This window comes from Nerophis ophidion, linkage group LG10 (genome assembly GCF_033978795.1).
Source record: "Nerophis ophidion isolate RoL-2023_Sa linkage group LG10, RoL_Noph_v1.0, whole genome shotgun sequence".
NCBI lineage: Eukaryota > Metazoa > Chordata > Actinopteri > Syngnathiformes > Syngnathidae > Nerophis > Nerophis ophidion.
Genome location: NC_084620.1, coordinates 53,914,737 through 53,986,825, shown reverse-complemented (window position 1 = coordinate 53,986,825; position 72,089 = coordinate 53,914,737). Strand labels below are relative to the sequence as shown.

The window sequence follows — 72,089 nt, the reverse complement described above, 5'->3', positions numbered from 1 at the left end:
AAAATACAATAAACTCTCTAGTCCCTTCACTCGGTACCAGTAGATTTTCCTGATATTTCACCCTTCCAGTTGAGTACATTACTTTTTTTTTCTCACTCCCTTCTGAGTGCTCTTTTTGTTGTTATTCTCATTTCTGTTTCTGCCGATGGTGACACAACACAACATAGAAATAGTAACCTATTTTTTGCTCCAAAACATTGACTAATCCTGCAGGTGCACTGGTGACGCTAGCCGAAATGTCCTCTTAAATTGCCCGCCCTTTAGGAAATAAGAACGCTAAAATTACACGTGTCACCATCCGAGGCTATTAGTCGAGTGTTAAGTATGGGGTTTTTTTTGTTTTTTTTTTCGGTCCCGCATGATAAAAGGAAGTGCTCATCGCCAGGGAAACCGCCCTTTTGTCCACTTCTCCTGTTGTCACTGTTGTGGATCAAAAGAAATTGCAGCCCGAGATCAACATGTTATTTTGTGTTCGCCTTTCAGACGGATGCTTTTTCCGTTTTTTATTTAATGTCTTAAAAGCTTTTCTTTTTTTTTTTCTGATGGAAAGCATTCGAGAAAAACCAGGGCAATATAGTCGTTTGCATGAGACATCACTATAAAAGAAAATACTAACGTAAATGTATTTTATTGCAAAAAAAACATTGAAAAAAGTGGCAATGTTGACACAAAGCTGCCATGCAGGCAGTTTTTTTTGTTCCTTTTGTCTTAATTTTCTTTTTTTTTACCCCCATTGCTCAAAAAAAGGACAAAAAAATCTATGTTATAATGCATTATTACTTAAAAAATATCACTTTAAAATGTTTTACGTGGTAAAAGTATTGCATATGTTGTGTGGTTGCCATATAAAAACATCAAAGTTTTGACAAAAGAGCATAAAACAAACAAAATAATAGTTCAAACTTAAAATCGACAGATGTACCGGAAGTTGATCTTGAAATTTAAGTGTTAAAAGTAAAAAAAAACAAAAAACTAATAAAAAATGTATCACTTTATGAGTGGGGAACCTTTCGGATCTCAAATATATTTAGTAGGATTTTATTTAACTTTTCACTGAGTACTCAAAAATATTGAATAATTAAAATTAATGGTGTTCTGCATTATTGATCTTTGAGGGCTTTAATTGCTAAATAAAGAAACTCTCCTGAAGGAATCAATAAAGTACTATCTATCTATCTAAATACTGCATATTTCAGTTTTACTATAAAAAACAAAGTTGTTTTTGACAGAAAAGGCATAAAACCTTTTTTTTTTTTACTTTATATCAACATCAAGTTGATATAGAGATTTATTGTACGCATTGAATAAAAATAATAATAATAATTTGTGTCATGATCCGCCGCCCGGATCATATATGGTTCAGGTTTTGAGTCCTTTTGTTATTATGTTCTGCCTTAAGTTCCTGGTTGCACTTCCTTGTTTGTTTTTGTCACCATGGTAACTTGATTTTTTTCACCTGCCTCGTTCGCACACCTGCTTTTGATCAGAGACTCTATGCGTCCCAGCTACAACGGGGTTCTATTAACACTGACACGATTGTATATACGGCGGATACTGCCCTCCAAAATAGTTTCTCTCGTTTTGAGGAAATAACATTAGAGGAATTGTTACAACGTGTAAATGGAATAAAACAGACAACATGTTTACTTGACCCTCTTCCTGGGAAACTGATCAAGGAGCTTTTTGTATTATTAGGTCCATCAGTGCTAAATATTATAAACTTATCACTCTCCTCGGGCACTGTTCCCCTAGCATTCAAAAAAGCGGTTATTCATCCTCTTCTTAAAAGACCTAACCTCGATCCTGACCTCATGGTAAATTACCGACCGGTGTCTCACCTTCCCTTTATTTCAAAAATCCTTGAAAAAATTGTTGCGGAGCAGTTAAATGAACACTTAGCGTCTAACAATCTATGTGAAACCTTTCAATCTGGTTTCAGGGCAAATCACTCCACGGAGACAGCCCTCGCAAAAATGACTAATGATCTATTGCTAACGATGGATTCTGATGCGTCATCTATGTTGCTGCTCCTCGATCTTAGCGCTGCTTTCGATACCGTCGATCATAATATTTTATTAGAACGTATCAAAACACGAATTGGTATGTCAGACTTAGCCCTGTCTTGGTTTAACTCTTATCTTACTGATAGGATGCAGTGTGTCTCCCATAACAATGTGACCTCGGACTACGTTAAGGTAACGTGTGGAGTTCCCCAGGGTTCGGTCCTTGGCCCTGCACTCTTCAGCATCTACATGCTGCCGCTAGGTGACATCATACGCAAATACGGTATTAGCTTTCACTGTTATGCTGATGACACCCAACTCTACATGCCCCTAAAGCTGACCAACACGGATTGTAGTCAGCTGGAGGCGTGTCTTAATGAAATTAAACAATGGATGTCCGCTAACTTTTTGCAACTCAACGCCAAAAAAACGGAAATGCTGATTATCGGTCCTGCTAGACACCGAACTCTATTTAATAATACAACTCTAACATTTGACAACCAAACAATTAAACAAGGCGACACGGTAAAGAATCTGGGTATTATCTTCGACCCAACTCTCTCCTTTGAGGCACACATTAAAAGCGTCACTAAAACGGCCTTCTTTCATCTCCGTAACATCGCTAAAATTCGCTCCATTCTGTCCACTAAAGACGCTGAGATCATTATCCATGCGTTTGTTACGTCTCGCCTCGACTACTGTAACGTATTATTTTCGGGTCTCCCCATGTCTAGCATTAAAAGATTACAGTTGGTACAAAATGCGGCTGCTAGACTTTTGACAAGAACAAGAAAGTTTGATCACATTACGCCTGTACTGGCTCACCTGCACTGGCTTCCTGTGCACTTAAGATGTGACTTTAAGGTTTTACTACTTACGTATAAAATACTACACGGTCTAGCTCCATCTTATCTTGCCGATTGTATTGTACCATATGTCCCGGCAAGAAATCTGCGTTCAAAGGACTCCGGCTTATTAGTGATTCCCAAAGCCCAAAAAAAGTCTGCGGGCTATAGAGCATTTTCCGTTCGGGCTCCAGTACTCTGGAATGCCCTCCCGGTAACAGTTCGCGATGCCACCTCAGTAGAAGCATTTAAGTCTCACCTTAAAACTCATTTGTATACTCTAGCCTTTAAATAGACTCCCTTTTTAGACCAGTTGATCTGCCGTTTCTTTTCTTTTTCTTCTATGTCCCTCTGTGTATCGGCTGGGGACATCTCTGCGCTGCTGGTCCGCTACCCTTGGGATGGTTTCCTGCTGGCTCCGCTGTGAACGGGACTCTCGCTGCTGTGTCTTGGATCCTCTTTGGACTGGACTCTCGCGACTGTGTTGTATCCATTGTGGATTGAACTTTCACAGTATCATGTTAGACCTGCTCGACATCCATTGCTTTCCTCCTCTCTAAGGTTCTCATAGTCATCATTGTCACCGACGTCCCACTGGGTCATTATTGTCACCAATGTCCCACTGGGTGTGAGTTTTCCTTGCCCTTATGTGGGCCTACCGAGGATGTCGTGGTGGTTTGTGCAGCCCTTTGAGACACTAGTGATTTAGGGCTATATAAGTAAACATTGATTGATTGATTGATTGATATTTAGCCTGCCTTTTTCGTTCACTCGGACTCGCCTTGTAAACTTATGTTTTGCTACATGCAATCTATGACTTCGTGGACTCCCTTCTCTGGTAAATATACCGTTTTTGGACTTGCTAGTTTTTCTCTTGTTATTTCTCTAGCTCACATGTTAGTAGTTTTGTTTTCCCTTTTGTGCCTCGTGCAAGTGTTTCTGTTTGTTTCCCTAGCTCTCATGCTAGAGCTTTTGGTTTGTCTTTTCCAATGTTTCTGTTCCTAGCCTGTTTTTAGTTTGAAATAAACCATTATTTCTTACCTGTACGCCGATCTGCATATTGGAAGAGCACCACCCATCACGATGCCACGAAGTCGTTACAAATTTGACTTATTTTTAACATTTTAGTGACTGAGACCACTTCCCAGGAGCCCTAAGGATTAAAAAAAAAATCCATATATTTTGTTGTGGTTTCAAAATGAAAAATATCAAAATGGCCGACGCATGCTTAAATTTTTCCGTGTACGGCCCTCTGTGGAAAAAGTTTACCCACCCCTGTTCTACGATTATGCTTTTACAGCAGAGGTCACCAACCTTTTTGAAACCAAGAGCTACTTCTTGGGTACTGATTAATGCAAAGGGCTACCAGTTTGATACACACTTAAATAAATTGCCAATTTGCTCAATTTACCTTTTAATAAATAAATATATATATATATAAAAAAATAGTTTTTTCTGTCTGTCAATCCGTCGTACATTTTTTTTCCTTTTACGGAAGGTTTAAATAATGAAAAAAACACTTAATTGAACACTTTAAAAGAGGAAAAAACATGAAAAAAATGAAGATTACATTTTGAAACATAGTTTATCTTTAATTTTGACTCTTTAAAATTCAAAATTGCACCGAAAAAAATGAAGAGAAAAACTAGCTAAGTCGAATATTTTTGAAAAAATTTAAAAAATAATTTATGGAACATTAGTCATTTTTCCTGTTTAAAATTAATTTTAGAATTTTGATGACATGTTTTAAATAGGTTAAAATCCAATCGGCACTTTGTTAGAATATATAAAAAATCGGACCAAGCTATATTTCTAACAAAGACAAATCATTATTTCTTCTAGATTTTCCAGAACAAAAATTTTCAAAGAAATTCAAAAGACTTTGAAATAAGATTTAAATTTGATTCTACAGATTTTTATTTTATTTTATTCATAAGCTTGAAGAAATATTTCACAAATGTCCTTCAGTGAAAAAACAGAAGCTAAAATTAAGAAATAAATTGAAATGTATTTATTATTCTTTACAATAAAAAAAAATACTTGAACATTGATTTAAATTGTCAGGAAAGAAGAGGAAGGAATTTAAAAGTTAAAAAGGTTTATGTGTTTAAAAATCCTAAAATCATTTTTAAGGTTGTATTTTTTCTCTAAAATAGTCTTTCTGAAAGTTATAAGAAGCAAAGTAAAAAAAAAAAAGACTTTATTTAAACAAGTGAAGACCTAGTCTTTAAACTTTTTTCTTGGATTTTCAAATACTATTTGAGTTTTGTCTCTCTTAGAATTAAAAATGCTGCTATTTGAGCTATTTTTAGAACAGGCCGGCGGGCGACTCATCTGGTCCTTTACGGGCGACCTGGTGCCCCCTGGTCTACACACTCTTTGAAGTCAGGGCCAGCCCTATGAGAAATAAAACCTCACATTGTCCTCACGCCGTGATGCAACCGGTGGTTTATTTTGGATAAAATACAAGAAATTATATTGCAAATGTTCACTCGGCGTCGTTACAAAAGGTATCACAAACTGTACACGCCATGACAGGAGTTATATAGGCAAACAATAAAGGATTCGAACCACCTTTCACAGAACGCGTGGAAACAATATTTGTTTGAGTAAACCACCAAACAATAGAAATACATTGTGATGAGTCTATTTGCATGAGGTACAACACTCTTACAAAATCTCTTTCCATGACATATACCGGAAGTATAAACATTTTTTTTTCGTCATGAGTTACATTTTCCTCAAATGAAAGGCATGCTAGAAAATAAAATATTTGTTTTGAACATGAAAGGCAGTGCAGGGGATAAAGCGATGTAAGTTGTGCTTGTGCCATAGAATAACAGTACCGCGCCTTTTGTTTTTGTTTTTTAATATTTAATATTTATTACTGACGTGACGTTAGTCGTGGATGCATTGAACACACATATGGCTTAGTGCAGGGGTGTCCAAAGTGCGGCCCCGGGGGCCATTTTTTAACGGCCCCACGACACATTTTAAAAATACTATGGAAAAAAAATTAAAAACATAAAAAGTGGGATAAAAGAGCAAACAGGTGAAATGTAACAGGAACATTTTGCAATGTTTACTCTAATAACACAAAGCTGCCATGCAGGCTATTTCTTTCTTAAAAAAAAAAAAAATGAATCAAAATAAATTAAGAATTATTGACCCAATCCAGGCTCCAATTACGTCACATTAAATATTCCACTTTGAGATATTTTTGGGGGGCAAATGTTGCATATTTTGTGTTTGCCATATAAAAAACTGAGCTATATTTTTTCAAAGACGGGCCTAAAACAAACAAAAAACATCAACTTCCAAAAAACTTATAATTGGCGAATAGATCTGAAGTTGATCTACAGACAATTGTGTTAAAAGTAAACAGTAAATTTATTTTTTTATTTTTTAACACTTTAATGAGTAGGATGCCCTGCGATGAGGTGGAGACTTGTCCAGGGTGTACCCCGCCTTCCGCCCGATTGTAGCTGAGATAGGCGCCAGCACCCCCCGCGACCCCAAAAGGGAATAAGCGGTAGAAAATGGATGGATGGATGGATGAGTAGGATCCCTTTGGATCAATGTGTTTTGTTTTTAAGTGTCATTGCACAAAAAATAATAGCAAATTAAAATCAATGGTGTCATGAGTTGTCGACCTTTTTACAGCTTCAATTATTTATAAACTCAAATATTCTACTTAAAAATCGTTTTGGGTGAAAATATGGCATATGTTGTGTTTTTTTCCATAAATAAACATGGTTTTCTTTGAGGAAAAAGGGCATACAACTTAAATATTTAAAAACCTCATATTGACATATAGACCTAATGTTGATTTATAGATTTAAAAATTGAATAATAATTTTTAAAAAAAACTGAATAATGACACATTTTTTACATTTTATTTTTACCAAAACCTCTTTTGGGTAAGAGGGATCAAGCCTGAGTGGAGGCCCAAATGTATATTTTTTATTCATATTTTAAATATGTCATAATATCCAGTAGGATATTATGACCATACCCATCCATTATTTGTTAAATCAAAACTTGTGAAATTTAAAGATATTGTTTATTATAAAATAATGTTCAAAGCAAAAATAAATACTCTTCCAGAAGGAATTCAAAAATACTTCTCTCTACAGACCAGCAAATACAATCTAAGAGATGAATCGAAGTTTATTTTACCAAAAGTTGTTAGTTGTTAAACGTAGATGTTTATCTGTTCTCGGTGTTAATTTGTGGAATTCAGTTGGTAAAGAAATAAAAAATGAGTGAGTCAGTATTTAATTTCAAAAAGAACATGTCACAATGTATTTTAAAAAGTTATGTGAACTAGAAATGTATGTTTGTTTGGTTAGAAGGTATGTATGTTTATCTATTTACAAAAAAATGCATGTGTGTAAGTACATATTTTTGTATTATTTGTTAAAGGGCAACTTAAATGTAAATGCTGAATGACTATATTTCTTTTTGTATTACAAAATTATTAGAAAAGGTAACTTAATTGAATGTAAAAAAAAATTATGTTGGGCATATAAGCGTTTTTGCTTCTGCCTGTTTCAGTCATGTTATTCATTTTTGAATCGTGATCCATGTTTGAATATGTTTTTGTTAGACTGAAACTGAACTGAACATTAAATATTCCACTTTGAGATATTTTTGGGGGGGCAAATGTTGCATATTTTGTGTTTGCCATATAAAAAACTGAGCCGTTTTTTTTCAAAGAAAGGCCTAAAACAAACAAAAAAACATAAACTACAAATAAACTTATAATTGGCGAATAGATCTGAAGTTGATCTACAGACAATTGTGTTAAAAGTAAACAGTAAAAATTGTTTTTTATTTTTTAACACTTTAATGAGTAAGACCCTTTTGGATCAGTGTGTTTTGTTTTTAAGTGTCATTGCACAAAAAATAATAGTAAATTAAAATCAATGGTGTCATGAGTTGTCGACCTTTTTACGGCTTCAATTATTTATAAACTCAAATATTCTACTTAAAAATCGTTTTGGGTGTAAATATTACATATGTTGTGTTTTTTTCCATGAATAAACATGGTTTTCTTTGAGAAAACTCATAATTGGCGAATAGATCTGAAGTTGATCTACAGACAATTGTGTTAAAAGTAAACAGTAAAACATTTTTTTTATTTTTTAACACTTTAATGAGTCCTTTTGGATCAGTGTGTTTTGTTTTTAACTGTCATTGCACAAAAAATAATAGTAAATTAAAATCAATGGTGTCATGAGTTGTCGACCTTTTTACGGCTTCAATTATTTATAAACTCAAATATTCTACTTAAAAATCGTTTTGGGTGTAAATATTGCATATGTTGTGTTTTTTTCCATAAATAAACATGGTTTTCTTTGAGAAAACTCATAATTGGCGAATAGATCTAAAGTTGATCTACAGACAATTGTGTTAAAAGTAAACAGTAAAAACATTTTTTTATTTTTTACCACTTTAATGAGTCCTTTTGGATCAGTGTGTTTTGTTTTTAAGTGTCATTGCACAAAAAGTCTGAAGTGAAGTGAATTATATTTATATAGCGCTTTTCTCTAGTGACTCAAAGCGCTTTACATAGTGAAACCCAATATCTATGTTACATTTAAACCAGTGTGGGAAGCACCGGGAGCAGGTGAGTAAAGTGTCTTGCTCAAGGACACAACGGCAGGGACTAGGATGGCAGCAGCGGGAATCGAACCTGCAACCCTCAAGTTGCTGACATGGCCACTCTACCAACCGAGCTATAAAATCAATGGTGTTATGAGTTGTTGACCTTTTTACGGCTCCAATTATTTATAATCTCAAATATTCTATTTAAAAATGTTATTGGGTGAAAATAATGCATATGTTTTTTTTTCCATAAATAAACATGGTTTTCTTTGAGAAAAAGAGCATACAACTTAAATCTTTAAAAACATCATATTGACAGATAGACCTAATGTTGATTTATAGATTTAAAAATTGAATAATAATAGAAATAATTACACTGGATAATGACAATTTTTTTTAAATGTTGTTTTCAACAAAACCCTTTGATCAAGCCTGAGTGGAGGTCCGAAATGTATATATTTTATTCATATTTCAAAATAAATGTCCCCCGCTTGCTTTGATTTTTCAGTGGAAAAAGTTTGGACACCCCTGGCTTAGTGGGAAAGTACACATCTGCAAACATTTTCTCTTTGCGTCTTTTAAGCGGCCTGCGTAAAAAAAAAAAAGTACATGGACTTGGCTGTCTGTGTGGTTCTGCACAATTTTGGAGATGACGGTTTTGCTCGTTGGAAACCAAAACCCGGTTAAGACTTTAAAAAAATGTGACCTCGGAGGAAGCTGTAACTGTGTCATCTACAGAACCCCAATAACTCAATGAAGTTGTCACCTTGTGTAAATGGTAAATAAAAACAGAATACAATGATTTGCAAATCCTTTTCAACTTATATTCAAATTGAATAGACTTCAAAGACAAGATACTTAAAGGCCTACGGAAACCCACTACTACCAACCACGCAGTCTGAGAGTTTATATATCAATGATGAAATATTAACATTATTATCCTGGACATCTGTGTTACTGAATCTTTTGCAATTCGTTCAATGAAAAATGGAGACATCAAAGAAGAAAGCCGTAGTTAGGAGGCGGTGTATTGCGGCCGCCTTTAGCAACACAATAACAGCCGGTGTTTCCTTGTTTACATTCCCGAAAGATGACGGTGAAGCTTTACTATGGAACGGAGCGGTCAAGCGAACACGGTTGGATTGGACCACACACACAAAGTACAGTGTATTATGAAAGCGATCATTTCGAAAGATCGTGTTTCGAAGAGGGTCCCTTGGGAAGGGCAGAGATGGGCATCGCCACCACCCGTCGACTGGTGCTGACGAAATGGGTAGGGCCGACCTTCAGGTTGTACAGGTACGACCATATAATCTCACTAAAACACTAGTAACAAAATAAGCAGATAGAGGATTTTCCAGAATTATCCTAGTAAATTTGTCTAATAACATCTGAATCACTCCCACTTTTTTTTTCTTTCTTCTAGTTCTTCACTCTCACTTTCCTCATCCACAAATCTTTCATCCTTGCTCCAATTAATGGGGAAATCGTCGCTTTCTCGGTCCGAATCGCTATCGCTGCTGGTGGCCATGATTGTAAACAATGTTCAGATGTGAGGAGCTCCACAACGCGTGACGTCACACGCACATCGTCTGCTACTTCCGGTACAGGCAAGGCTTTTTTATTAGCGACCAAAAGTTGCCAACTTTATCGTCGATGTTCTCTACTAAATCCTTTCAGCAAAAATATGGCAATATGGCGAAATGATCAAGTATGACACATAGAATGGACCTGCTATCCCCGTTTAAATAAGAAAATCTCATTTCAGTACGACTTTAATCGCATAATTACACAGTATTCTGTACATCTGTGTTGCTGAATCTTTTGCAATTCGTTCAATGAAAAATGGAGACGTCAAAGAAGAAAGCCGTAGTTAGGAGGCGGTGTATTGCGGCCGCCTTTAGCGACACAAACACAGCCGGTGTTTCCTTGTTTACATTCCCGAAAGATGACGGTAAAGCTTTACTATGGAACGGAGCGGTCAAGCGAACACGGTTGGATTGGACCACACACACAAAGTACAGTGTATTATGAAAGCGATCATTTCGAAAGATCGTGTTTCGAACAGGGTCCCTTGCGAAGGGCAGAGATAGGCATCGCCACCACCTGTCGACTGGTGCGGAAGAAAGGTGCGGGGCCGACCTTCAGGTTGTACACGTACGACTATATAATCTCACTAAAACACTAGTACCAGAATAAGTAGATAGAGGATTGTCCAGAATTAGCCTAGTAAATTTGTCTAATAACATCTGAATCACTCCCACCGTATAGTCTTTTTTTTTCCTTCTAGTTCTTCACTCTCATTTTCCTCATCCACAAATCTTTCATCCTTGCTCCAATTAATGGGGAAATCGTCGCTTTCTCGGTCCGAATCGCTCTCGCTGCTGGTGGCCATGATTATAAACAATGTTCAGATTTGAGGAGCTCCACAACCCGTGACGTCACGCGCACGTTGTCTGCTACTTCCGGTACAGGCAAGGCTTTTTTATTAGCGACCAAAAGTTGCGAACTTTATCGTCGATGTTCTCTACTAAATCCTTTCAGCAAAAATATGGCAATATCGCGAAATGATCAAGTATGACACATAGTTTAAATAAGAAAATCTCATTTCAGTAGGCCTTTAATGTTCACACTTTGCAAATATTAGCTCATTTGGAATTTCATGCCTGCAAGATGTTTCAAAGAAGCTGGCACAAGTGGCAAAAAGGACTGAGAAAGTTGAGGGATGCTCATCAAACACTTATTTGGAACATCCCACAGGTGAGCGGGCTAATTGGGAACAGGTGGGTGCCATGATTGGGTAGAAAAGCAGCTTCCATGAACTGATCAGTCATTCACAAACAAGTGCGGGGCGAGGGTCACCACTTTGTCAACAAATGCCTGAGCAAATTCTTCAACACTTATATTGTACAATAAGTTCGGGCAAGAAATCCGCGTTCAAGAAACCGCAAGGCCCCTCGCACGTTCCGTCACGTATTCCACGTGCTGAACCTGCTTTGCATAATATATGTGACCACTCCTTTTAGAGGCGGCCTCAGTGACGTTGACTGTGGAACTACTGAATAAATAGAGGGACATGGGAGCTGAACCTTAGAGGTGAGACTGGGACTAATTGTGCAGCTCCATGCGTTCTCCTCATGAGCTAAATTGAACTGTTTGTTGGTCCTTTGAGCTGGATAGAAAAATACCACTTCAGCACATTCATCCATTTTCTACCGCTGGTCCCGTTCGGGGTCGCTCGACCCTATATCAGCTGCATTCTGGCGGAAAGCGTGTACACCCTGGACAAGTTGCCACCTCATCGTTCCTTTAAGAGTCGGCCTCAGTGATGTTGACTGTGGAACTCCTGAATAAATAGAGGGACGCGGGAGATGACCCTTAGAGCGTAGGGTGAGACTGGGACTAAGTGTGCAGCTCCATGCGTTCTCCTCATGAGCTAAATTGAACTCTTTCTGCATGGTTCCTTGCTTCTTGTCTGTTTAGTGTTTGAACCGTGACATCTTCTTGGTCCTTTGAGCCGGATAGAAAAATACCACTTCAGCACATCCATCTTTTTACTACTGCTTGTCCCGTTCGGGGTCGCTCGAGCCTATCTCAGCTGCATTTGGGCAGAAGGCGGCGTACACCCTAGACAAGTCGCCACCTCATTGTTCCTTTTAAGAGGCGGCCTCAGTGATGTTCACTGTGGAACTCCTGAATAAATAGAGGGACGCGGGAGCTGAACCTTAGAGCGTAGGGCGAGACTGGGACTAAGTGTGCAGCTCCATGCGTTCTCCTCATGAGCTAAATTGAACTCTGTCTCTGCATGGTTCCTTGCTTCTTATCTGTTTAGTGTTTGAACCGTGACATCTTCTTGGTCCTCTGAGCTGGATAGAAAAATACTACTTCAGCACATTAATCCACTTTCTACCGCTGGTCCCGTTCGTGGTCGCTCGACCCTATATCAGGTGCATTCTGGCGGAAGGCGTGTACACCCTGGACAAGTCGCCACCTCATCGTTCCTTTAAGAGGCGGCCTCAGTGATGTTGACTGTGGAACTCCTGAATAAATAGAGGGACGCGGGAGATGACCCTTAGAACGTAGGGCGAGACAGGGACTAAGTGTGCAGCTCCATGCGTTCTCCTCATGAGCTAAATTGAACTCTGTCTCTGCATGGTTCCTTGCTTCTTGTCTGTTTAGTGTTTGAACCGTGACATCTTCTTGATCCTTCGAGCCGGATAGAAAAATACAACTTCGGCACATCCATACTTTTTCTACCGCTTGTCCCGTTCGGGGTCGCTCGAGCCTATTTCAGCTGCATCTGGGCGGAAGGCGGTGTACACCCTGGACAAGTCGCCACCTCATCGCAGGGCCAACACAGATAGAAAGACAACATTCACTCTCAGATTCACACACTAGGGACCATTTAGTGTTGCCAATCAACCTATCCCCAGATGCATGTCTTTGGAGGTGGGAGGAGCCTATCCCCAGGTGTATGTTTTTGGCGGTGGGAGGAAGCCGGAGTACCCAGAAGTAAACCCCCGCAGGCACGGCTTAGATGGCAGCATATGTTGTTCCAAAACCTGTATGTACCTTTCAGCATTAATGTTGCCTTCACAGATGTGTAAGTTACCCATGCCTTGGGCACTAATGCACCCCCATACCATCACACATGCTGGCTTTTGAACTTTGCGTCCATAAAAGTCTGGATGGTTCGCTTCCCCTTTGGTCCGGATGACACGATGTCGAATATTTCCAAAAACAATCTGAAATGTGGACTTGTGAGACCACAGAACACTTTTCCACTTTGAATTAGTCCATCTTAGATGATCTCGGGCCTAGAGAAGCCGGCGGCGTTTCTGGATGTTGTTGATAAATGGCTTTTGCTTTGCATAGTAGAGCTTTAACTTGCACTTACAGATGTAGCGACCAACTGTATTTAGTGACAGTGGTTTTCTGCAGTGTTCCTGAGTCCATGTGGTGATATCCTTTAGAGATTGATGTCGGTTTTTGATACAGTGCCGTCTGAGGGATCGAAGGTCATTCAATCAATCAATCAATCAATGTTTATTTATATAGCCCCAAATCACAAATGTCTCAAAGGACTGCACAAATCATTACGACTACAACATCCTCGGAAGATGTTGTAGTCTTCGTTTGTCATTCAATGTTGGTTTCCGGCCATGCCGCTTACGTGGAGTGATTTCTCCAGATTCTCTGAACCTTTTGATGATATCATGGACCGTAGATGTTGAAATCCCTAAATTTCTTGCAATTGCACTTTTGAGAAACGTCGTTCTTAAACTGTTTGACTATTTGCTCACGCAGTTGTGGACAAAGGGGTGTACCTCGCCCCATCCTTTCTTGTGAAAGACTGAGCATTTTTTGGGAAGCTGTTTTTATACCCAATCATGGCACCCACCTGTTCCCAATTAGCCTGCACACCTGTGGGACGTTCCAAATAAGTGTTTGATGAGTATTCCTCAACTTTATCAGTATTCATTGCCACCTTTCCCAACTTCTTTGTTACAGGTTGCTGGCATTAAATTCTAAAGTTAATGATTATTGGCACAAAATTTTTTTTTTATGAGTTTAAACATCAAATATGTTGTCTTTGTAGCATATTCAACTGAATATGGGTTGAAAATTTGATTTGTATTCTGTTTATATTTACATCGAACACAAATTTCCCAACTCATATGGAAACGGGGTTTGTAGTTTGTATCCGTAAAAGGAAACATTCGATTGGATATGCCGGGGTTAGCATAACACACATGATCAGGATAGTTTTTACATTTTTGTTTGTTTACCTTTCTGACTCACAGACACATTAATAAATCAGTCGATATGAACCGCTTCACCATTAAAATTTGTACAGAATAATGTTACATCAAACCACAAAAAGCATTACTTCACTTTGTTCGCTTCACCGCCATGGACGTTTGCAGACTAAACACCGTTTAATCGAGTAAGTAAAGTTAGTCATCCGCGAGCGTTTAGTGATTTCAACCAATTCCACTCAAATCCTCGTCCTGAAGAGACAGAAATACAGTGGGGCAAAAAAGTATTAAGTCGGCCACCGATTGTGCAAGTTCTCCCACTTAAAATGATGACAGGTCTGTCATTTTCATCATAGGTACACTTCAACTGTGAGAGACAGAATGTGGAAAAAAAAAATCCAGGAATTTTAAAGAATGTATTTGTAAATGATGGTGGAAAATAAGTATTTGGTCAACCATTCAAAGCTCTCACTGATGGAAGGAGGTTTTGGCTCCAAATCTCACGATACATGGCCCCATTCATTCTTTCCTTAACACGGATCAATCGTCCTGTCCCCTTAGCAGAAAAACAGCCCCACAGCATGATGTTTCCACCCCCATGCTTCGCAGTAGGTGTGGTGTTCTTGGGATGCAACTCAGTATTTTTCTTCCTCCAAACACGACGAGTTGAGTTCAAACCAAAAAGTTCTATTTTGGTTTCATCTGACCACATGACATTCTCCCAATCCTTTGCTGTATCATCCATGTATCCATTTTGGTATAAACTCAAGAAGAATACTGAGTTGCATCCCAAGAACACCATACCTACTGTGAAGCATGGGGGTGGAAACATTGCGCTTTGGGGCTGTTTTTCTGCTAAGGGGACAGGACGATTGATCCGTGTTAAGGAAAGAATGAACGGGGCCATGTATGGTGAGATTTGGAGCCAAAACCTCCTTCCATCAGTGAGAGTTTTGAAAATGAAACGTTGCTGGGTCTACCAGCATGAGGAGTGGCTCCGTCAGAAGCATTTGAAAGTCCTAGAGTGGCCTAGCCAGTCTCCAGACCTCAACCTTCTTAAATCTCGTTATATGCAAGTATAATGACAATAAAGTTCATTCTATTCTAACCCCGTAGAAAATCTGTGGAGGGAGTTGAAAGTCCGTGTTGCTCGGCGACAGCCCCAAAACATCACCGCTCTCGAGAAGATCCGCATGGAGGAATGGGCCAAAATACCAGCGACTCTGTGTGCAAACCTGGTAAAAACCCATAGTAATCGTTAGACCTCTGTTATTGCCAACAAAGGTTATATTACAAAGTATTGAGTTGAATTTTTGGTTATTTACAAATAAATTCTTTAAAATTCCTAACATTTGAATTCCTGGATTTTTTTTCCAGATTCTCTCACAGTCGAAGTGTACTTATGATGAAAATTACACACCTCTGTCATCATTTTAAGTGGGAGAACTTGCACAATCGCTGGCCGACTTAATACTTTTTTGCCCCACTGTATATATAAGACTGTTATCCGTACTTGCTACATGTCACTGCTACATTCTCCACATCTGATAGTCGGGTCTGATTCGGACTAATACGAGATCTGAGAGCTAAGAACCCAAGTTGACTGTGAGTGAGTTCTTTTGTTTTGAAGTCATAGAAACAAAAGTTGACAGAAAGTGTGTTGAGCGAGAATTCCAACATCCAGTTGTTATACCACCTGGGGGGCCGGGAGGCGAAGTAAGTCGGGGGGCGTCATCGCCACCCGTCGTGGTCACCGTCAGGGCGTCTGTGGGGGTTTGGGTGAGGAACACGAGCCTTGACTCTCGAAGCTTGCCCCCCGACCAGCCCACTGAAAGACACATAAACAACACAAAGACGAATTGACGATGTGACTTTGTCAGCTAAACGGGCTGCGGATGTATAAAGTAGGGCTGGGCCATGAATCACGTTTTAATCTCGATTTCGGTTTCTCACGATCATAAAAATGTTATCATAAATGAAATTTGAAAAAATAAGATTAAAGGCCTACTGAAACACACTACTACCGACGTCGCAGACATTTTTTTCCAGCCCCGATCCCAGCTATAAGTCGTCTGCTTTAATCGCACAATTCCACAGTATTCTGGACATCTGTGTTGCTGAATATTTTGCAATTTGTTCAATTAATAATGGAGACGTCAAAGAAGAACGATGTAGGTGGGAAGCGGTGTATTGCGGCTGCCTTTAGCAACACAAACACAGCCGGTGTTTCCTTGTTTACATTCCCGAAAGATGCCGGTGAAGCTTTACTATGGAACAGACAATCAAGCGGACATGGTTCCCTACCACATGTCAACTGGCAGGTTTCGGTGAGAAAATGGTGGTAATAAGTCGGCTATTACCGTAGACATGAGCGGAGCTTGCGTTGTTACTCGTGCACCTGTCAAAGAGGCAGCTGCGGAATCTCTTTCCTCCCTTGACCAGCCGCCCCCGAACGTGGGATGCTTACACCATGGAGGAATGAAAAAAAAATAATCCCAGCCCGGCCCCAACGGCTGCCTTAGCCTTGCCTCGTCGAGAAACGTGGCTTCCCTCGGAGACACTGGCAGTCACCACACCCGTGGCCTTACCCCTCCGACTTTCAGGTACGACCATATAATCTCACTAAAACACTAGTAACACAATAAGCAGATAAGGGATTTTCCAGAATTATTCTAGTAAATGTGTCTAATAACATCTGAATAGCTCCCACTTCAATCGCCTTTTTTTTTTCTAGTCCTTCACTCTAAATTTCCTCATCCACAAATCTTTCATCCTCGCTCAAATTAATGGGGAAATCGTCGCTTTCTCGGTCCGAATCGCTCTCGCTGCTGGTGGCCATGATTGTAAACAATGTTCAGATGTGAGGAGCTCCACAACCCGTGATGTCAAGTGCACATCGTCTGCTACTTCCGGTACAGGCAAGGCTTTTTTATTAGCGACCAAAAGTTGCCAACTTTATCGTCGATGTTCTCTACTAAATCCTTTCAGCAAAAATATGGCAATATCGCGAAATGATCAAGTATGACACATAGAATGGACCTGCTATCCCCGTTTAAATAGACACTTACATCATGTGTTGTCTTCATTATAACACTTATAAAAGACTTTTAAAGTCATTTGGATAGTAGGCTAATATAGCTAATATAGACACATCATGTGTTGTCTTCATTATAAGACTTATATAAGACTTTGAAAGTCATTTTGATAGTAGGCTAATATAGCTAATATAGACACTTACATCATGTGTTGTCTTCATTATAACACTTATATAAGACTTTTAAAGTCATTTTGATAGTAGGCTAATATAGACACTTACATCATGTGTTGTCCTCATAAGACTTATATAAGACTTTGAAAGTCATTTTGATAGTAGGCCAATATAGCTAATATAGACACTTACATCATGTGTTGTCTTCATTATAACACTTATATAAGACTTTTAAAGTCATTTTGATAGTAGGCTAATATAGACACTTACATGATGTGTTGTCCTCATTATAACACTTATATAAGACTTTGAAAGTCATTTTGATAGTAGGCTAATATAGCTAATATAGACACCTACATCATGTGTTGTCTTCATTTTAACACTTATATAAGACTTTTAAAGTAATTTTAATAGTAGGCTAATATAGACACTTACATCATGTGTTGTCCTCATTATAACACTTATAAAAGACTTTTAAAGTAATTTGGATAGTAGGCTAATATAGCTAATATAGACACTTACATCATGTGTCGTCTTCATTATAACACTTATATAAGACTTTTAAAGTCATTTTGATAGTAGGCTAATATAGACACATTATGTGTTGCCTTCATTATAACACTTCAATAAGACTTTTAAAGTCATTTTGATAGTCGGCTAATATAACTTCATTATAAGACTTATATAAGACTTTTAAAATCATTTTGATAGTAGGCTAATATAGCTTATTGTCATGTCTGTGTGTTCATGTTTTGTTTTTTGGACACTCACTTCCTGTTTTTGCACTTCCTGGTTAGTATTGTTACCATAGCAACCCATTAGTTTTCACCCTGCCCTCATGTCACGCACCTTTTCTGACGTTTTGCACTCGCACACCTGGTTTCACGGATCATGTCACTGCTAATTAAGCCGTTCTGTTTCTGTTCTTCGTCCGGGCAACATCACCTTCTACCACCGTCTATCACCCTCGATTCCTCGACTCACGTCATGCCATGTTTCACAGTTCCATGCCGAGTAAGTTTTTGTTTATAGTTCATAGTTTCTGCAAGTCTTTGGTTTCATTAGTCAAGTTTGTTCTCCGCCATTGCGCGCGCCTTTTGTTTGCCTTTTTTTTTTTGTGGTTATAGTGTCAAAATTAAAAATGTCTTTACCTTCACGCCGTTTCCACTCCATTCGCTTTGCACCTCGGGAAAACAATCCTCGCTCAAGTCCCAGTCTTGACACTTACATAGACACTTATATCATGCGTTGCCTCCATTGTAACACTTATATAAGACTTTTAAAGTCATTTTGATAGTAGGCTAATATAGACACTTACATCATGTGTTGCCTTCATTGTAACACTTATATAAGGTTTTTAAAGTCATTTTGATAGTAGGCTAATATAGACACTTACATCATGTGTTGCCTTCATTATGACACTTATATAAGACTTTTAAAGTCATTTGATAGTAGGCTAATATAGCTAATATAGACACTTACATCATGTGTTGTCCTCATTATAACACTTATATAAGACTTTTCAAGTCGTTTTGATAGTCGGCTAATACAGCTAATATAGGCAGTAACTTCATGTGTTTCCATTATAACACTTGTATAAGACTTTCAAAGTCATTTTGATAATAGGCTAATATAGCTAATATAGACATTTACATCATGTGTTGCCTTCATTACAACACTTATACAAGACTTTTGAAGTCATTTCGATTGTAGGCTAATATAGCTAATATAGACACTTACATCATGTGTTGTCTTCATTATAACACTTATATAAGACTTTTAAAGTCATTTTGATAGTAGGCTAATATAGACACTTACATGATGTGTTGCCCTCATTACAACACTTATATAAGACTTTTGAAGTCATCTTGATAGTAGGCTAATATAGACACTTACATCATGTGTTGTCCTCATTATAACACTTATATAAGACTTTTAAAGTCGTTTTGATAGTCGGCTAATAAAGCTAATATAGGCAGTAACTTCATGTGTTTTAATTGTAACACTTGTATAAGACTTTCAAAGTCATTTTGATAATAGGCTAATATAGCTAATATAGACACATCATGTGTTGCCTTCATTACAACACTTATATAAGACTTTTGAAGTCATTTTGATTGTAGGCTACTATGGACACTTACATCATGTGTTGCCTTCTTTACAACACTTATATAAGACTTTTAAAGTCATTTTGATAGTAGGCTAATATAGACACTTACATCATGTGTTGCCTTCATTAAAAAACTTAAATAAGACTTTTATAGTCATTTTGATAGTAGGCTAACATAGACACTTACATCATGTGTTGCCCTCATTACAACACTTATATAAGACTTTTGAAGTCATTTTGATAGTAGGCTAGTATAGCTAATATGGACACTTACATCATGTGTTGTCTTCATTAAAACACTTATATAAGACTTTTAAAGTCATTTTGATAGTAGGCTAATATAGACACTTACATAATGTGTTGTCTTCATTACAACACTTATAAGATTTTACATTTTTTGTGGCTTCAGACGGATTAGTACATTTTTGGTCCAATATGGCCCTTTCAACGTTTTGGGTTGCCGACCCCCTGGCCTAATCAATAATCACTAAACTCAAAAAAAAAAAGAAAAAGTAAGGCCATATGATTGATGATCAAAGAATATTCAGATAAAACAATATCCGGTGCAATATCACAAACATTGCCGTCAACGTGAGTGAAACGCCGTCACTGTGAGGAGAAAGAACACTCGTGATTTAGGCGTGTTTAAATAAACTTTGCTTGATTGATTGATTGACGGGTTGATTGTGGACGTGACATCGATGTGCAAACAGCAGCTTGGGAGGAACACTCTATATTTGTTTTGGTTTTGGAAAACATCCTCAAGTCATTTCCAAATTGTCAAGCTCAGAACAGCAGCCCACTTCCCTCCTGCGGTGACATCTGCTCCAACCTTTTTGAAGAAAATATCTTACACCAGTAAAATGTACCTAAAGGCCTACTGAAATGAGATTTTCTTATTTAAACTATGTGTCATACTTGATCATTTCGCCATATTGCCATATTTTTGCTGAAAGGATTTAGTAGAGAACATCCACGATAAAGTTTGCAACTTTTGGTCGCTAATAAAAAAGCCTTGCCTGTGCCGGAAGTAGCAGACGATGTGCGCGTGACGTCACGGGTTGTGGAGCTCCTCACATCTGAACATTGTTTACAATCATGGCCACCAGCAGCGAGAGCGATTCGGACCGAGAAAGCGACAATTTCCCCATTAATTTGAGCGAGGATGAAAGATTTGTGGATGAGGAAAGTTAGAGTGCAGGAATAGAAAAAAAAGAAGAAGAAAATAACTAGATGGCAGAGCGATTTAGATGTTATTAGACACATTTACTAGGATAATTCTGGAAAATCCCTTATCTGCTTATTGTGTTGATAGTGTTTTAGTGAGATTATATGGTCGTACCAGTACAACCTGAAAGTCGGCCCCGCACCTTTCTTAAGCACCAGTCGACGGGTGGTGGCGATGCCCATCGCTGCCCTTTGCAAGGGACCCTGTTCGAAACACTATCTTTCGAAATGATCGCTGCATAATACACTGTACTTTGTGTGAGTGGTCCAATCCAACCGTGTTCGCTTGACCACTCTGTTCCATAGTAAAGCTTCACCGTCATCTTTCGGGAATGTAAACAATGAAACACCGGCTGTGTTTGTGTTGCTAAAGGCGGCCGCAATACACCGCTTCCCACCTACAGCTTTCTTCTTTGACGTCTCCATTTTTCATTTAACAAATTGCAAAAGATTCAGCAACACGGGTGTGGTGACCGCCAGTGTCTCCGAGGGAAGCCATGTTTCTTGAGGAAGCGAAGGCGGCCAGTGAGGCCGAGCTGAGATTTTTCTTTTTTTCCCTCCTCCACAGTGGAAGCATCCAACGGTCGGGGGCGGCCGGTGGGAGGAGGCAAGAGAGTCCGCAGCTGCCTCTTTGACAGGCACAGGAGGAACGACGCGAGCTCTCCGCTCATGTCTACGGTAAGTGAAGTAAAGTGAATTATATTTATATAACGCTTTTCTCTAGTGACTCAAAGCGCTTTACATAGTGAAACCCAATATCTAAGTTAAATTTTAAACCAGAGTGGGTGGCACTGGGAGCACGTGGGTAAAGTGTCTTGCCCAAGGACACAACAGCAGTGACTAGGATGTCAGAAGCGGGAATCAAACCTGCAACCCTCAAGTTACTGGCACGGCCACTCTACCAACCGAGCTATGCCCCCCGTAAGACCCGACTTATTACCACAATTTTCTCACCGAAACATGCCGGTTGACATGTGGTAGGGAACCGTGTTCGCTTGACCGCTCTGTTCCATAGTAAAGCTTCACCGAAATCTTTCGGGAATGTAAACAATGAAACACCGGCTGTGTCTGTGTTGCTAAAGGCGGCCGCAATACACCGCTTCCCACCTACAGCTTTCTTCTTTGACGTCTCCATTATTGATTGAACAAATTGCAAAAGATTCAGCAACACAGATGTTATTTATGACAGTGGTCCCCAACCAGCGGGCCGCGGCTCGATTGGTACCGGGCCGCAGAAATATTTTGTATTAATTTTATTTTATTATTATTATTATTTTTATTTTTTATTTTATTTTTAATCAAATCAACATAAAAAACACAAGATACACTTACAATTAGTGCACCAACCCAAAAAACCTCCCTTTTTCATGACAAAAAAAAACAAAACAAAATTATCGGGACAAATTATCAAGCGTTGACCGGTCCGCAGCTACAAAAAGGTTGGGGACCACTGATTTATGACACAAAAACCACACACTCTGGGGTCCGTGTGCCTTCCCTTCATTCTATTTGCCATTCTGAAACGCAAATCAAAAAGCTAAATTAGGTGCCGTTTTTCCATTTTCGTGATATATGGCAGATTTGAAAACAAACCAAAAAGGGTTGATTTTCGTCAAAATGTCGCCCCAAAATTGTATTTTGTGTCAAGACTTGGACTATGACTTGGAGATAGTTTCTTTTCCAACGCAAAGGATAGTTGGCATGAGCGAGACGTTAAGGTGAGTACATTTTTATTTATTCTGACAAACTACAAACAAAGGAAGTGTCAGAGTTAGTTTGTGACGAACCCCAAGATGCAGGGATGGAGGCAGGCATGGAGTGGAAAAACATGAATTAATTAAAATACTAAGACAAAAACAAAGAGTTCAAACAAAAAGCGCGCACGTGGGCGGATAACAAACAAAAGGCCTGGCGGGGAAGCTAACAGGTATCTAGCAGGAAACAGAAGTCGTACTTGTAAAATGAAAGAACAAACTGGAAGCAGGGAACAAAAAAAAACAGTAAACTACAAACATCAAACAAATATAGCTTACCGCTACACTGCAAAGACACGACAGGGTACGACACGACAGGAGCGATAATACATGACCAGAGCGACAAGAAGTGACATCGACCAATCAATAATCCAGCACTGACTGGAAGACAAAGCAGGTACAAATAGGAGTGGGCTGATTGCCACCAGGTGTGGCCAGGTGCCAATCAGCCGCAGCTGAGGGGAAACAAAGCATTCAGGGAGACAAACAGGAAGCTGAACCAAAATAAGAGTGCTGACAGGAACTAAGGACAGGAAATACTAAACACACAGAGGAAAAACTAAAACACACACTAACTGTCAGTGGCAAGCCTGACACGGAGTAGTACACGGACGTAGGGAGAAGTACAGAGCAGTTGCGTCTCCCATTCATACTTGCCAACCCTCCCGATTTTCCTGGGAGACTCCCGAATTCCAGTGGCCCTCCCGAAAATCTCCCAGGGCAACCATTCTCCCGAATTTCTCCCGATTTCCACCCAGACAACAATAAGGCACTGCCTTTACATGCCGGCCCAATCACATAATATCTACAGCTTTTCACACACCCAAGTGAATGTAACGCATACTTGGTCAACAGCACACTGAGGGTGGTTGTATAAACAACTTTTAACACAGTCACAAATATGCACCACACTGTGAACCCACACCAAACAAGAATGACAGACACATTTCGGGAGAACATCCGCACCGTAACACAACGGGACAAATACCCAGAACCCCTTGTTGTCACATCAATGGGATCATGTTTGGTATTTGTCATGTTTGGTTTGGTTTTTTGGACAATCAGTTCCTGTTCCTGCACTTCCTTGTTTGTCTTATCACCATAGCAACTCATTAGTTTTCACCTTGTCCTCATGTCTCACACCTATTTGCACTTGTCATAGCTATTATTTAAGCCTGTAGTTGCCAGGTGGTCAGCCTGGCGACTTTACACATTCTTCCTTCATGCCGAACCCACACCAAACAAAAATGACAGACACATTTCGGGAGAACATCCGCACCGTAACACAACAGGACAAATACCCAGATCCCCTTGCTGTCACGTTTGGTTTTTGTCATGTTTGGTTTGGTTTTTTTGGACAATCAGTTCCTGTTCCTGCACTTCCTTGTTTGTCTTATCACCATAGCAACTCATTAGTTTTCACCTTGTCCTCATGTCTCACACCTGTTTGCACTTATCATAGCTATTATTTAAGCCTGTAGTTGCCAGGTGGTCAGCCTGGCGACTTTACACATACTTCCTTCATGCCATGCCATGCCGTTTAATCCCTCCTGCCCATGCCACGTCCGTTTTTGGTTTGTTCAGTTCTGCCTTTGTGCTTTGTTTGTTTTCATAGTCCGCCATTGTGCGCGCCTTTTTTTGCCTTTTTTTGTTTAGTGAATAAATAAATATGTACCTTCATTCACGCCTTGCTCGGGCCAACTTTCCTTTGCATCGGAATAACAAACTATCCCATAGTCCAAGTCCTGAAACTTGCAGCACTAACTCTTGTGTCACTACTCCGTGACCTAGTGGTTAGAGCAGGGGTGCCCACACTTTTTCCGCAGGCGAGCTACTTTTCAATTGACCAACTGGAGGGGATCTACCTCATTTATATATATCATTTATATTTATTTATTTATGAAAGAGACATTTTTGTAAACAAGTTAAATGTGTAGGCTTCACGGTGGCAGAGGGGTTAGTGCGTCTGCCTCACAATACGAAGTTCCTGCAGTCCTGGGTTCAAATCCAGGCTCGGGATCTTTCTGTGTGGAGTTTGCATGTTCTCCCCGTGAATGCGTGGGTTCCCTCCGGGTACTCCGGCTTCCTCCCACTTCCAAAGACATGCACCTGGGGATAGGTTGATTGGCAACACTAAATTGGCCCTAGTGTGTGAATGTGAGTGTGAATGTTGTCTGTCTATATGTGTTGGCCCTGCGATGAGGTGGCGACTTGTCCAGGGTGTACCCTGCCTTCCGCCCGATTGTAGCTGAGATAGGCGCCAGCGCCCCCCGCGACCCCGAAAGGGAATAAGCGGTAGAAAATGGATGGATGGATGGAAGTTAAATGTGTTTAATGATAATACAAGCATGTGTAACACATATAGATGTCTTTCTTTCACAAAGACAAGAATATAAGTTGGTGTATTACCTGATTCTGATGACTTGCATTGATTGGAATCAGACAGTAATGATGATAACGCCCACATTTTCAAATGGAGGAGAAAAAAAGTTGTCCTTTCTGTACAATACCACATGAAAGTGGTTGGTTTTTGGCATCTAATTCATCCAGCTTCCATACACTTTACAAGAAAAACATTGGCGGCAAATTCCGTAGCTTGCTTGATTGACATTCACGGCACCCGAGGGTCTTGTGATATGACGCTGGCTGCTGCCAGTTCATTATCATGAAAAAATGACAGAGAGGAAGGCGAGAAACACTTTTTATTTCAACAGACTTTCGCGCCGTCCCTTCTGTCAAAACTCTAAAGGCCGACTGCACATTTCCTATCTTCACAATAAAAGCCCTGCTTCATGCTGCCTGCGCTAACAAAATAAGAGTCTCGGAAAACTGGCGTGCACAAGTGATGTGCACGCCAGCTTTCTGAGGGATCGCTTGTGCACGCCAGTTTTCCGAGACTCTGTATTTAGTTAGCGCAGGCAGCATGAAGCAGGGCTTTTATTGTGAAGATAGGAAATGTGCAGTCGGCCTTTAGAGTTTTGACGGAAGGTACGGCGCGAGAGTCTGTTGAAATAAAAACTGTTTCTCGCCTTCCTCTCGGTCATTTTTAATAATAATGATCTTGCAGCAGCCAGCGTCATCTCACAAGACCCTCCGGTACCGTGAATGTCATTTAAGTGACGTCTTGGTGAAGATTGATGATCACTAATTTTTAGGTCTATTTTTTTTAAAAGCCTGGCTGGAGATCGACTGACACACACCCCGCGGTCGACTGGTAGCTCGCGATCGACGTAATGGGGACCCCTGGGTTAGGGTGTCCGCCCTGAGATCGGTAGGTTGTGAGTTCAAACCCCGGCCGAGTCATTCCAAAGACTATAAAAATGGGACCCATTACCTCCCTGCTCGGCACTCAGCATCAAGGGTCGGAATTGGGGGTTAAATCACCATAAATGATTCCCGGGCGCGGCACCGCTGCTGCTCACTGCTCCCCTCACTTCCTAGAAGATAGGGGATGGGTCAAATGCAGAGGGCAAACTTCACCACACCTAGTGTGTGTGTGACAATCATTGCTACTTTAACTAACTTTAACTTGAGTTGTTCCGCCCGATTGGAGCTGAGATAGGCGCCAGCGCCCCCCGCCACCCCAAAAAGGGAATAAGCGGTAGAAAATGGATGGATAACTGAGTTGATTTATTTTGGAAAACTTTGTTACATTGTTTAATGCATCCAGCAAGGCCATCCATCCATCCATTTTATACCGTTTATTCCCTTTTGGGGTGGCGGGGGACGCTGGTGCCTATCTCAGCTACAATCGGGCGGAAGGCGTTGTACACCCTGGACAAGTCGCCACCTCATCGCAGAGGTTTAATGCATCCAGCAAGGCATCAAAACAAAATTAGTGGGGCGGCATAGCTCGGTTGGTAGAGTGGCCGTGCCAGCAACTTGAGGGTTGCAGGTTCGATTCCCGCTTCCGCCATTCTAGTCACTGCCGTTGTGTCCTTGAGCAAGGCACTTTACCCACCTGCTCCCAGTGCCACCCACACTGGTTTAAATGTAATTTAGATATTGGGTTTCACTATGTAAAGCGCTTTGAGTCATTAGAGAAAAGCGCTATATAAATATAATTCACAATTAGGCATAATAATGTGTTAATTCCTTGACCGTATGTATCGGTATCGGTAATTAAGAGTTGGACAATATCGGATACCGGCAAAAAAGCCATTATCGGACATCTCTAACCGAAATGATTGTGACTATATTTTTTCCCTATAATGGTCCAGCCTAGGATAAAGTTAAACAGAAAGTAGACAGGAACTGTATAGTTTAAGAGCATAAACCTTGGAACATGTCCTGTAACAAGTAAGAGATCTGTTTTTCTTTTCCGTTCCGTAAAAGAGCTGTTTCTCGATTGTCTTTGCATGACTACGAACCTTGAATACAAAAGTTGTTCTCTATTTTACGAGGACAACGTTCTTTTGTTTAGTGAGTCTTGAGCTTTCGCTGGAAAAAAATGCATTGTTGTCACTTCATATCACGACTGGAAAGCTGAGTGTTACCTCTCCCAGGGTGTGCCAGTGGGTGATGGGCTTCCGCGGGTAAGCCAACATTTCGTTCCAGTGATCCCGTCCTAGACCTTCGGCGTCTGGCCCGGTACGACAAACGCCGATCACCTCGTTGTGTCCGACCCTGTTAGTACCATACATGAATCAGGAACCTCGAGGCGTGTAGGTTGAACATACCGTGGTTACCGTATTTCCTTGAATAAATTTGAGTCTGATGTAAGGATACCATCATGAAAAGCACATTCAATAAAAAAAAAACGTTATTCTGGTCTTACCTTTACTTATAAATGAAGTCCATGCTCCTTCTGATCAAAAGCATCGATAACTTGTTTATAGAAGTCTTCCTTATCTTTCTTCAGTTTTAAAAGTCTCTCTGTCTCGATGGAGATCTTCCTTTATTACCTCCTGCTTCCATTGAAAGTCCAGTTTAGAAATTTTTTATTTTAGATATGTAATCCTCCATGTTAAAAGTGCAAGCGAGAGGAAAAAATAAACGATTGCTGCTCGCTCTTGCTGCTTGCAGCCGAGTTGTCGCAAGAAGGATCACTACCGCCCTATACCACCAGGAGGCCACTCTCGCTACTGTGTTGGATCCACTTTGGACTGGACTCTCACGGTTGTGTTGGATCCACTATGGATTGAACTTTCACAGTATCATGTTAGACCCGCTCGACATCCATTGCTTTTGGTCCCCGGGGAGGGGGGGGGGGGGGTTTGCGGTCCTCTCCAAGGTTTCTCATAGTCATCATTGTCACTGTCACCGACGTCCCACAGGGGGGAGTTTTCCTTGCCCTTATGTGGGCTCTACCGAGGATGTCGTTGTGGTTTGTGCAGTCCTTTGAAACACTAGTGATTTAGGGCTATATAAATAAACATTGATTGATTGATATTTGACACACGCAGCTACGGTATGTTAATAAAACATAGCCGCTTACTGTTCTTTTTAGCATATTCAATAGCTTGGACCTTAAATCTTACTGAATAACTCTTAATCTTCTTCTCCTGATGCGATTTCAAATGATTGAATTCAGCCACTTCCATTTTAAAAATGATGACAGGTGAAGTGTCACTCGTGACGTGACGCGTTTGACCCGGTGGAAATTCTAGGCATATGCTAATTATTTGGCGAAACGAGTTTGACCCGGCGGAAATTCTAGACATGGGCTAATAAAAATAATGATTTGCGAAAAGAGTTTGACCCGGCGTTAATCCTGAGCCGGCGGCAATGCTAAGCATGCGCTAATTATTTTGCGAAACTAGTTTGACGGGTGCATACTATATACCCGGTGGCAATTCAAGGAAATACGGTATACAGCTAAACCAGAGTAGACGTATGCGCTCACCGATCGTAATCCATCACCGTGATGGACAGGCTGACTTGTTCCACGTTTTCTGGAGGGATGTCAAAGATGATGGCCTCGTTGTACACTGGATTGAGAGTGCTCTTCTTGGTTGTGGTTTTCCGCTTCTTCAGCCGGCGTCCATCGCAGATTAGGTGAACCTTGACATACGGGTCTGGAAGACAGAGAAAATACTTTAGGATCACTTTTTTTGAATGGTTTTCTGCTTCAGATTGGCTGAAAATGACCATTGACTTGGGGGTTAGAGACCCACACCAAAAACCCATTATCCATTCACACATTGGTGTGTATGCAACGTAGTGCATTGCAACTCTTGTATTCTAAAGCGTCTGGTCCATCCATCCCGTTCGTGTTCTGCTGCTTTCGGGCAGAAGGCGGGGTACGCCCTGGACAAGTCGCCACCTCATCACAGGACCAACACAGATAGACAGACAACATTCACACACTAGGGACCATTTAGTGTTGTCAATCAACCTATCCCCAGGTGCATGGGGATAGGTGGGAGGGAGCCGGAGTACCCAGAGGGAACCCACGCAGTCACGGGGAGAACATGCAAACTCCACACAGAAAGACCCCGAGCCCGGGATTGAACCCAGGACTTCTCAGGACCTTGGTATTGTGAGGCACTAACCCTAATACGTTAATTCCCCGGCTTCTCCCTGTGTCACGTCTCCCGTTCCCGAGTGTCCACCAGAGTCTGACTTGTTCATATTATTTTTTATGTGGTCTGTGCATTGTCCAGGTTCATTTTACCTGAAGATCCAGTGATGTCCATGGCTTTGAGGTTTCTGCATTTGATCACTGTCAGAGTCATCCTCCCTGCTGTGGGAAGATAGCACAAGGAGTACATGATCTCCCCCAGGTCAACGGTCTCCTGCGGATGAGCAGAAAGGGACACCAGAATGGTGATTTTGTGCAATCACAACCCAGTAAGATATGCTATCTCATCCGGAGTTTGGCTCTACGTACTCAAAAAGGTAAAGAACAAATGTATGTGTCCATAGAACTGTAGAAACCAAACTTCATTGACCTCCGCATTTACATGGTAGCCAGAAATTATTCGTAGTGAACCTTGCATAATCCATCCATCCATCCATTTTTCTACCACTGGAGCATACCCCAGCTGCATTTGGGCGGAAGGCTGGGTACGCCTCATGACATTCTCTTTCATTCTTAAAAACGCTAATACAGATTCATAGAACATTCCAAACTTTGGGTGAACTTGTACAGTACATCTGTCCCAGGCATTCTTTCCTAGACCTTCAGATGTATCTATTGTTTTTGCTGCACTGGAGCATCAATATTATATGTAAGTACCGTAGTACCGCCCGGAAAAGGGTGGTGTCCCATCTCCGGGTTGGGGAGGAGATCTTGCCCCAAGTGGAGGAGTTCAAGTACCTCTAAGTCTTGTTCACGGGTGAGGGAAGAGTGGATCGTGAGGTCGACAGACGGATCGGTGCGGCATCTTCAGTAATGCGGACACTGTATCGATCTGTTGTGGTAAAGAAGGAGCTGAGCCAGAAGGCAAAGCTCTCAATTTACCGGTCGATCTATTTTCCGATTCCTCACCTATGGTCATGAGCTTTGGGTTATGACTGAAAGGACAAGATCACGGGTACAAGCGAACATTCCAAACTTTGGGTGTACTTGTACAGTACGTCTGTCCCAGGTATTCTTTCCTAGACCTTCAGATGTATCTATCATTTTTGCTGCACTGGAGCATCAATATTATATGTAAGTACCGTAGTACCGCCCGGAAAAGGGTGGTGCGCCATCTCCGGGTTGGGGAGGAGATCTTGCCCCAAGTGGAGGAGTTCAAGTACCTCTGAGTCTTGTTCACGAGTGAGGGAAGAGTGGATCGTGAGGTCAACAAGCGGATCGGTGCGGCGTCTTCAGTAATGCGGACGCTGTATCGATCTGTTGTGGTAAAGAAGGAGCTGAGCCAGTAGGCAAAGCTCTCAATTTAACGGTCGATCTATTTTCCGATCCTCACTTATGGTCATGAGCTTTGGGTTATGACTGAAAGGACAAGATCACGCGTACAAGCGAACATTCCAAACTTTGGGTGAACTTGTACAGTATGTCTGTCCCAGGTATTCTTTCCTAAACCTTCAGATGTATCTATCGTTTTTGCTGCACTGGAGCATCAATATTATATGTAAGTACCGTAGTACCGCCCGGAGAAGGGTGGCGTCCCATCTTCGGGTTGGGGAGGAGATCTTGCCCCAAGTGGAGGAGTTCAAGTACCTCTGAGTCTTGTTCACGGGTGAGGGAAGAGTGGATCGTGAGATCGACAGGCGGATCGGTGCGGCGTCTTCAGTAATGCGGACGCTGTATCGATCTGTTGTGGTAAAGAAGGAGCTGATCCAGAAGGCAAAGCTTTCAATTTACCGGTCGATCTATTTTCTGATCCTCACCTATGGTCATGAGCTTTGGGTTATCACTGAAAGGACAAGATCACGGGTACAAGCGAACATTCCAAACTTTAGGTGAACTTGTACAGTACGTCCGTCCCAGGTATTCTTTCCTAGACCTTCAGATGTATCTATCGTTTTTGCTGCACTGGAGCATCAATATTATATGTAAGTACCGTAGTACCGCCCGGAAAAGGGTGGTGTCCCATCTCCGGGTTGGGGAGGAGATCTTGCCCCAAGTGGAGGAGTTCAAGTACCTCTAAGTCTTGTTCACGGGTGAGGGAAGAGTGGATCGTGAGATCGACAGGCGGATCGGTGCGGCGTCTTCAGTAATGCGGACGGTGTATCGATCTGTTGTGGTAAAGAAGGAGCTGATCCAGAAGGTAAAGCTTTCAATTTACCGGTCGATCTATTTTCCGATCCTCACCTATGGTCATGAGCTTTGGGTTATGACTGAAAGGACAAGATCACGGGTACAAGCGAACATTCCAAACTTTGGGTGAACTTGTACAGTACGTCTGTCCCAGGTATTCTTTCCTAGACCTTCAGATGTATCTATCATTTTTGCTGCACTGGAGCATCAATATTATATGTAAGTACCGTAGTACCGCCCGGAAAAGGGTGGTGCGCCATCTCCGGGTTGGGGAGGAGATCTTGCCCCAAGTGGAGGAGTTCAAGTACCTCTGAGTCTTGTTCACGAGTGAGGGAAGAGTGGATCGTGAGGTCAACAAGCGGATCGGTGCGGCGTCTTCAGTAATGCGGACGCTGTATCGATCTGTTGTGGTAAAGAAGGAGCTGAGCCAGTAGGCAAAGATCTCAATTTACCGGTCGATCTATTTTCCGATCCTCACTTATAGTCATGAGCTTTGGGTTATGACTGAAAGGACAAGATCACGGGTACAGGCGAACATTCCAAACTTTGGGTGAACTTGTACAGTATGTCTGTCCCAGGTATTCTTTCCTAAACCTTCAGATGTATCTATCGTTTTTGCTGCACTGGAGCATCAATATTATATGTAAGTACCGTAGTACCGCCCGGAGAAGGGTGGCGTCCCATCTTCGGGTTGGGGAGGAGATCTTGCCCCAAGTGGAGGAGTTCAAGTACCTCTGAGTCTTGTTCACGGGTGAGGGAAGAGTGGATCGTGAGATCGACAGGCGGATCGGTGCGGCGTCTTCAGTAATGCGGACGCTGTATCGATCTGTTGTGGTAAAGAAGGAGCTGATCCAGAAGGCAAAGCTTTCAATTTACCGGTCGATCTATTTTCTGATCCTCACCTATGGTCATGAGCTTTGGGTTATCACTGAAAGGACAAGATCACGGGTACAAGCGAACATTCCAAACTTTAGGTGAACTTGTACAGTACGTCCGTCCCAGGTATTCTTTCCTAGACCTTCAGATGTATCTATCGTTTTTGCTGCACTGGAGCATCAATATTATATGTAAGTACCGTAGTACCGCCCGGAAAAGGGTGGTGTCCCATCTCCGGGTTGGGGAGGAGATCTTGCCCCAAGTGGAGGAGTTCAAGTACCTCTAAGTCTTGTTCACGGGTGAGGGAAGAGTGGATCGTGAGGTCGACAGACGGATCGGTGCGGCATCTTCAGGAATGTGGACGCTGTATCGATCTGTTGTGGTAAAGAAGGAGCTGAGCCAGAAGGCAAAGCTCTCAATTTACCGGTCGATCTATTTTCCGATTCCTCACATATGGTCATGAGCTTTGGGTTATGACTGAAAGGACAAGATCACGGGTACAAGCGAACATTCCAAACTTTGGGTGAACTTGTACAGTACGTCTGTCCCAGGTATTCTTTCCTAGACCTTCAGATGTATCTATCATTTTTGCTGCACTGGAGCATCAATATTATATGTAAGTACCGTAGTACTGCCCGGAAAAGGGTGGTGCGCCATCTCCGGGTTGGGGAGGAGATCTTGCCCCAAGTGGAGGAGTTCAAGTACCTCTGAGTCTTGTTCACGAGTGAGGGAAGAGTGGATCGTGAGGTCAACAAGCGGATCGGTGCGGCGTCTTCAGTAATGCGGACGCTGTATCGATCTGTTGTGGTAAAGAAGGAGCTGAGCCAGTAGGCAAAGCTCTCAATTTACCGGTCGATCTATTTTCCGATCCTCACTTATGGTCATGAGCTTTGGGTTATGACTGAAAGGACAAGATCACGGGTACAAGCGAACATTCCAAACTTTGGGTGAACTTGTACAGAATGTCTGTCCCAGGTATTCTTTCCTAAACCTTCAGATGTATCTATCGTTTTTGCTGCACTGGAGCATCAATATTATATGTAAGTACCGTAGTACCGCCCGGAGAAGGGTGGCGTCCCATCTCCGGGTTGGGGAGGAGATCTTGCCCCAAGTGGAGGAGTTCAAGTACCTCTGAGTCTTGTTCACGGGTGAGGGAAGAGTGGATCGTGAGATCGACAGGCGGATCGGTGCGGCGTCTTCAGTAATGCGGACGGTGTATCTTATCTGTTGTGGTAAAAAAGGAGCTGATTCAGAAGGCAAAGCTTTCAATTTACCGGTTGATCTATTTTCCGATCCTCACCTATGGTCATGAGCTTTGGGTTATCACTGAAAGGACAAGATCACGGGTACAAGCGAACATTCCAAACTTTGGGTGAACTTGTACAGTACATCTGTCCCAGGTATTCTTTCCTAGACCTTCAGATGTATCTATCGTTTTTGCTGCACTGGAGCATCAATATTATATGTAAGTACCGTAGTACCGCCCGGAAAAGGGTGGTGTCCCATCTCCGGGTTGGGGAGGAGATCTTGCCCCAAGTGGAGGAGTTCAAGTACCTCTAAGTCTTGTTCACGGGTGAGGGAAGAGTGGATCGTGAGGTCGACAGGCGGATCGGTGCGGCGTCTTCAGTAATGCGGACACTGTATCGATCTGTTGTGGTAAAGAAGGAACTGAGCCAGAAGGCAAAGCTTTCAATTTACCGGTCGATCTATTTTCCGATTCCTCACCTATGGTCATGAGCTTTGGGTTATGACTGAAAGGACAAGATCACGGGTACAAGCGAACATTCCAAACTTTGGGTGAACTTGTACAGTACGTCTGTCCCAGGTATTCTTTCCTCGACCTTCAGATGTATCTATCATTTTTGCTGCATTGGAGCATCAATATTATATGTAAGTACCGTAGTACCGCCCGGAAAAGGGTGGTGTCCCATCTCCGGGTTGGGGAGGAGATCTTGCACCAAGTGGAGGAGTTCAAGTACCTCTGAGTCTTGTTCACGAGTGAGGGAAGAGTGGATCGTGAGATCGACAGGCGGATCGGTGCGGCGTCTTCAGTAATGCGGACGCTGTATCGATCTGTTGTGGTAAAGAAGGAGCTGATCCAGAAGGCAAAGCTTTCAATTTACCGGTCGATCTATTTTCTGATCCTCACCTATGGTCATGAGCTTTGGGTTATCACTGAAAGGACAAGATCACGGGTACAAGCGAACATTCCAAACTTTAGGTGAACTTGTACAGTACGTCCGTCCCAGGTATTCTTTCCTAGACCTTCAGATGTATCTATCGTTTTTGCTGCACTGGAGCATCAATATTATATGTAAGTACCGTAGTACCGCCCGGAAAAGGGTGGTGTCCCATCTCCGGGTTGGGGAGGAGATCTTGCCCCAAGTGGAGGAGTTCAAGTACCTCTAAGTCTTGTTCACGGGTGAGGGAAGAGTGGATCGTGAGGTCGACAGTAATGCGGACGCTGTATCGATCTGTTTTGGTAAAGAAGGAGCTGAGCCAGAAGGCAAAACTCTCAATTTACCGGTCAATCTATTTTCCGATCCTCACCTATGGTCATGAGCTTTGGGTTATGACTGAAAGGACAAGATCACGGGTACAAGCGGCCAAAATTAGCTTCCTACGCTGGGTTGTGGGGCTCTCCCTTAGAGATAGGGTGAGAAGTTCTGCCATCCGGGAGGAGCTCAAACCAAAGCCACTGCTCCTCCACATGGAGAGGAGCCAGATGAGATGGTTCGGGCATCTGGTCAGGATGCCACCCGGACGCCTCCCTAGGGAAGTGTTTCGGGCATGTCTGACTTGTAGGAGGCCGCGGGGAAGACCCAGGACTCAGAGGGAAGACTATGTCTCCCGGTTGGCTTGGGAACACCTCAGGATCCCCCGGGAAAAGCCGGTCGAAATGGCTGGGGAGAAGGAAGTCTGGGCTTTCCTGTTTAGGCTGCTGGACCCGAGACCCGACCTCGGATAATCGGAAAAAGATGGATGGATGGAGTACTGTAGTTTAGGTCATGTTCAGGACTTTGATCGTTGATGTAACGACATCTGAATATGCAGGAATTTGCGGGAATTTAACATGGGGTGCTTTGATTTCCACTTTGGGATGATGTCGGCCTCAGAACTAATTCAGTGGCCTTTGTTGAAAATGTAAAAGTTCCATTCACTCGCCAGATTCAGCCCCAACTCACCGTGGTTGCGGCATGGATGTCCTTCCAAACCACCGCCTCCCGGGAAAGGTCGGAGAGCTCGAAGAGGTTGTCTACCACCACCTCACCTATCATGTCGTGGCTGGTGAACCGGTCAAAGTCGTAGATACTCAAGTGCAGCTTGCGATTGCAGAGCTCATCGTACACAACAGGAAAGCAGAATGTCTCATCAAACGTGGGGTTGAGATTCTTGCGGTGAACTCGTGTCTGGAATTTCTTCTTCCTCTCGGGCAGCAGGTAGATCTTCACATATGGGTCGGAAGTCCCCGTGAAGTCTTTGGCCGGCAGATCCAAGGCCTTGAGGATCCTCACCACCAAAGCCTGTTCCTCGTAGTCGTAACGCAGAGAGAAGCTCAGTTTGCCACACGTCTCCACGGGTTCTTTAGGCTCGCCCTCCGAGTCCACAGACTTCTGCTTGTAGAGTTCCGGTTTGATTCTCCCGATGCTCACCGTGGAGGACTGTCGGAAAGGCACCGCATCCACGCTGAAGTCGAAACTGGTGACGTTCATCTGTCGAGGAAGGTGGCGCCGGAATGAATTGTGCCTGTTGAAAAAAAAGTGCATCTGGTCAGTTCATAGGCGGCGATCCCGTGGGTGCTTTGGGGCCCGAGCACCCATGTGGGATCGATGGCAACTTTCTATCTTTAAAGGCCTACTGAAATGAGATGTTCTTATTCAAACGAGGATAGCAGGTCCATTCTATGTGTCATACTTGATCATTTTGCAATATTGCCATATTTTTGCTGAAAGGATTTAGTAGAGAACATCCACGATAAAGTTCGCAACTTTTGGTCGATAATAAAAAAAGCCTTGCCTGTACCGGAAGTAGCAGACGATGTGCGCGTGACGTCACGGGTTGTGGAGCTCCTCACATCGGAACATTGTTTATAATCATAGCCAGCAGCAGCTAGAGCTATTCGGACCGAGAAAGCGACAATTTCCCCATTAATTTGAGCGAGGATGAAAGATTTATGGATGAGGAAATTTAGAGTGAAGGACTAGAAAAAAAAAAAAAAAGGCAATTGCAGTGGAAGTGATTCAGATGTTTTAGAAGCATTTACTAGGATAATTCTGGAAAATCCCTTATCTTCCTATTGTGTTGCTAGTGTTTTAGTGAGATTAAATAGTAGCTGAAAGTCGGAGGGGTGTAGCCACGGGTGTGTTGACGCCAGAGCCTCTGAGGGAAGTCACGGCAGCTGCAGCAGGACGGAAGTAAGCGGCGACTTATTACCACAATTTCCTTACCGAAACCTGCCGGTTGATATGTAGTCGGGATCCATGTTCGCTTAACCGCTCTGTTCCATAGTAAAGCTTCATCTTCTGGAATTTTAAAAAAGGAAACACCGGCTGTGTTTTTGTGGCTAAAGGCTAAAAGCTTCCCATTTCCATCTTTCTTCTTTGACGTCTCCATTATTAATTGAACAAATTGCAAAAGATTCAGCAACACAGATGTCCAGAATACTGTGGAATTATGCGATTAAAGCAGACGACTCATAGCTTGGATCGGGCTGGAAGAACATGTCCGCTACAACCAATGATGTCAAGCGCAAACGTCATCATACCGCGACGTTTTCAACAGGATACCTCGCGCGAAATTTAAAATTGCAATTTAGTCAACTAAAAAGGCCGTATTGGCATGTGTTGCAATGTTAATATTTCATCATTGATATATAAACTATCAGACTGCGTGGTGGGTAGTAGTGGCTTTCAGTAGGACTTTACAGTCATTTTTGAAACATCAGTATTGTTGTTGTTAATTTAATGGCGAGTTCTGTTTTATATAATAAAGAGTTCTTAAATCAGATAAAATATAATTAGCTAAGCCTAAACCAAGAGATCATTGAGCCCGTCAATTAACTAATTGACGGGAAAGTTAGAGTGAAGCACTAGAAAAAAAAGGTGAGGGCAGTGAGAGCGATTCAGATGATATTAGACACATTTACTAGGATAATTCTGGAAAATCCCTTATCTGGTTATTGTGTTACTAGTGTTTTAGTGAGATTATAAAGTCCTAACTGAAAGTCGGAGGGGTGTGGTGACCGCCAGTGTCTCTGATGGAAGCCAGGGAGGAGCCAAGAAAGCCTTTTTGACAGCTGCTGCAGGAGGATGCAAGCTCCGCTGATGTCTCCGGTAAGAGCCGACCTATTACCACAATTTTTTCACCGAAACCTGCCGGTTGACATGTGGTCAGGAAAATATGTTCGCTTGACCGCTTTGTTCCATATTAAAGCTTCACAACAAACAAAGAAACACCGGCTGTGTTTGTGTTGCTACAGGCAGCCGCAATACACCGCTTTTCAACAACAGCATTCTTCTTTGACGTCTCCATTATTAATTTAACAAATTGCAAAAGATTCAGCAACACAGATGTCCAGAATACTGTGGAATTATGCGATTAAAGCAGACGACTTGTAGCCGTGAGTGGTGCTGGGATAAAATGTCCGCTCCAACCAATAACGTGACAAGCACGCGTCAACATAAGCGTCATCATTCCGCGACTTCGTGGGAAATTTAAAATTGTAATTTAGTAACATGTGTTGCAAAGTTAATATTTCATCATTGATATATAAACTATCAGACTGCGTGGTCGGTAGTAGTGGCTTTCAGTAGGCCTTTAATACACGTACTCACGTAACCCGCTGCAGCCTATCGCGCTCTCTATAATCCAGCGTTCCAAGATGGCTGCCAGGTGCGGTGGCATACCGTAAAAACAACCATCCAACATTTTACAACTAATTGTAAACTTATAGGTGCCGACCATCAGGGCCGAGTTGCGACGAGAGAGTGTTGATGTTAAGATATTAAGCCGAGTTGGTAAGTGACTTTGTTTGCTAACAACAGCTACTAGCCGTACCCATGTATTTTCTATGAACAGTTAGCATCGGGTTTTAATCCTGTTTCCTCCAATTTTTCTGATCCGATTGAATTTATATTTATGTTGAGTCTTTATTTTGGGTACTTAAATATGGTGACGGAGTGTAGTGGCGTTTTAAGGCCATACCGTATTTCCTTGAATTGCCGCCGGGTATATAGTATGCGCCTGCCTCGTTTCGCAAAATAATTAGCGCGTGGTTAGCATTGCCGCCGGCTCAGGATTAACGCTGGGTCCAACTCGTTTCGCAAAACATTATTTTTATTAGCGCATGTCTAGAATTTCCGCAGGGTCAAACTCGTCACGTCACGAGTGACACTTCACCTGTCATCATTTTCAAAACGGAGGAGGCTGATTTCAATGATTTGAAATCGCATAAATGGAAGAAGATTAAGAGCTATTCAGTAGAATTTAAGGTCCAAGCTATTGAATATGCTAAAAATAACAGTAAGCAGCTATTTTTTATTAATATACCGTAGCTGCGTGTGTCAAATATGAGTCATTAAGTGACTCCCGCCTCCTGGTGGTAGAGGGCGCTAATGATCCTTCTTGCGACTACTCGGCTGCAGAACAAGTAACAACAAGCACAGTTGTTTATTTTTTCCTCTGGCTTGCACTTTTAACATGGAGGATTACATATCTAAAATAAAACCGTTTTCTAAACTGAACTTTCAATGGAAGCAGGAGGTAGTAAAGAAAGATCTCCATCGAGACAGAGAGACTTTTAAAACTGAAGAAAGATAAGGAAGACTTCTATAAACAAGTTATCGATGCTTTTAATCAGAAGGAGCTGCGCATGGACTTCATTTATAAGTAAAGGTAAGACCAGAATATTGTTTTTTTTATTGAATGTGCTTTTCATGATGGTATCCTTACATCACACTCAAATTCATAAGCGCAGGCCTAAATTTACCACATGCCTTTGGTAAACGCCGGAGTGAGAAGAGGTTTTAAATTGATTAGCGTCCCGCCGGCAATTCAAGGAAATACAGTAAATCTTTCTTTTAAAACTTTAATTTAGGCGGTGGACTTTTGTTGTTAAGGCAGCTGCCTTAACAACAAAAGTGCACTCAACTTTGTTTACCTCACACCCAAAAACTCCAGCACTATTTCCACATTTGCTGCTTAGTATCTCAGGTAACAGTCCTAGTCACCTGAGATACTAAGTATGTCATTATTTTGACTTAGTAAATATTGACTTACCAAGACAAAATAATGACATACTTATTATCTCAGGTAACTAGGACTTGTTTGTGTTTTGTTTTTACTTACAGTAAAAACAAAATATGTATGTCATTATTTTGTCTTAGTAAGTCAATATTTACTAAGTCAAAATAAAGACATACTTAGTATATCAGGTAACTAGGACTGTTTTGTTTTTACTTTAGGGAAAAAATGTCGAGAGATATATATTGTATTTGCCATTCAGCATACGGAACGGAAAACACAACCAAAAATTGTAGGATTTTTCACGCGACGAAGCCGGCCTACTTCACCACAGTCTGTAGTTATTCTATTGATATGGAGACGTGATGGCGGGGTAACAGTCCTAGTCACCTGAGATACTAAGTATGTCATTATTTTGACTTAGTAAATATTGACTTACCAAGACAAAATAATGACATACTTATTATCTCAGGTAACTAGGACTTGTTTGTGTTTGGTTTTTACTTAAAGTAAAAACAAAACATGTATGTCATTATTTTATGTCATTATTTTGTCTTAGTATTTACTAAGTCAAAATAAAGACATACTTAGTATCTCAGGTAACTAGGACTGTTTTGTGTTTTGTTTTTACTTTAGGGAAAAAATATCGAGAAATACATATCGTATTTGCCATTCAGCATACGGAACGGAAAACACAACCAAAAATTGTAGGATTTTTCACGCGACGAAGCCGGCCTACTTCACCACAGTCTGTAGTTATTCTATTGATATGGAGACGTGATGGTGGGGTAACAGTCCTAGTCACCTGAGATACTAAGTATGTCATTATTTAGACTTAGTAAATATTGACTTACCAAGACAAAATAATGACATAAAATAATGACATACATATTTTGTTTTTACTTTAAGTAAAAACAAAACACAAACAAGCCCTAGTCACCTGAGATACTAAGTATGTCATTATTTTGACTTAGTAAATATTGACTTACCAAGACAAAATAATGACATACGTATTATCTCAGGTAACTAGGACTTGTTTGTGTTTTGTTTTTACTTAAAGTAAAAACAAAATATGCATGTCATTATTTTGTCTTAGTAAGTCATTATTTACTAAGTCAAAATAAAGACATACGTAGTATATCAGGTAACCAGGACTGTTTTGTTTTTACTTTAGGGAAAAAATATCAAGAGATATATATCGTATTTGCCATTCAGCATACGGAACGGAAAACACAACCAAAAATTGTAGGATTTTTCATGCGACGAAGCCGGCCTACTTCACCACAGTCTGTAGTTATTCTATTGATATGGAGACGTGATGGTGGGGTAACAGTCCTAGTCACCTGAGATACTAAGTATGTCATTATTTTGACTTAGTAAATATTGACTTACCAAGACAAAATAATGACATAAAATAATGACATACATATTTTGTTTTTACTTTAAGTAAAAACAAAACACAAACAAGTCCTAGTCACCTGAAATACTAAGTATGTCATTATTTTGACTTAGTAAATATTGACTTACCAAGACAAAATAATGACATACTTATTATCTCAGGTAACTAGGACTTGTTTGTGTTTTGTTTTTACTTAAAGTAAAAACAAAATATGTATGTCATTATTTTGTCTTAGTAAGTCAATATTTACTAAGTCAAAATAAAGACATACTTAGTATATCAGGTAACTAGGACTGTTTTGTTTTTACTTTAGGGAAAAAATGTCGAGAGATATATATTGTGTTTGCCATTCAGCATACGGAACGGAAAACACAACCAAAAATTGTAGGATTTTTCACGCGACGAAGCCACAGTCTGTAGTTATTCTATTGATATGGAGACGTGATGGCGGGGTAACAGTCCTAGTCACCTGAGATACTAAGTATGTCATTATTTTGACTTAGTAAATATTGACTTACCAAGACAAAATAATGACATACTTATTATCTCAGGTAACTAGGACTTGTTTGTGTTTGGTTTTTACTTAAAGTAAAAACAAAACATTTTTGTCATTATTTTATGTCATTATTTTGTCTTAGTATTTACTAAGTCAAAATAAAGACATACTTAGTATCTCAGGTAACTAGGACTGTTTTGTGTTTTGTTTTTACTTTAGGGAAAAAATATCGAGAGATACATATCGTATTTGCCATTCAGCATACGGAGCGGAAACACAACCAAAAATTTTAGGATTTTTCACGCGACGAAGCCGGCCTACTTCACCACAGTCTGTAGTTATTCTATTGATATGGAGACGTGATGGTGGGGTAACAGTCCTAGTCACCTGAGATACTAAGTATGTCATTATTTTGACTTAGTAAATATTGACTTACCAAGACAAAATAATGACATACATATTTTGTTTTTACTTTAAGTAAAAACAAAACACAAACAAGTCCTAGTCACCTGAGATACTAAGTATGTCATTATTTTGACTTAGTAAATATTGACCTACCAAGACAAAATAATGACATACTTATTATCTCAGGTAACTAGGACTTGTTTGTGTTTTGTTTTTACTTAAAGTAAAAACAAAATATGTATGTCATTATTTTGTCTTAGTAAGTCAATATTTACTAAGTCAAAATAAAGACATACTTAGTATAACAGGTAACTATGACTGTTTTGTTTTTACTTTAGGGAAAAAATATCGAGAGATATATATCGTATTTGCCATTCAGCATACGGAACGGAAAACACAACCAAAAATTGTAGGATTTTTCACGCGACGAAGCCGCCCTACTTCACCACAGTCTGTAGTTATTCTATTGATATGGAGACGTCATGGCGGGGACGGGCCTAATTACACTGTTCCTTACACCCATCCAGCCCCTTCCCCGAGACACCTTAACTAACACATTTTCTGGGGGAAAAACTGTACTTTATAGGGCTGAAAAACTCATCAAGCTAATGAGGGTTTGACATTCTTTTAAGGTGTCAAACTCAAGGTCGCCCCGTTATTCACTGTGGCCAACGATTGCCTGGAAAGAAGAATGAAGGCATGCAAATGCAGCTCTTAAACTACGGTAGGAAAGGGCTTAATACGGCCCCCGTTCCTGCGTGGGTCTCGTATGAGAGGAAGAGGGGCGGGGGGGCGGGGTAATAATTTTGCAATGCAGTCAGCTGAAAAGGAGGATAAGCGCCACTCTACATAGCAACTGACGCTGCGGTCAAAGTTGGAACGGCGGCTTAAGTGGATCGTGCACTGCCGCAATTCGTCACGTTTCATGTGTGAGGTAAACCGGCTGTATTTCGTGCCTTTGTGTCATTCTAATGAAAATCCTACACTAGCTGAAATTAAGTTGTCACTTGTCTGAAATGAGTTAGACACCGCTGCTGGGTGGGGGTTTTTTTGTTAGTTTTGTTACTCGGAATACGTGGTAAAAAACGTCCCAGGTGTCTGGGCGTAAGTACGATTCTTTAACCTTCCCTTCCCGCGTCAATGACAGGGGTGTAAATCAGCAGCGTGTGATTTAATTAGTGTTCTGAGGCAGCGAGTGGGGTGTGAAAGTCCACTCACATCCCAGCTGCATCACAACATCTCCGGGCAGCTCGCACATTGCTAATTATGGAGCTCAAGCCTTGAATACGCCAACTCGGAGAAACTAAGGGGAAAGGGAGAGGCGGATTGTTTAAATACCGCTGTTGCTTGCAGGCGTTGCCATGGCAGCTGGGTTAACGCGGAAGGCCGATTGTCAGGTTGCAACCTCCGTGGCGGTTTTCAGTAAAGAGACACACGGATCCCCAGCGCGGAATGTGAAGGTCGTTGTGACGCCAGCCGAACTGGCCCCGCAAAATATCCTCGGCTACAGGTCACGTGACCCGAACGGACGGGTTTTGTGCGGCAGTAAAAAATTTCGGGTTTGAAAAAATAACCCAATTTTAACCCAACTGCTGGTTCGGAAAAGGACAAACCCCTTTTTTGAGTTATTTTAACTCAACATTTTGGGTTAATTTTTCAGCCCAACTTTGGCGTTAAAATTATTTAACCAAAAAATGTCGTTATGATAACTCGTTGTTGGGTTATTCCAACAACGATTCCAACAAATATTTCACCCAAAAGTTCAGTTATTCTAACTCAATGTTGGTTGATTCATAACCCAACTATGGAGTTCAATTATTTAACCCAAAAGGTGGGTTATTCTAACACAATGTTGGTTGATTCACAACTCAATTATTGAGTTGAATTATTTAACCCAAAAGTTGAGTTATGCTAACCCAATGTTGGTAGATTCATAACCCAACTATTGGGTTGAATTATTGAACCCAAAAGTTGAGTTATGCTAACTCAATGTTGGTTGATTCATAACCCAACTATTGGGTTGAATTATTAAACCCAAAAATTGGGTTATTCTAACTCAATTTTGGCGGATTCATTGTTGTGATCCGATGGTCGGATCATCACCATATTGTTATTTTTGTTCCATTTTTATATCACTCTGCGGTTTGACATACTTAGTTCCTGTTTTGTTCGTTTCCATGGTCACTCATTAGTTTCAGCTGCTACTCTCTTTTCCAGCACACCTGTCTTTACTAATCAACACCTGTTTATAAGCCAGCGTTTTCTGTTCACTGATTGTCGGATCTTAGTTTGTTCACATACATCTGTTTACGACTTGTCTCTCACTCTCGTTTTCGCTAGCTCTCACGCTAAGCTTTATTTTTATTCCTAGCTTTCACGCTAGTTGTTTTGTATTTCCTTTTGTGTGCCCTTGTGCTTCGGTTTGTTTGTCCTAGCTTTCCATGCTAGCGCTTTTATTTGCCTTTTCTATTTGTATCAGTGTTTTTGTTCATAGCTCCTTTTGTTTAATAAATCCCTTAGTTCTTACCTTTTTGCTGTGTTCTTGCGGACGCATCCACGGAGGACCGAATCCGGCATTACAATGCCACACAAGCGTAACAGTAAGATCCGACCAAAGAATGGTTCCTTCGCGTCTGGCAACCACGAGGACGCCTTCGATGAAGGTACATGGATGGTGTTTCGGGCGATGGAGGCAGAGACTCTCCGATGCAACCCGGATGAAAGTATCATGTGGGGTCCGGATGGAACCCTGATCCCCATCGATGTTTCCCGGTCCGGTGAGTTTCCCTCCCGCAGCGCTCGCGCTCGTCCGCGTAGGCGGAAGCCGCGAACGATGGCTTCGTCCCGTGACAGTGACTTTCCCACTCCATGCCTCCCTCCTCATAAACACAGCAACCTACAGTCCGCATACAAAACCCCTACACCATTGTTTGGGGACCCAATAACACACTTTGCTAACAGTTTTACCGACTGGGCAAATTCCCAACTTGTGTCCCGCGCAGATGACGTCATTTCGTCGACGCCTCCCGGTAACGCAAACCCGTCCTCCGTTGATGACATCATCAACGAGGAATTTTTTTTGGAAGATTCTCTTTCTCATCCATTTTCAAATGACAATAACATTAATAATAAAATACAGAATTTCCAGGACATTTTTGCTTTTTATTATTCTGGTAAATCCCAACCATCTGCTTTTTCAACTCCACCTGTAAAACCTCATTCCCCGCCCAAGTCCAAGGTTTTTTCTCCCTTTTCAAAGGGACACTCTGGACAATATAGAGGGGAGGAGTCTGCCCGCCTCCAAACCTCCCACCACCCTCCCTTATGGTCAGTCCCTGACCACAGGGAACGGGTCTGGGATTCCCGTCTGGAGGGGGGGGGCTATGGCCTATAGCTGTGTTGCGGAGGTAGCGCAGACGCTACCTGTTCTTAAAACTGTCAAACCGCAACCTCCTATGAGGCCACCCTTACCTGTTTTTCGGCCCGTTAAACCGCTAGCTCCTCCTAGGCCGCCGCCACCTGTATTCCGCTTAGCTCTTCCTCGTAGACCTCCTCCACCTGTGTTTCCCCCGGCCAAGTCTCAACGGCCTTGTAGACCTCCTCCACCTGTTTTTCCCCCGGCCAAGTCTCAACGGCCTTGTAGACCTCCTCCACCTGTGTTTCCCCCGGTCAAATCACAACGACCAAATAGACCTCCTCCACCGGTGTTCAGACTTGCGAGGTCATTACCTCCAGCACGTCCTCCACGACCGATGTTCGGCACTGTCCCTAACCTGGATTTTACACCAAAAGTAGACTCTTGCCTGGTTTTCACACCAGAAGAGGTTCCTAACCTGGTTCCCACACCAGCTTCGGTCTCTCGCCTGGTTCACACACCAGCACCGAATCCTAGACTGGTTCTCACGCCAGCAATTGACTCTTTCCTGGTCTTCGCACCAGCACCTCTTCCTAAGCTGGAACCCACTCCAGCACCAGCCCTAAAGCTGGAACCCACTCCAGCATTAGCTCCAAAGCTGGAGACCACTCTAGCACCAGCTCCAGAGCTGGAGCCCACTCTAGCACCAGCTCCAGAGCTGGAGCCCACTCCAGCACCAGCTCCAAAGCTGGAGTCCACACCAGCTCTTAAGTTGGAACCCACTCCAACACCTGCGTCGACAACTGCGGTTTCCACGCCGACTACTACTCCTTCTTCCACGACGCCGACTACTACGCCTTCTTCTACGACGGCGACGACTACGCCAGACTCCACGACGCCGCCTTCTTCGGCTGCAGCACCTGCTCCTCGGCTGAAGCCAACGCCTCCTCCTCGGTTGAAGCCAACGCCTCCTCTTCGGCTGAAGCCAACGCCTGCTCCTCGGCTGAAGCCAACGCCTGCTCCTCGGCTGAAGCCAACGCCTGCTCCTCGGCTGAAGCCAGCGCCTGCTCCTCGGCTGAAGCCAGCGCCTGCTCCTCGGCTGAAGCCAGCGCCTGCTCCTCGGCTGAAGCCTGCGCCTGATCCTCGGCTGAAGCCTGCGCCTGATCCTCCGCCGGCCTCTACGCCTGATCCTCCGCCGGCCTCTGCACCTGCTTCGGCTGCAGCCCCCGCACCTTCGTCTGCTGCTGCCAAGCCTCCTCCACGTCTGCCACAGGTGTGGCCTCTGCGAGGTCATCCGCCTCGCCGTGCACCTCATCCTGCAAGGCGGCCACTGATGTGGCCTTTTCAAGGTCGGCCGCCAAAACTTTTTCGGCAGCGGCGTTCCATCCGCCGCCACATTGCTTTTCCTCGGTGGATTCGGGGACACGCGACCTGGCGATCCTCCGCCGTGACCTCCCTCCGCCCTCCCTTCTTCTGCGGATTTTCTTGTTGTGGGGAGGGGGTTCTAGTTTTTCTTTGCATTCTTTGTTGTATTTTTTTTGGACATCTGGTATCTGTCTCTTTTGGGGGGGGATACTGTTGTGATCCGATGGTCGGATCATCACCATATTGTTATTTTTGTTCCATTTTTATATCACTCTGCGGTTTGACATACTTAGTTCCTGTTTTGTTCGTTTCCATGGTCACTCATTAGTTTCAGCTGCTACTCTCTTTTCCAGCACACCTGTCTTTACTAATCAACACCTGTTTATAAGCCAGCGTTTTCTGTTCACTGATTGTCGGATCTTAGTTTGTTCACATACATCATTTTACGACTTGTCTCTCACTCTCGTTTTCGCTAGCTCTCACGCTAAGCTTTATTTTTATTCCTAGCTTTCACGCTAGTTGTTTTGTATTTCCTTTTGTGTGCCCTTGTGCTTCGGTTTGTTTGTCCTAGCTTTCCATGCTAGCGCTTTTATTTGCCTTTTCTATTTGTATCAGTGTTTTTGTTCATAGCTCCTTTTGTTTAATAAATCCCTTAGTTCTTACCTTTTTGCTGTGTTCTTGCGGACGCATCCACGGAGGACCGAATCCGGCATTACAATGCCACACAAGCGTAACATTCATAACCCAACTATTGAATTGAACCATTGAACCCAAAAGTTGAGTGATGCTAACTCAATGTTGGTTGATTTAAAACTTAGCTATTGGGTTGAACTATTTAACCTAAAAGTTGAGTTATGCTAACCCAATGTTGGTTGATTCATAACCCAACTATTGGGTGGAATTATTTAACACAAAAGTTGAGTTATGCTAACTCAATGTTGGGGGTGAATTTATTTCACTCAAAACTTCAGTTACAATAACTCAATAATAGTTGATTCATAACCCAGCTATTGGGTTGAATTTATTTCACCCAAAACTTGAGTTATGCAAACTCAATGTTGGTTGATTCATAACCCAACTATTGAGTTGAATTATTTCACCCAAAACTGAGTTATGCTAATTCAGTGTTGGTTGATTCATAACCCAACTATTGGGTTGAACTATTTAACCCAAAAGTTGAGTTAGGCTAACTCAATGTTGGTTGAGTCATAGTCTAACTATTGGGTTAAATGTATTTATGTTGAAAGTTCAGTTATGCTAACTCAATATTAGTTGATTCATAACCCAACAATTGGGTTGAATTATTTAACCCAAAAGTTGAGTTATGCCAACTCAATGTTGGTAGATTCATAACTCAACTTTTGGGTTGAATTATTTAACCCAAAAGTTCAGTTATTCTAACTCAATGTTAGTTGATTCATAGCCCAATTATTGGGTGCAATTATTCAACCCAAAAGTTTGGTTATTCTAACACAATGTTGGTTGATTCATTACCCAAATATTGGGTTGAATTATTAAACTCAAAAGTTGAGTTATGCTAACGCAATATTGGTTTATTCATGACCCAACTATTGGGTTGAATTATTAAACCCAAAAGTTGAGTTATGCTAACCCAATGTTGGTAGATTCATAACCCAACTATTGGGTTGAATTATTGAACCCAAAAGTTTAGTTATGCCAACTCAATGTTGGTTGATTCATAACCCAACTATTGGGTTGAATTATTAAACCCAAAAATTGGGTTATTCTAACTCAATTTTGGTGGATTCATAACCCAACTATTGGGTTGAATTTATTTCACCCAAAAGTTGAGTTATGTTAACCCAATGTTGGTTGATTCATAACCCAACTATTGAGTTGAATTATTTAACCCAAAACTGAGTTATGCTAATTCAGTGTTGGTTGATTCATAACCCAACTATTGGGTTGAACTATTTAACCCAAAAGTTGAGTTAGGCTAACTCAATGTTGGTTGAGTCATAATCTAACTATTGGGTTAAATGTATTTATGTTGAAAGTTCAGTTATGCTAACTCAATATTAGTTGATTCATAACCCAACAATTGGGTTGAATTATTTAACCCAAAAGTTGAGTTATGCCAACTCAATGTTGGTAGATTCATAACTCAACTTTTGGGTTGAATTATTTAACCCAAAAGTTCAGTTATTCTAACTCAATGTTTGTTGATCCATAACCCAATTATTTGGTGCAATTATTTAACCCAAAAGTTTGGTTATTCTAACACAATGTTGGTTGATTCATCACCCAATTATTGAGTTGAATTACTTAACCCAAAAGTTGAGTTATGCTAACCCAATGTTGGTAGATTCATAACCCAAATATTTGGTTGAATTATTAAACTCAAAAGTTGAGTTATGCTAACTCAATGTCGGATGATTCATAACCAAACTATTGAATTGAATCATTGAACCCAAAAGTTGAGTTATGCTAACTCAATGTTGGTTGATTTAAAACTTATCTATTGGGTTGAACTATTTAACATAAAAGTTGAGTTATGCTAACTCAATGTTGGTTGATTCATAACCCAACTATTGGGTGAAAAATATTGAACCCAAAAGTTGAGTTATGTTAACCCAATGTTGGTTGATTCATAACCCAACTATTGGGTGGATTAATTAACACAAAATTTGAGTTATGCTAACTCAATGTTGGGGGTGAATTTATTTCACTCAAAACTTCAGTTACAATAACTCAATAATAGTTGATTCATAACCCAACTACTGGGTTGAATTTATTTCACCCAAAACTTGAGTTATGCAAACTCAGTGTTGGTTGATTCATAACCCAACTATTGTGTTGAATTTTTCAACCCAAAAGTGGAGTTATGCTAACTCAATATTAGTTGATTCATAACCCAACTATTGAGTTGAATTATTTAGCCCAAAACTGAGTTATGCTAATTCAATGTTGGTTGATTCATAACCCAACAATTGGGTTGAACTATTTAACCCAAAAGTTGAGTTAGGCTAACTCAATGTTGGTTGAGTCATAACCTAACTATTGGGTTAAATGTATTTAACTTAAAAGTTCAGTTATGCTGACTCAATATTAGTTGATTCATAACCCAACAATTGGGTTGAATTTATTTAACCCAAAAGTTGAGTTATGCTAACTCAATGTTGGTTGATTCATAACCCAACTATTGGGTTGAATTATTTAACCCAAAAGTTGAGTTATGCTAACTCAGTGTTGGTTGATTAATAACCCAAATATTGGGTGGAATTATTTGACACAAAAGTTGAGTTATGCTAACTCAATGTTGGGGGTGAATTTATTTCACCCAAAACTTCAGTTCCGATAACTCAATAATAGTTGATTCATAACCCAACTATCGGGTTGAATTTATTTCACCCAAAACTTGAGTTATGCTAACTCAATGTTGGTTGATTCATAACCCAACTATTGTGTTGAATTATTCAACCCAAAACTTGAGTTAAGCTAACTCAATATTAGTTGATTCATAACACAACTATTGCGTTGAATTATTTAACCCAAAACTGAGTTATGCTAATTCAATGTTGGTTGATTCATAACCCAACTATTGGGTTGAACTATTTAACCCAAAAGTTGAGTTAGGGTAACTCAATGTTGGTTGAGTCATAACCTAACTATTGGGTTAAATGTATTTAACTTAAAAGTTCAGTTATGCTGACTCAATATTAGTTGATTCATATCCCAACAATTGGGTTACATTTATTTAACCCAAAAGTTGAGTTATGCTAACTCAATGTTGGTTGATTCATAACCCAACTATTGGGTTGAATTATTTAACCCAAAATGTTAGTTATTCTAACTCAATGTTGGTTGATTCATAACCCAACTATTCAACACAAAAGTTGAGTTATGCTAACTCAATATAGGTTGATTCATAACCAAACTATTGGGTTGAATTATTTAACCCAAAAGTTGAGTTATGCTAACTCTATGTTGGTTGATTAATAACCCAACTATTGGGTGGAATTATTTGACACAAAAGTTGAGTTATGCTAACTCAATGTTGGGGGTGAATTTATTTCTCCCAAAACTTCAGTTCCGATAACTCAATAATAGTTGATTCATAACCCAACTATTGGGTTGAATTTATTTCACCCAAAACTTGAGTTATGCTAACTCAATGTTGGTTGATTCATAACCCAACTATTGTATTGAATTATTCAACCCAAAACTTGAGTTAAGCTAACTCAATATTAGTTGATTCATAACCCAACTATTGCGTTGAATTAATTAACCCAAAAGTTGAGTTATGCTAACTTGCAACTCATACATTGGGTTATCAAAATAACCCAGTATTTTTAAGTGTGTACCATGGACTGGTGACGGTGAGTGTGTGTGACTGGGGGGGGGCTACCTGGAGGACGAGGTGGGCTCGGTGGTCTGTCTCTGGATTTTGGCCTGCTGGCTCAGCTTCTCCTTCAGGGTGGTCTGCACGTCGGCCGGGATGTCGGGCGACGTATGACTGATCTTCATGGCCGCCTCCAGGATCTTGACCGAGCTCTTCCCGTTCATCTTCACCTCCGGCGGATGCTTCTTTTTCTCTTCCGCCAGCGCCGCCGCCTTCCACTCCGGCAGCGGCGGCGAGCCGGGCGGCGGCGCCTCGGGGAAGGCCACGTGGAGGCCGACGTTTCCTCCGTGGCCCGTCAGAGCTTTGCTCCTCCAGATGGGCCAGCACAGCTTCCAGAAGACGAACAAGGACACTGCCAACAAGGCCAGGCCGCAGAAACCCACCACCACCGCCAGGAGACTGATGGAGATGTCTGCTGGACACCAAGCAGAGGACAAACATGCAGAGAGAGAAGGTGAAGACATGCAAGCTCATTTGTTATTTTTCATTAACATATACTGACGTGGAGAAGGTATTCGACAGTGTCGGGAAGTCCTGTGGGGAGTGCCCAGAGACTATGGGGTATCGGACTGTCTGATTGTGGCGGTCCGTTCCCTGTATGATCACTCGGTCCGCATTACCGGCAGTAAGTCGGACCCGTTTCCAGTGAGGGTTGGACTCCGCCAAGGCTGCCCTTGGTCTCCGATTCTGTTCATAACTTTTATGGACAGAATTTCTAGGCGCAGTCAAGGCGTTGAAGGGATCCAGCTTTGTTGCTGCAGGATTAGGTCTCTGCTTTTTGCAGATGATGTGGTCCTGATGGCTTCATCCGGCCAGGATCTTCAGCTCTCACTGGATCGGTTCGCAGCCGAATGTGAAGCGACTGGGATGAGAATCAGCACCTCCAAGTCCGAGTCCATGGTTCTCGCCCGGAAAAGGGCGGAGTGCCCAAGAGTATGGGGTATCGGACTGTCTGATTGTGGCAGTCCGTTCCCTGTATGATCAGTGTCAGAGCTCGGTCCGCATTGCCGGCAGTAAGTCGGACCGGTTTCCAGTGAGGGTTGGACTCCGCCAAGGCTGCCCTTGGTCTCCGATTCTGTTCATAACTTTTATGGACAGAATTTCAAGGCGCAGTCAAAGCGTTGAAGGGATCCAGCTTTGTTGCTGCAGGATTAGGTCTCTGCTTTTTGCAGATGATGTGGTCCTGATGGCTTCATCCGGCCAGGATCTTCAGCTCTCACTGGATCGGTTCGCAGCCGAATGTGAAGCGACTGGGATGAGAATCAGCACCTCCAAGTCCGAGTCCATGGTTCTCGCCCGGAAAAGGGCGGAGTGCCCAAGTGTATGGGGTATCGGACTGTCTGATTGTGGCAGTCCGTTCCCTGTATGATCAGTGTCAGAGCTCGGTCCGCATTGCCGGCAGTAAGTCGGACCGGTTTCCAGTGAGGGTTGGACTCCGCCAAGGCTGCCCTTGGTCTCCGATTCTGTTCATAACTTTTATGGACAGAATTTCTAGGCGCAGTCAAGGTGTTGAGGGGATCCGGTTTGGTGGCTGCAGGATTAGGTCTCTGCTTTTTGCAGAGGATGTGGTCCTGATGGCTTCATCAGGCCAGAATCTTCAGCTCTCACTGGATCGGTTCGCACCCGAGTGTGAAGCGACTGGGATGAGAATCAGCACCTCCAAGTCCGAGTCCATGGTTCTCGCCCGGAAAAGGGCGGAGTGCCCAGAGAGTATGGGGTATCGGACTGTCTGATTGTGGCGGTCCGTTCCCTGTACGATCAGTGTCAGAGCTCGGTCCGCATTGCCGGCAGTAAGTCGGACCCGTTTCCAGTGAGGGTTGGACTCCGCCATGGCTGCTCTTTGTCTGCGATTCTGTTCATAACTTTTATGGACAGAATTTCTAGGCGCAGTCAAGGTGTTGAAGGGATCCAGCTTTGTTGCTTCAGGATTAGGTCTCTGCTTTTTGCAGATGATGTGGTCCTGATGGCTTCATCTGGCCAGGATCTTCAGCTCTCACTGGATCGGTTCGCAGCCGAGTGTGAAGCGACTGGGATGAGAATCAGCACCTCCAAGTCCGAGTCCGTGGTTTTCGCCCGGAAAAGGGCGGAGTGCCATCTCCGGGTTGGGGAGGAGACCTTGCCCCAAGTGGAGGAGTTCAAGTACCTCGAGTCTTGTTCACAAGTGAGGGAAGAGTGGATGGTGAGATCGACAGGCGGCGTCTTCAGTTAAGCGGACACTGTATCGATTTGTTGTGGTGAAGAAGGAGCTGAAACGTAAGGCAAAGTTCTCAATTTACCGGTCGATCTACGTTCTCGTCCTCACCTATGGTCATGAGCTTTGGGTTATAACCAAAAGGACAAGATCACAGGTAAATGAGTTTCCTCCACTGGGTGGCGGGGCTCTCCCTTAGAGATAGGGTGAGAAGCTCTGTCATCCGGAGAGGAGCCAGATGAGGTGGTTCAGGTATCTGGTCAGGATGCCACCCGGACGTCTCCTTAGGGAGGTGTTTAGGGCACGTCTGACCGGTAGGAGGCCACAGGGAGGACCCAGGACACGTTGGGAAGACTATGTCTCCCAGCTGGCAAGGGAACACATCGGGATCCCCCGGGAGGAGCTGGACGAAGTGGCTGGGGAGAAGGAAGTCTGGGCTTCCCTGCTTCGGCTGCTGCCCCCGTATAAACAACTTTAACACTGTTACAAATATGCGCCACACTTTTAACAGCAGGCCTGGCCGACCCGTCTGATAAAACCTGTAAATGTGTTGGTCATGTATGATATCTTTTTGTTATGTGCAATGTCTATATGTTTAAATGTACGGCAGTGAAAATGAATTTCCCCACGGGGACCAATAAATCTAAATCCAAATCTAAACACACACCTGCACCGTAACGCAACAGAACAAATACCCAAACCCCCTTGCAGCACTAACTCTTGAGTAACTTGAGTTAATTTATTTTGGAAAACCTTGTTACATTGTTTAATGCATCCAGCGGGGCATCACAACAAAATTAGGCATACTATCGTGTTCATTCCACCACTGAATATATCGGAATCGGTAATTAAGAGTTGGACAGTATCGGAATATCGGTGAAAAAGCCATTATCGGACATCTCTCATTTTAACCCGACTGCTGGTTTAGAGGACGAACCCCTTATTTGAGTTATTTTAACTCATTTTGTGGCGAATTTTTTCAACCCAACTTTTGCGTTGAATTATTTTTAACCTAAACGTTGAGTTATGATAACTCAGAAGTGTCAGTCAAGCGTCAATCCATGCCCTACATCGGCGTTTTTCAACCGCTGTGCCGCGGCACACTAGTGTGCCGTGGGAGATTATCTAATTTCACCTATGAGGGGTAAAAAAAATTTTTTTTTTTGCAAATCAGTAATTATAGTCTGCAAATGATTTGTTGTTGTTGAGTGTCGGTGCTGTCTAGAGCTCGGCAAAGTAACCGTGTAATACTCTTCCATGTCAGTAGGTGGCAGTTGTTTTGTAGATGACGGAAACAGCGGAAGGCAGGGTGCAGGTAAAAAGGGTGTCTAATGCTTGAACAAAAAAAAAATAAAGAAAAGGTGAGTGCCTTGAAGCTTAGGGAAGGTTATACGGAACAAAGCTACAACTGAACTGGCTACAAAGTAAAGAAAAACAGAATGCTGGACGACAGCAAAGACTTACTGTGGAGCAAAGACAATGTGCATCCCAACAATGCACCCACAAAGAAGGATAAAAATTGCTTAAATAAAAGCAGATGAAGGAAAATAGCATGAAACTGCCAAAAAAGAGCGTAAGACAAGAAGTAAAACACGACAGGTGGTGACAGTACACCTACTTTGAGACAAGAGCTATAGTGATGCATGCTTGGTTATGCTTTAAAATCAAATCCAACAATTGCCACAACGACTTTTAACTGTCAACTGAGTTTCGTTTTTTTGATGATTTCTGCTGGTGGTGTGCCTCTGTTTTTTTTTAACGCAAAAAAATGTGCTTTGGCTCAAAAAAAAGTTGAAAAACACTGGCCTGCATGGTGGAAAACGACATGGTCAAAACAATGGGTTATACAAACCCCGTTTCCATATGAGTTGGGAAATTGTGTTTTTGGAAATAATCATTAACTTTAGAATTTTATGCCAGCAACACGTGAGAAAGAAGTTGGGAAAGGGGGCAATGAATACTGATAAAGTTGAGGAATGCTCACCAAACACTTATTTGGAACATCCCACAGGCGTGCAGGCTAATTGGGAACAGGTGGGTGCCATGATTGGGTATAAAAACAGCTTCCGAAAAAATGCTCAGTCTTTCACAAGAAAGGATGGGGCGAGGTACACCCCTTTGTCCACAACCGCGTGAGGAAATAGTCAAACAGTTTAAGAACAACGTTTCTCAAAGTGCAATTGCAAGAAATTTAGGGATTTCAACATCTACGGTCCGTAATATCATCAAAAGGTTCAGAGAATCTGGAGAAATCACTCCACATAAACGGCATGGCCGGAAACCAACATTGAATGACCGTGACCTTCGATCCCTCAGACGGCACTGTATCAAAAACCGACATCAATCTCTAAAGGATATCACCACATGGGCTCAGGAACACTTCAGAAAACACTGTCACTAAATACAGTTTGTTGCTACATCTGTAAGTGCAAGTTAAAGCTCTACTATGCAAAGCGAAAGCCATTTATCAACAACATCCAGAAACGCCGCCGGCTTCTCTGGGCCCGAGATCATCTAAGATGGACTGATGCAAAGTGGAAAAGTGTTCTGTAGTCTGACGAGTCCACATTTCAAATTGTTTTTGGAAATATTCGACATCGTGTCAGCGAACCATCCAGACTGTTATTAACGCAAAGTTGAAAAGCCAGCATGTGTGATGGTATGGGGGTGTATTAGTGCCCAAGGCATGTGTAACTTACACATCTGTGAAGGCCCCATGAATACTGAAAGGTCCATACAGCTTTTGGAACAACATATGCTGCCATCTAAGCACCGTCATTTTCATGGACGCCCCTGCTTATTTCAGCAAGACAATGCCAAGACACTTTCAGCACGAGTTACAACAGTGTGGCTTTGTTAAAAAAGAGTGCGGGTACTTTCCTGGCCCGCCTGCAGTCCAGACCTGTCTCCCATCGATAATGTGTGGCGCATTATGAAGCATAAAGTACGACAGTGGAGACTCCGGACTGTTGAACAACTGAAGCTCTACATAAAACAAGAATGGGAAAGAATTCAACTTTCAAAGCTTCAACAGTTTCCTCAGTTCCCAAACGTTTATTGAGTGGTGTTAAAAGAAAAGGTGATGTAACACAGTGGTGAACATGCCCTTTCCCAACTACTTTGCCATGTGTTGCTGGCATGAAATTCTAAGTTAGTTATTATTTGCAAAAAAAAAAACTAGTTTATGAGTTTGAACATCAAATATGTTGTCTTTGTAGTGCATTGAACTGAATATGGGTTGAAAAGGATTTGCAAATCATTGTATTCCGTTTATATTTACATCTAACATATGGAAAACGCATAAACATAATGCGAAACCATCGAGAACTACAATTCCCAGAATGCCATGGGAAAATGGCCGCCAGATTACCGATTGAAGGCACCTGTAAAGGACTGGAGGTTCAGTCAGACTTTTTTTTTAATTGAATTATATTTATATAGCGCTTTTCTCTAGTGACTCAAAGCGCTTTACATAGTGAAACCCAATATCTAAGTTACATTTAAACCAGTGTGGGTGGTACTGGGAGCAGGTGGGTAAAGTGTCTTGCCCAAGGACACAACGGCAGTGACTAGGATGGCGGAAGCGGGAATCGAACCTGCAACCCTCAAGTTGCTGGCATGGCCGCTCTACCAACCGAGCTATGCCGCCACAAACAAGCTGCGTGCAAGGAAGGAGCTACTCTACAAGTTTCTCCAAACACACCAAAGGTTGGTGAAAATGCTTCATTTGATGACGATCGAAATGCTTTTTTTGATGTGCTGAACTTGTACTTCTTAACTTACTTACTTAACTACCTTCATTTGTTTGTTGGAACTGATGGGTTCAAGTTGAACTTCTGCATTTCACTTTGAGCATTGCTTGCATGCTGTGTTTGACCAGTGGAAAGCACGTTTAAAGTCAAAGTTTCAAGCTTAAGTTAAAATGTTAAAATGGTTTAAGCTTAAGTTAAAATGGCAAATGGTTAAAGTTAAAATGTTCATGGTCAAAGCTTATGGTTTTAATGTTTAAAGTTAAAAGTACAAAAGATTAATGCAAAGTGAAAGGATGAATTCATGTTTAACTCTTGCTAAAAGTTCAAACATGATATAAAAAGTTGATTAATTGGAAATCATGAGTTGTCCCTTTTTGGAGTGGAAGAGTGGAACTTAATAACTTAATGTTGGGTTATTCTCAAGCCAATTATTGGGTTGAAATTTTTAACCCAAGAGTTGAGTTATGCTAACTCAATATGAGTTTATTCATTATCCAACTATTGGGTTGAATTATTTAACCTAAAAGTTGGTTTACGCTAACTCAATGTTGGTTGATTCATAACCCAACTTTTGGGTTGAATTTATTTACCCCAAAAGTTGAATTATGCTAACTCAATATTAGTTTATTCATAATCCAACTATTGGGTTGAATTATTTAACCTAAAAGTGGGTTCACGTTAACTCAATGTTGGTTGATTCATAACCCAACTATTGGGTTGAATTTATTTAACCCAAAAGTTGAGTTATTACAACTCAATATTAGTTTATTCATAATCCAACTATTGGGTTGAATTATTTAACCTAAAAGTGGGTTCACGTTAACTCAATGTTGGTTGATTCATAACCCAACTATTGGGTTGAATTTATTTAACCCAAAAGTTGAGTTATTACAACTCAATATTAGTTTATTCATAATCCAACTATTGGGTTGAATTATTTAACCTAAAAGTGGGTTCACGCTAACTCAATGTTGGTTGATTCATAACCCAACTTTTGGGTTGAATTTATTTAATCCAAAAATTGAGTTATGCTAACTCAATATTAGTTTATTCATAATCCAAACTATTGGGTTGAATTATTTAACCTAAAAGTGGGTTCACGCTAACTCAATGTTGGTTGATTCATAACCCAACTTTTGGGTTGAATTTATTTAACCCAAAAGTTGAGTTATGCTAACTCAATATTAGTTTATTCATAATCCAACTATTGGGTTGAATTATTTAACCTAAAAGTTGGTTTACGCTAACTCAATGTCGGTTGATTCATAACCCAATTTTTGGGTTGAATTTATTTAATCCAAAAATTGAGTTATGCTAACTCAATATTAGTTTAATCATAAACCAACTATTAGGTTGAATTATTTAACTTAAAAGTTGAGTTAAGCTAAATCAATGTTGGTTTATTCATAGCCTAACTATTGGGTTGAATTTATTTAACCCAAAAGTTGAGTTATGCTAACTCAAAATTTGTTTATTCATAATCCAACTATTGGATTGAACTATTCAACTTAAATGTTCAGTTATGCTAATTCAGTGTTGGTTGATTCACAACCTAACTATTGGGTTGAATTATTTAACCCAAAAATTTAGCATAACTACATTTTTGGGTAAAATAAATTCAACCCAATTCATCCCTTAAAATGTACTCAAAAGCAAGACATGAGTGACATATATTCATTATTTTTTTAAAATATTTTAATGTACATAAGATGTGTGATTGTAAATAATGCTAATGAGATTTATAAAATTATCTTCAAGAAAAAAGTACTTTTTTAATTAAAAACATTTTTTTTACCCAAAAATGCATTACTCATTGAAAAACCTCCGGTGACCAACCCCTCTGTGAACCCGAAAGGGACAAGCGGTAGAAAATGGATGGAAAAACACACACACTATGTCATTAGGATGACCTGACTGCTTATGACGTAGCAACTTGTCCAGGGTGTACACCGCCTTCTGCCCAAATGCAGCTGAAAGAGGCTCCAGCGACCCCCGCCCGCGGACCGGAAAGGGACAAACGGTAGAAAATGGATGGATGGATTAAAACACACACTATTAGGATGACCTGAATGCTTATGAGATGGCGACTTGTCCAAGGTGTACAATGCCTTCCGCCCGAATGCAGCTGAGATAGGCTCTGGCGACGGACCCTCCACCCTAAAGGACAAGTGGTAGAAAATGGATGGAAAAACACACACACTATTTCATTAGGATGACCGGACTGCTTATGAAGTGGCGACTTGTCCAGGGTGTACCCGACCTTCCGCCCGAATGCAGCTAAGATAGGCTCCAGCGACTCCCGCCCGCGACCCCAAAAGGGACAAGCGGTAGGAAATATATGGATGGATAAAAACACACACTATTTCATTAGGATGACCTGACTGCTTATGGTGTGGCGACTTGTCCAATGTGTACACCGCCTTCCGCCCGAATGCAGCTGAGATAGGTTCCAGCGACCGACCCCGAAAGGGACAAACGGTAGAAAATGGATGGAAGGATGGATAAAAGTACAGACTATTTAATTAGGATGACCTGACTGCTTATGAGTTAGCAACTTGTCCAGGGTGTAAGCCGCCTCCCGCCCGAATGCAGCTGATATAGGCTCTAGCGACTGAACCCCAAAAGGACAAGCAGTAGAAAATGGATGAATGAATGGATGGATGGATGGGAAAACACACTATTTCATTAGGATGACCTGACAGTTTATGAGGTGGCGACTTGTCCAGGGTGTACCCCGCCTTCCGCCCGATTGTAGCTGAGATAAGCGCCAGCGCCCCCTGCGACCCCAAAAGGGAATAAGCGGTAGGAAATGGATGGATGGACCTGACTGTTTATGAGGTGGCGACTTGTCCAGGGTGTAAACCACCTTCCGCCCGAATGCAGCTAAGATAGGCTCCAGCGACCCGCGCCCACGGACTCGAAAGGGACAAGTGGTAGAAAATGGATGTAAAAACACACACTATTTCATTAGTATGACTTGACAGCTTATGAAGTGGCGACTTGTCCAGCTAAGATAGGCTCCAGCGACCCCGAAAGGGACAAGTGGTAGAAAAGGGATAGATGGATGGATGGACAATAACACACACACTATTTCATTAGGATGACCTGACTGCTTATGAGATAGCGACTTGTCCAGGGTGTACACCGCCTTCCGCCCGAATGTGGCTGAGATAGGCTCAAGCGACTGAACCCCTAAGGGACAAGCGGTAGAAAATGGATGGAAAAACACTATTTCATTTGGATGACCGGACTGCTTATTAGGTAGAAACTTGTCCAGGGTGTACTCAGCCTTCCACCCGAATGCAGCTGAGATAGGCTCCAGCGACTCCCGCTCGCGACCCCGAAAGGGACAAGTGGTAGAAAATGGATGGAAAAACACACACTATTTCATTAGGATTAACTATTCATGAGGTGGCTACTTGTCCAGGGTGTATGCCGCCTTCCGCCCGAATAGAGCTATGATAGGCTCCAGCGACCCCGAAAGGGACAAGCGGTAGAAAACGGACAGATGGATGGATGGACAATAACACACACACTATTTCATTAGGAGGACCTGACTGCTTATGAGGTGGCGACTTGTCCAAGGTGTACACCGCCTTCCGCCCGAATGTGGCTGAGATAGGCTCAAGCGACTGAACACCTAAGGGACAAGCGATAGAAAATGGATGGATGTATGGAAAAACACACTATTTCATTAGGATGACCTGACTGCTTATGAGGTAGCGACTTGTCCAGGGTGTACACCACCTTCCGCACAATTGCAGCTGAGATAGGCTCCAGCAACCGACCCCGAAGGGACAAGCGGTAGGAAAATGGATGGATGGAAAAACACACACTATTTCATTAGGATGACCTGACTGCTTGTGAGGTGGCGACTTGTCCAGGGTGTACCCCGCCTTCCGCCCGATTGCAGTTGAGATAGGCTCCCGAGACCCCGATAGGGACAAACTGTAGGAAATGGATGACTGGATCTGACTGCTTTTGATTTTTTGTTTGTTTTTTGTTAGAAAATATATCTAAAAAATAGGAACAGGTTGTATTTTTAGCCAGCTGTTGCTGTCCGCCATTTAATTCTGGCAACTATTCTGCCTCGTTCACGCACTCGCGGAGTTGCAAAAGTTGAAATAAGTTGTTCGTCCTCATCTGGAGTCAAGTGGCGGCCGTAGGGAGGAGAAGGGTTGCGTTTACCTGCGTGTCCTTCGCCCGGAACGCCGCTCTCCAGGGGGAATATGTCGGAGCATTTCTCCCGGTCCACATGTTCGGTGAGGCAGAGGTCGGTGACGATCTGCAGCGCCCTCTGGCACAGCGTGACGCGGTCCCCGCTCCGGACGCTCATGTCTCTCCGGTTAAGCCATTGCGCGCCGGAGGGAGGGCCGGGCGGGCGGGGGTTCATCGTTCACAGGGCGGCGTGGAGGCGCGCCCTGTCCGCGTCGGCGTCCATCGGCGCGGGGGTGCGAGGATGGACGAGCGGCCGCACGTCAACTTCTCCCAGGCGCGTCCGTGCGGAGAGTGAGAGAGTCCGACCTGTTGCGCGACTACTTGGGCGAGGGAGGAGGCGGGGAGGGCGCTCTCTTCTGACTGGGTGCCGACCACCCTGGAGAGTCCTCCCGCCTGTGGACTCCCCTCACAGGCGCCTGCATTTCATGCATTTTTATGGTTTTTAATTTTTTACAAAGGCTTTCTTAATTATAGAGTCCTCATTTTTAATTTTAAAGTTTTATTTTTTTTATTTAGATTATATTATATACTATATTATATATATATATATATATATATATATATATATATATATATTTTTTATAAATGTATCAATCCATCCATCCATTTTCTACTGCGTATTCCCTTTGAGGCTATGGGGGGTGCTGGTGCCTATCTCAGCTACAATCGGGCGGAAGGTGGTGTACACCCTGGACAAGTCGCCACCTCATCACAGTTTTTTTATATATTTTTTATTTTTATTTATTTTTGTATATATTTTTATTTATATATTTTATTTATATATTTTATATAAAATTATTATTTTAATTTTCCTGAAGGAACTCTCCTGAAGGAATCAATAAAGTACTATCTATTTATTTGTAGCATGCTAAAAAAAAAAAATTAAAACATGCTGGATTATTTTTGATAACCCAAATTATGAGTTGCGAGGATTGGGTTACATTTTGGAGTTGTTTTCCATCCCATCCATTTTCTACCGCTTATTCCCTTTTGGAGTTGCGTGGGGCGCTGGTGCCTATCTCAGCTACAATCGGGCGGAAGGGGGTGTACACCCTGGACAAATCGCCACCTCATCGCAGTTTTTTTATATATATTTTTATATTTATTTATTTTTGGATATATTTTTATTTATATAATTTATTTATATAATTTATATAAAATTAATATTTTAATTTTCCTGAAGGAACTCTCCTGAAGGAATCAATAAAGTACTATCTATCTATTTGTTTGTAGCATGCTAAAAAATAAAAAAATTAAAACATGCTGGGTTATTTTTGATAACCCAAATTATGAGTTGCGAGGATTGGGTTACATTTTGGAGTTGTTTTCCATCCCATCCATTTTCGACCGCTTATTCCCTTTTGGAGTTGCGGGGGGCGCTGGTGCCTATCTCAGCTACAATCGGGCGGAAGGTGGTGTACACACTGGACAAGTCGCCACCTCATCACAGTTTTTTATATATTGTTTTATTTTTATTTATTTTTTTAGATATTTTTATTTATATAATGTATTTATATAAAATTAATATTTTAATTTTCCTGAAGGAACTCTCCTTAAGGAATCAATAAAAAACTATCTATGTATTTGTAGCATGCTAAAAAATAAAAAAATAAATTAAAACATGCTGGGTTATTTTTGATAACCCAAATTATGAGTTGCGGGGATTGGGTTACATTTTGGAGTTGTTTTCCATCCCATCCATTTCCTACCGCTTATTCCCTTTTGGGGTCGCGGGGGGCGCTGGCGCCTATCTCAGCTACAATCGGGCGGAAGGTGGTGTACACCCTGGATAAGTCGCCACCTCATTGCAGTTTTTTATATATTTTTTTATTTTTATTTAGTTTTTCGGATATTTTTATTTATATAATTTATTTACATAAAATTTATATTTTTATTTTCCTGAAGGAACTCTCCTGAAGGAATCAATAAAGTACGATCTATCTATTTATTTGTAGCATGCTTAAAAATAAAAAAAATGCTGGGTTATTGTTGATAACCCAAATTATGAGTTGCGGGGGCTGGGTTACATTTTGGAGTTGTTTTCATGAAGAGCAATCCATTTTTTTTGGGAGGGGGGGGGTTTATAACGGGACTTCTTCCAGAGATGTGTGGAAATAAAAAACGATGAAAAAAAAACCATATATTTTTAAATATATTTTATTTGTATTTTGTTTATGGCCCTGCGATAAGGTGGCGACTTGTCCAGTGTGTACGACGCCTTCCACCCGATTGTAGCTGAGACAGGCACCAGAGAAAATAAGCAGATATTAACGGTAAATGAACAAGTAGATTGATAATCCATTTTTACAGTTTGTCCCTCATAATGTGTAGAAAATAATAGGTGTATAAATGACACAATATGTTGCTAATTAGACTAATTAGGAGCCGTTGTTTATTTACTTACTACTAAAAGACAAGTTGTCTTGTATGTTCACTATTTTATTTAAGGACTTAACTGCAATAATAAACAAATGTTTAATGTACCCTAAGATTTTTTTTTTTGTTAAAACAAAGCCAATAATGCCATTTTTTTTGTGGTCCCCTTTATTTAGAAAAGTACTGAAAAGTATCAATTTTAGTACCGGTACAACACTACTACACACATTAAACCAAACCACTGTGCAGATTTTCCTGATATTAGGCATAGACTCTACTTCAGATTTTACGAAATATTCCACACAATGCTTTACACACACCTGTCAAGACCAGAAGGTTTACGCAGCTCGCTGCGGGGTTGGTTCTCCCGGGATGCAAACAGACTACTGTGGACCAGGCGTGAAGGTAGGAACATTTTTAATTCATCACTATCAAAACAGGAACACGCAAAAAGGTACACCACGCGAAAACACAACTTAGACAGAACCATGGGCAAGAAACAAAACTCACTAAACTGTGGAATGAAAAACGAGCAGCATGAACTATGGCATGAACAGAGCAGTGTGAACCAATCATGAAAGGAGCAGCATGAACTATGGTATGAAAACTAGCGACGTGGCCAAACTGACTGACTGGCAAGGGCGGTTTGAATAGTCTCACGACTAGAGACAGGTGAGCGTCCGAACAGCAGCGGCAGGTGAAAATCCTAAGTATCCACGGCAGGTGAAACCCTAAGTATCCATGGCAACCGAAACGAACAAGAGTGCACCAAAAAAAAACCAGGAACTAATGGAGTTCAAAACAACAGAAAATAACAAAAACATAATCCAGACCACCATCTTGCACACACACTAAGATTGTGATGCACACATCTTTATGTCCAGCATACTCCTTCCCCTTCAAGCTGTCCTGGATGAAATTACATTTTTTTCCCAATCATTTTGGAACTTGCAAGCTTGGGACGGCATAGCTTTATTGGTAGAGTGGCCATGCCAGCAACTTGAGGGTGCCGGGTTCGATTCCCGCATCCACCATCCTAGTCACCGCCGTCGTGTCCTTGGGCACGACACTTTACCCACCTGCTCCCAGTGCCACCCACACTGGTTTAAATGTAACTTACATAATATGTTTCACAATGTAAAGCGCTTTGAGTCACTAGAGAAAAGTGCTATATAAACATAATTCACTTTTTCTTCTTCTTACTCGTCGTCGCCATGTCTCCTTGTTGTGTGAGCAGTTGTGCACTGAGCTCCAAAGTCCGTAGATGTTATTGTAGCGTCCTGGAAGAGTTAGTGCTGCAACGGGTTCTGGGTGTTTGTTATTTTGTGTTACGGTGCGGATGTTTTTGTAACAGTGCTTAAGTTGTTTATACGGCCACCCTCAGTGTGACCTGTATGACTGTTGACCAAGTATACATTGCATTCACTTGGTTGTAGAGGATGCGCTAAAGGCAGTGCCTTCAAGGCACGCCCCCAATATTGTTGTCCGGATGGAAGTCGGGAGTAATTCAGGAGACTGGTTGCCCCGGGAGATTTTTGGAAGGGTCACCGAAATTCGGGAGTTTCCTGGGAAAATCAGGAGGGTTGGCAAGTATGCTTTAGGTCAGGGGTCGGCAACCTTTTTGGATGTGATAGCCAAGAAAGCCAAATATTTTCAAACGTATTTCTGTAAGAGCCATATAATATTTTTTTTGAACACTGAACACAACTAAACACGTGCATTTTTAAGTAAGACCAACATTTCTAGAATATCAAAGGTCTCTTATTCTTTGCAATAACATTGTTATTCTGAAGCTAACTGTGGAGGGGGCGTGGCCTGCGGGCCTGCAGCGAACCGGGGTGTTGCCAGGATCGGCCTCGAAATCAGCGACAGGTGTGCAGAAGGCCCACCTGGGCCTTTTTATCTAATCACCTGTTGCTCTGTTATAAGCAGGAAGAGAGCTGGAGCTGGAGCTACTGAGAGACTTATTGAAAAATAAAACAATATTGTAAACCTGAAACAGGGTCTTATAAATAACTTCTTACCATTAACGCAACTTCTTGAACATAAAAAAGCATGAGAATGTTTTATATTTTGAACGTTATTTTTAACACTGTAATTACAAGTGGACGTATTCATTACTTATCGTGTTAAGCAGTGTCAGCTCAGATTTTTCCGAGAGCCATATGCGGTCATCAAAAGAGCCGCATCTGGCTGCGTCGCTAAAAGCTGCAGGCAAACCGTAGTCAGCGCACTTGGTATTTGTAAATGGTTATACTTTTGTACTTGTATGGCACTTTTCTACCTTTTTTAAGGAACTCAAAGCGCTTTAACACTATTTCCACATTCACCCATTCACACACTAACCAGGACCCATCAGGAGCAATGGTGAAGTGTCTTGCTCAAGGACACAACAGACGTGACTAGGATGGTAGAAGGTGGGGATTGAACCGGTAACCCCTCAGATTGCTGGCGCGGGCACTCTCCCAACTTTGCCACACCAGTATGTGTTATTGGTCCCATATTTTGGGTTGCTGACCCTCCGGGTTATAATGGTATTATTTTAACTCAATTGCTGGGTTTTCAAAACTATGAACCATTTTTGGGTTGTTTTTCAATGAGTAATGCATTTTTGGGCTTTTTGTTTTATTAAAAAGGTACTTTTTTCTTGAAAGGAATTATATTAAGTATAAATCTCATCAACATTATTTAAAATCACACATCTTATGTACATGAAAATATTAGAGCATGCTGTATAGAACTACTCTGACCATACACAGCAATTCTTGTAAAAAAATAAATTTATGTCACTCGTATCTTGCTTTCGAAAGTTTTTAACCAACTATTGGGTCAAGGAGCAAAATTGCACAACCCAATATTTGGGTTTGGAATAACCCAACATTGTAGCGAACATAACTCAGCTTTTGTGTTGAATAGTTCAACCCATTAGTTGGGTTATGAATCAACCAACATTGGGTTAGCATAAGTCAACTTTTGGGTTGAATAATTCAACCCAATAATTGGGTTATGAATCAACCAAAATTGAGTTAGCATAACTCAACTTCTGGTTTAAATACATTTAACCCATTAGTTGGGTTATGGATCAACCAACATTGGGTTAGCATAACTTAACTTTTGGGTTAAATAATTCAACCCAATAGTTGGGTTATGGATCGACCAACACTGAGGTAGCATAACTCAACTTTTGCGTTCAATAATTCAACCCAATAGTTGGGTTATAAATAGACCAACATTGAGTTAGCGTAACTCAACTTTTGGGTTCAATAATTCAACCCAATATATGGGTTGTGAATCAACCAACATTGAGTTAGCATAACTCAACTTTTGAGTTAAATAATTCAACCCAATAGTTGGGTTATGAATCAACCAACATTGAGTTAGCATAACTCAACTTTTGGGGTCAATAATTCAACCAAATAGTTGGGTTATGAATCAACAAATATTGAGTTGGCATAACTAAACTTTTAGGTTCAATAATTCAACCCAATTGTTGGATTATGAATCAACCGACATTGTGTTAGCCTAACTCAACTTCTGGTTTAAATACATTCAACCCATTAGTTGGGTTATGGATCAACCAACATTGGGTTAGCATAACTTAACTTTGGGTTAAATAATTCAACCCAATAGTTAGGTTATGTATCGACCAACACTGAAGAAGCATAACTCAACTTTTGCGTTCAATAATTCAACCCTATAGTTGGGTTATAAATCAACCAACATTGAGTTAGTGTAACTCAACTTTTGGGTTCAATAATTCAACCCAATAGATGGGTTGTGAATCAACCAACATTGGGTTAGCATAACTCAACTTTTGAGTTAAATAATTCAACCCAATAGTTGGGTTATGAATCAACCAACATTTGAGTTAGCATAACTCAACTTTTGCATAACTCAACTTTTGGGTTAAATAATTCCACCCAATAGTTGGGTTATTAATCAACCAACATTGAGTTAGAATAACTCAACTTCTGGGTTAAATACATTCAACCCATTAAATGGGTTATGAATCAACCAACATTGAGTTAGCATAACTCAACTTTTGGGGTAAATAATTCAACCCAATAGTTAAGTTGGGAATAACCCAACATTTAGGGGCAGCTGTAGGAGTATTCAGGAAGCGGAGTCATTGACGGATGAGCAAACAAATGTGCTTTACAATGGTTTGAAAACAAAATGATGTTGATCGCTAGCTACAAGCTAATGGCAGAAAGTAAAACAAAATGTTACGGTGTTCACAATTGAAAGCGTAACAAAAAGCAACAAGACCAGTCAGACCTCAAAATACCGTATATTTCGGACTGTAAGACGCACTTAAAATCCTTTCATTTTCTCAAAACTCGACCGTACGCCTTATAATCCGGTGCGCCCAATGTACGGAGTAGTTTTGGTTGTGCTTACCGACCTGGAAGCAGTTTCATTTGGTACATGGTGAAATGATACGTGTGACCGGTAGATGGCAGTCACACATAACAGATATGTGTAGACTGCAATATGATGGCATCTTTTTTTTAAACTGTTTTTAGTCAAAGGCGATGGCTGTTTACGACCCCCCCTCCCTTAGAAACATTTGTTGCCATGTAATCAGGGAAAGTCCAAATAAAACAGGAGGCGTACAATATTCCGTCAGAGCGTGGTGGAGACTGAACAAAAGTACAGCTGAGACGTTTCTCCTCAATTGAGCCATATTTAATTATGTCTGTTTAATTCCTTGCTTCTTGTCTTGTTTAATAGATGTCATTAAGGTTTGAACCTGACAGACTGCAATATGATGGCAGTCACACATAAAAGATACGTGTAGACTGCGATATGACTCAAGTAAACACCAACATTTTATATTTTCCATTGAAAATATAGAACATGACCACACAGTGCTCAAAATTCTACCTAAATGTTTTAGTAGGACTTTGGTAAGCTATGAAGCCACACCGCTTGATGGATTGTACTGTGCTTCAACATAGGAGTATTATTATGGTGTGTCCTGGGCATGATGTTAAATTGCCTCTAGTAGTAGAGGTCTTGGGGAACTAGGAGGTTACTGTTACCCCAGGTGTCCTTTGGTAAAGGCCTAGTACCAGACTGCCCCCTAGCCAGGGATACGGTGAAGACCTCTACGGCGGAGAAGGCGGAAAACGGTAGATGTAAGAACTACCACAAGGGTTGCGATGGCGGAAGAAGGCTCCCCCACAACCCAAGACCTCAACGGTGGAACAGGCGGAGGATGACTGGTAACCATATGGAGCGTCACAACGGCTGGGATGGCGAAGACGGCTGCAGCAGAAAAGGATCCCCAGTCGTCTTGGACTCCATGCCACTGGACCCTAACCCGGATCTGTGCACCAGTCTCCCCTCGTTAACCATAAAGGGATACCCCTCTAACATGAGGACCATCATACTTGCTTCGAGTGGCCGCCGATAATTATTATGGTGTGTGCATAAGGCAAGACATATTATCCGGCGTTTTGTTTTGCAATATTATGTTGTGGAGAGGCGGAGCCGGCAGTCTGACAGCAAGGCAGGGCACCGCTGCAAGATGGTTGCGAGGAGGCGTGGCCGGTGGGCCAGCAGCGAGGCAGGTGCGTGAATCGCCCACTTGGTCACCATCAGATAACCTTCTCGCATTTTTTTAAAAGGCCGGCAGCCGTGAACATCAGGGAAGAGAGAATTGTAGAGTCCGAAGCAGACGCAGCGCGCCAGAGACCGAGAGCCAGACGGAGAAAACGGCGTGGTGCTGAAAAGCAGACGGCGGAGCGAGTCGGAGCTAAAATGACGCAAACCTGCTGGCAGTAATGTCCCTATTTGGTGGTCCGTGGAACCCGCACGACACGAGACTGTCACGTACGCAAAAAGCAACTTTTCTTACCTTCTGGTGCCTGCTGATCCGTATTTGGGATCTGCATAAGTCCTGAAAATTTGCGCCCGAAGGCGGATTGTGAAGCGACTGGGATTTAGAACCAGCACCTCCAAGTCTGAGTCCATGGTTCTCGCCTAAAAAAGGGCGGAGTGCCATCTCCGGGTTGGGGAGGAGATCCTGCCCCAAGTGGAGGAGTTCAAGTACCTCGGAGTCTTGTTCACGAGTGAGGGAAGAGTGGATCGTGAGGTCGACAGGCGGATCGGTGCGGCGTCTTCAGTAATGCAGACGCTGTATCGATCCGTTGTGGTGAAGAAGGAGGTGGGATTTAGAACCAGCACCTCCAAGTCTGAGTCGATGGTTCTTGCCTAAAAAAGGGCGGAGTGCCATCTCCGGGTTGGGGAGGAGACTCTGCCCCAAGTGGAGGAGTTCAAGTACCTCGGAGTCTTGTTCACGAGTGAGGGAAGAGTGGATCGTGAGATCGACAGGCGGATCGGTGCGGCGTCTTCAGTAATGCGGATGCTGTATCGATCCGTTGTGGTAAAGAAGGAGCTGAGCCGGAAGGCAAAGCTCTAGATTTACCGGTCGATCTACGTTCCCATCCTCACCTATGGTCATGAGCTTTGGGTTATGACTGAAAGGACAAGATCACGGGTACAAGCGAACATTCCAAACTTTGGGTGAACTTGTACAGCAGATGATGTGGTCCTGATGGCTTCATCTGACCGGGATCTTCAGCTCTCACTGGATCGGTTCGCAGCCGAGTGTGAAGCGACCGGAATGAGAATCAGTACCTCCAAGTCCGAGTCCATGGTTCTCGCCTGGAAAAGCGTGGAATGCCATCTCCGGGTTGGGGAGGAGACCCTGCCCCAAGTGGAGGAGTTCAAGTACCTCGGAGTCTTGTTCACGAGTGAGGAAGAGTGGATCGTGAGGTCGACAGGCGGATCGGTGCGATGTCTTCAGTAATGCGGACGCGGTATCGATCCGTTGTGGTGAAGAAGGAGCTGGGATATAGAACCAGCACCTCCAAGTCTGAGTCTATGGTTCTCGCCTGGAAAAGGGCGGAGTGCCATCTCCGGGTTGGGGAGGAGACTCTGCCCCAAGTGGAGGAGTTCAAGTACCTCGGAGTCTTGTTCACGAGTGAGGAAGAGTGGATGGTGAGGTCGACAGGCGGATCGGTGCGACGTCTTCAGTAATGCAGACGCTGCATCGATCCGTTGTGGTGAAGAAGGAGCTGGGATTTAGAACCAGCACCTCCAAGTCTGAGTCCATGGTTCTCGCCTAAAAAAGGGCGGAGTGTCATCTCCGGGTTGGGGAGGAGACCCGGCCCCAAGTGGAGGAGTTCAAGTACCTCGGAGTCTTGTTCACGAGTGAGGGAAGAGTGGATCGTGAGGTCGACAAGCGGATCGGTGCGGCGTCTTCAGTAATGCAGACGCTGTATCGATCCGTTGTGGTGAATAAGGAGCTGAGCCGGAAGGCAAAGCTCTCAATTTACCGGTCGATCTACGTTCCCATCCTCACCTATGGTCATGAACTTTGGGTCATGACCGAAAGGACAAGATCAAGGGTATAAGCGGCCCAAATGAGCTAAGGGCTCTCCCTTAGAGAGAGGGTGAGGAATTCGAAATAAAGCCACTGCTTCCACTGGTCAGGATGCCACCCGAACGCCTCCCTAGGGAGGTGTTTAGGGCACGTCCAACCGGTAGGAGGCCACGGGGAAGACCCAGAACACGTTGGGAAGACTATGACTCCCGGCCTGCCTGGGTTCGCCTCTGGATCCCCCCGGGAAGAGCTAGACGAAGTGGCTGGGGAGAGGGAAGTCTGGGCTTCCCTGCTTAGGCTGCTGCCCCCGCGATCCAACCTCGGATAAGCGGAAGAGGATGGATTTGTAGAAAATACAATAGTCATAAGTCGAGGTACCACTTTGCTGACGTATCAAGGACAAATGTGAATTCCAATATGACCAATTCTTAACTTTAAACTTCATTTGTGAGGAAACTGTGGTGGCAAAAAAAGAGAGGGGGGGGCGATGAAAACACACAACAGCTGCAGCGGAGGGTGATGTAGACTTGTGGCGCCATGGTTACCGCCGAAGGTGACTGGCAGGAACCATTGTGAAGCACCGCGGCAAAGAAAATCCCAGGGACATGCCATTAGACACACACCGGTATTTTCCTCTTACCGTTTTCTATTCTAGCGGTCTGCTTTGTCTCTGAGACATTACTACAGTGTAGGAACTTTTGCGGAATAAAAGTAATTCATAGCAATGAGACATTATGTAAATGTTCTTTTTTTCGTACGCTTGTAAAATGGTGCAGATCGTTCATGAATTTTTCCTTGCTGACGACCATAATGCAAATACAAACCCCGTTTCCATATGAGTTGAGAAATTGCGTTTGATGTAAATATAAACGGAATACAATGATTTCAACCCCTTTTCAACCCATATTCAGTTCAATATGCTACAAAGACAACATATTTGATGTTCAAACTCATGCAAATTATCATTAACTTTAGAATTTGATGCCACCAACATGTGACAAAGAAGTTGGGAAAGGTGGCAGTAAAGACTGAGAAAGTTGGAGGAATGCTGATCAAACACTTATTTGGAACATCCCACAGGCGTGCAGGCTAATTGGGAACAGGTGGGTGCCATGATTGGGTATAAAAACAGCTTCCCCAAAAAATGCTCAGTCTTTCACAAGAAAGGATGGGGCGAGGTACACCCCTTTGTCCACAACTGCGTGAGCAAATAGTCAAACAGTTTAAGAACAACGTTTCTCAAAAGTGCAATTGCAAGAAATTTAGGAATTTCAACATCTACGCTCCATAATATCGTCAAAAGGTTCAGAGAATCTGGAGAAATCACTCCACGTAAGCGGCATGGCCGGAAACCAACATTGAAAGACCGTGACCTTCGATCACTCAGATATCACCACATGGGCTCAGGAACACTTCAGAAAGCCACTGTCACTAAATACAGTTGGTTGCTACATTTGTAAGTGCAAATTAAAGCTCTACTATGCAAAGCCAA

At 42.1% G+C, this 72,089-nt stretch overlaps 1 protein-coding gene across 1 annotated transcript; it reads right to left on the bottom strand.

Annotated features, from left to right (window-relative positions):
* Positions 1-15,162: 15,162 nt before the first annotated feature.
* On the bottom strand, positions 15,163-61,101 carry syt10 (synaptotagmin X). Its single transcript, XM_061914124.1, has 7 exons — positions 60,799-61,101; positions 50,674-51,079; positions 35,228-35,789; positions 29,133-29,253; positions 28,362-28,533; positions 27,013-27,142; positions 15,163-16,045 (listed from the first exon to the last, which is right to left on the bottom strand). The coding sequence occupies exons 1-7, from the start codon at positions 61,001-61,003 to the stop codon at positions 15,974-15,976; spliced, it is 1,668 nt and encodes a 555-aa protein (XP_061770108.1). The 5' UTR covers positions 61,004-61,101; the 3' UTR covers positions 15,163-15,973.
* Positions 61,102-72,089: the final 10,988 nt, after the last annotated feature.

Coding starts and splice junctions, on each gene's coding strand:
- syt10 (XM_061914124.1), bottom strand. CDS start 61,003: ATGAACCCCCGCCCGCCCGGCCCTCCCTCCGGCGCGCAATGGCTTAAC. Junction 27,143..28,361: donor ACGGTGATGGATTACGATCG/GTGAGCGCATAC, acceptor TGGTACTAACAG/GGTCGGACACAACGAGGTGA. Junction 16,046..27,012: donor ACTGGCACACCCTGGGAGAG/GTAACACTCAGC, acceptor TGTGTCTTTCAG/TGGGCTGGTCGGGGGGCAAG.